General features: G+C 40.0%; 2 protein-coding genes across 4 annotated transcripts; both read left to right on the forward strand.

Moving 5' to 3' along the window:
* The first annotated feature begins 2490 nt into the window (after positions 1–2490).
* On the forward strand, positions 2491–31492 carry LOC123766866 (uncharacterized). 3 transcript variants are annotated; one of them, XM_045756305.2, is made up of 5 exons: positions 2491–3033; positions 24661–24832; positions 26441–26596; positions 27102–27293; positions 29995–31492. In XM_045756305.2, exons 2-5 carry the CDS (start codon positions 24673–24675, stop codon positions 30210–30212), a joined length of 726 nt encoding a protein of 241 aa, XP_045612261.2. In that variant the 5' UTR covers positions 2491–3033; positions 24661–24672; the 3' UTR covers positions 30213–31492. The 3 variants fall into 3 exon arrangements, with proteins under 3 accessions (XP_045612261.2, XP_045612259.2, XP_045612260.2); XM_045756303.2 differs by lacking the exons at positions 24661–24832; positions 26441–26596; positions 27102–27293; positions 29995–31492 and adding an exon at positions 7782–11061 and having other exon boundaries at positions 2492–3033; XM_045756304.2 differs by lacking the exons at positions 24661–24832; positions 26441–26596; positions 27102–27293; positions 29995–31492 and adding an exon at positions 7782–11061 and having other exon boundaries at positions 2494–2648.
* Positions 31493–37183: 5691 nt separating this feature from the next.
* LOC138353876 (uncharacterized) lies at positions 37184–46943 on the forward strand. The gene is made up of 5 exons (XM_069307299.1): positions 37184–37269; positions 43509–43680; positions 44537–44695; positions 45205–45396; positions 46176–46943. Exons 2-5 carry the CDS (start codon positions 43521–43523, stop codon positions 46388–46390), a joined length of 726 nt encoding a protein of 241 aa, XP_069163400.1. The 5' UTR covers positions 37184–37269; positions 43509–43520; the 3' UTR covers positions 46391–46943.
* The last annotated feature ends 25146 nt before the right edge of the window (positions 46944–72089 follow it).

Here is a 72089-nt window from a genome sequence, read left to right on the forward strand (position 1 = left end):
GAAAAACTCGTTTAATAATAAATGAGAAAATACAAAAATACCACCGTATTACCAGGCCTGAGGTCAGGGGTCAAAGCAGCTAATAATATAATGAGAAGGGTTACAGGCGAGAATGGTTGGGTCATCTCGGGTCATCTTCAAGTGCGTGTTGGCAAGTCTGGCTAAGAGGCTAGTATTCTCTCCCTCGGCCCCTTCACCCTCTCCCCCACCCAACCCCAAACCACTCCCTCCCCCCCTACCATGAACCCCCCTTCCCCCAGCCCCATCCCCCCCCCCTCCAACAACCTCACTTATCTCCCAAGACTATGAAAACTTTCGTGGTTAATGTTTTTAGCGCTTTTATGTGTTCGGAATATTCAAAGATTTGTTTTCTAATATTTTCTCTCTCGTGTGTATCTATATGTCTATCATTGTGTGTATGTGAGAGTTTGTGCAGCTGTCCAAACTTCTTCACATACACCAGTTGCCGGCAATACCACCCACGTCTCCTAAAACTTATATATATATATATATATATATATATATATATATATATATATATAATATATATATATATATATATATATATATATATATATATATAAATATATATATATATATATATATATATATATATATATATATATATATATATATATATATATATATATATATATATAAATAAGTAAACACCAGTCACGTGACCATTTGTTTTATATGCTGTATGTAAGTAACAATAACACTCTAACCACGTTTTAATATTTGTTTCTGGATTTAATTTCTTATTTGACAATAAGAAAATATATATATATATATATATATATTTTATATATATATATATATATATATATATATATATATATATATATATATATATATATATATATATGTGTGTGTATATATATATATATATATATATACACACATATATATAAGAATATTTTGGTAGCAATCATTCTTTTAAACATATTTCGTTGAAAACGACAGGAAGTTTTAGATTCATGATTCTGGCACGAATCTGAATTGAATCTGAACTGGCATGAATCTGAGAATGTGAGGCGAGACCTTACGAAACGCATCACTAGGCGCATAACTAAATCAAAAGTAAAAATGAACTTTGGAGAGTTAATTTTTAATCTTCCAGCTTCAGTGAAGAAAAACATAAGGAATATCGAGAAGATCTGTACCAGAATCATAAATTTAAAACTTTCTGTCGTTTTCGGTATATGACAGTGTCAGACCACGGAGGAAGAATTGAAACAGGAATTTCCTCAAGTATTTTCGTATATTAATACATCTTCAGAAGGAATGAAGATGCATTCCTTCTGAAGATGTATTAATATACGAAAATACTTAAGGAAATTCCTGTTTCAATTCTTCCTCCGTGGTCTGACACTGTCATTATATATATATATATATATATATATATATATATATATATATATATATATATATATATATACTTGTTTATATATATATAAACGTGTGTGTGTATATACTTGTTTAAAAGGTTCAGGAAACCTGAACCTTTATAATGTTTAAAAGGTTCAGGAAACCATATTTTAGCCTCATGTCTTCAGTAGTTTTCTGGGCTACAACTTCCCCAAAACAAGGATGAATTATACGCATTTGTGATGACTTAATTCAAGTGCACTGTATTGCAAAGAAGTATATTTCAGTCCAAGACAATGGAACACAAGTTAGATAAGTTTGGCATATAAGGCACGTTCTCTAGTCAAAACTGGAAGCAGTTTTCTTTAATGATTTTCTCGTATTACGGGATAACTTTTATATCTTCAATAACCTCGAGAATAGTATACTGATAGTGACATGTGTACTCCGATCTCTCTGTACTCACCCAGTTGTGCTTGCGGGGGTTGAGCTTCGGCTCTCTGGTCCCGCCTCTCAAATGTCAGTCAACTTGTGTACAGGTTCCTGAGCCTACTTCCTCATTCCCTGAGTCTCCTTCAATTCCTACCACCATCCACTATTCCCTCTCACATACCGCCTACTATATTTACAATATTTTTCCACGTTGGCTTCCTCGTGCCCTCTTACCAGCTTTCAAAACACACCAGACAGGCTGCAGGACGTTGGAATGCAAAACATGGACCAATAATAGGACGCTGCGCGTACTAGTGGCTTTACAAGATTGTAATTACTATCCTATGTATCCTCACAATCCCAATGTACCTTCTTATATTATATATATATATATATATATATATATATATATATATATATATATATATATATATATATATATATATAAATAAGTAAACACCAGTCACGTGACCAGCCGCAATTACGTCACGGATCGCCTCAGTGTGGGTGTTGCCAGCTCCTCCACATTTGTTTTATATACTGTATGTAAGTAACAATAATTACACTCTTACCACGTTTTAATATTTGTTTCTGGATTTAATTTCTTATTTGACAATTCTAATTTACGTTGTTCACTATGACGCAAGGTACTGATTACATAGTAAAATTTTCAGTTAGGAACGAGATGGCAACTCCACCAGACATTACCGTTAGAGCGAAACGTTTCTCGCTGCGATCGGTGTGTCTATAGACTAGAGAACATTTATCTATCTCTGCAAGGTTCCCGAGGCTTCTACAACAGCTATCCTAACATCCATTTGGTATACTTAAGTCCTGACAAACCAGTAAGTCTGAATTCGGTCTGATAAAATTGAAGAAAATTAATGTTTCTGGAACTACTTGAAAAACATAAGTGTAGTGATGCGTGGATTACATCTCTCGATAAACAAATCCAGGATAGCGTGCGTCGCTGATATAATAATATAGTAATACAAGAATTATAATTATTACAAATTATAATTATAATTATTACAAATTATATCGCCTGTTTTCGAATATAATCCAGTAATAAGTAAAAGAACAGTACGGTGAAATACGAAGGTATTTGCGAGCACACGCGAACCAGTCCTGTCCATCCTAGACGAGTCAAGATAGTCTACTCTTTGTTTTCAAGTGTTTAGTGTGGAACTTGCTTTACCTGTGTTAAGTGTACCGCCTCTTATATTCAAGGTAAGTTTACCCATACTAGGATTGCTCATTATGCTACAGATCTTAACTATCACTTCCCACTATCGGGAAGAGGAGGCCTTTTAGGTTTACCGCCCACAAAAGGGGTATGGGGTGCATAATAAATGAATTAAACTAGAACTCAAGGCCTCCCTATTAGGGCTAGACCTACGAGTGATCTTCCCCATCATGCAATCCACAACAGATGGCTATCTCCCAGCTACCTATTTACTGCTAAATTAACAGAGGTATTAGGCCGGACAACTGCACTAACTTGATCACACGTGTGGTCGGGTCGACTGTAAAAACCTTGGTTAGGCTATAACCAACCAGTTGATATAATTTGTATGTATATATATATATATATATATATATGTCGTACCTAGTAGCCAGAACTCACTTCTCAGCCTACAATTCAAGGCCCGATTTGCCTAATAAGCCAAGTTTTCATGAATTAATATATTTACTATAATTTTTTTCTTATGAAATGATAAAGCAACCCTTTTCTCTATGTATGAGGTCAATTTTTTTTTATTGGAATTAAAATTAACGTAGATATATGACCGAACCTAACCAACCCTACCTAACCTAACCTAACCTATATTTATAGGTAAGGTTAGGTTAGGTAGCCAAAAAAAGCTAGGTTAGGTTAGGTTAGGTAGGTTAGGTAGACGAAAAAACATTAATTCATGAAAACTTGGCTTATTAGGCAAATCGGGCCTTGCATAGTAGGCTGAAAAGGGAGTTCTGGCTACTAGGTACGACATATATATATATATATATATATATATATATATATATATATATATATATATATATATATATATATATATATATGTCGTACCTAATAGCCAGAACGCACTTCTCAGCCTACTATTCAAGGCCTGATTTGCCAAATAAGCCAAGTTTTCATGAATTAATGTTTTTTCGTCTACCTAACCTACCTAACCTAACCTAACCTAGCTTTTTTTGGCTACCTAACCTAACTTTACCTATAAATATAGGTTAGGTTAGGTTAGGTAGGGTTGGTTAGGTTCGGTCATATATCTACGTTAATTTTAACTCCAATAAAAAAAAATTGACCTCATACATAGAGAAAAGGGTTGCTTTATCATTTCATAAGAAAAAAATTATAGTAAATATATTAATTCAGGAAAACTTGACTTATTAGGCAAATCGGGCCTTGAATAGTAGGCTGAGAAGTGAGTTCTGGCTATTAGGTACGACATATATATATATATATATATATATATATATATATATATATATATATATATATATATATATATATATATATATAATGTCGTACCTAATAGCCAGAACGCACTTCTCAGCCAACTATGCATGGCCCAATTTGCCTAATAAGCCAAGTTTTCATGAATTAATGTTTTTTCGACTACCTAACCTACCTAACCTAACCTAACTTTTTCTGCTACCTAACCTAACCTAACCGATAGAGATAGGTTAGGTTAGGTTAGGTAGGGTTGGTTAGGTTCGGTCATATATCTACGTTAATTTTAACTCCAATAAAAAAAAATTGACCTCATACATAATGAAATGGGTAGCTTTATCATTTTATAAGAAAAAAATTAGAAAAAATATATTAATTCAGGAAAACTTGGCTTATTAGGCAAATCGGGCCTTGCATATCAGACCGAGTACGACGTTCTGGCTACTAGGTACATTATATATATATATATATATATATATATATATATATATATATATATATATATATATATATATATATATATATATATATATATATATATATATATATATGTCGTACCTAATAGCCAGAACGCACTTCTCAGCCTACTATTCAAGGCCCGATTTGCCTAATAAGCCAAGTTTTCATGAATTAATGTTTTTTCGTCTACCTAACCTACCTAACCTAACCTAACCTAGCTTTTTTTGGCTACCTAACCTAACCTTACCTATAAATATAGGTTAGGTTAGGTTAGGTAGGGTTGGTTAGGTTCGGTCATATATCTACGTTAATTTTAACTCCAATAAAAAAAAATTGACCTCATACATAGAGAAAAGGGTTGCTTTATCATTTCATAAGAAAAAAATTATAGTAAATATATTAATTCAGGAAAACTTGGCTTATTAGGCAAATCGGGCCTTGAATAGTAGGCTGAGAAGTGAGTTCTGGCTACTAGGTACGACATATATATATATATATATATATATATGTCGTACCTAATAGCCAGAACGCACTTCTCAGCCTACTATTCAAGGCCCGATTTGCCTAATAAGCCAAGTTTTCATGAATTAATGTTTTTTCGTCTACCTAACCTACCTAACCTAACCTAACCTAGCTTTGTTTGGCTACCTAACCTAACCTTACCTATAAATATAGGTTAGGTTAGGTTAGGTAGGGTTGGTTAGGTTCGGTCATATATCTACGTTAATTTTAACTCCAATAAAAAAAAATTGACCTCATACATAGAGAAAAGGTTTGCTTTATCATTTCATAAGAAAAAAATTATAGTAAATATATTAATTCTGGAAAACTTGGCTTATTAGGCAAATCGGGCCTTGAATAGTAGGCTGAGAAGTGAGTTCTGGCTACTAGGTACGACATATATATATATATATATATATATATATATATAGAGAGAGAGAGAGAGAGAGAGAGAGAGAGAGAGAGAGAGAGAGAGAGAGAGAGAGAGAGAGAGAGAGAGAGAGAGAGAGAGAGAGAGAGAGAGAGAGAGAGCAAGAGAGACAAAGGCTGTATGAACCGGTGCCCAACCAGGATTTAACGATAGGCCCGTCTACACTCTAGCCTGTGGGTAACGGTGTTCATATATCAGCCCATCCATCTGTTTAGATAGCACTTATAGTAGCGATGTAGACCCTCGTATACATATTAGTATAATGCACAATTAGAAAGTATCAATTTGGTACTATTGAATTTGGACAAACCAGAAAAGGTTTTGTATTTATGTATAAAACCTAACCTAACCATCCTAGGCCTATCACACACAATTTAAGGTCTAATATAGTACAAATATGTACTATACCAGACCTAGGAATATTTCAATTTGGTTTCTACTTTTATTTTTTTCTTGATTTTTTCTTCCTCTATTTTATCTTTTTTTTCCCTCCCCATCTCCGCAATTTGTTCCCTCTCCCTCCCCTTATCTCCCCCCCCCTACCTCTTTCATTCTCTCTCCCAATGCCTACCTCCCTCCCAGGCCTCTCTTACCCCTATCTCCTATCTCCATCATCTCTAGCCCCAATCCCTCCTCTTCCAAAATCCCAATATTCCTCATCTCACCCTTTCTCCTCCAACATCTATTACTCTTCTCTCCATCCTTTCTCCCCTTTCTCTCACCTGCCTCCTCTTCACCATTCTCCCCTTCTCTTGCCCTCTCCCTCTCTCCTTCCATCTCTTCCCCATCTTTCTCTCAGAAAATTTTATATAACGATCCTCTGAACTGTTAAGTATATGGTAAATACAACCTATATAAAATGAACAAATCCACAAGGGCCGTGACGAGGATTCGAACCTACGTCCGAAAACATCCCAGACGCTGCCTTTATCGACTGAGCTACGACATGGTCAAATGAGTTGAAGAGTTGAAAGGGCGAAGAGGGAGAACGGCCTACTGACATAGCTCGAGTGCAGGGGGGAGTTGTGTAAAACCCTGTTTTGTATCTCGGAGAGGCTGCAGGATCCAGAAAGTTCAGTAGAACTTCGGTTTCAACTCTTTTGACCAAGTCGTAGCTCAGTAGATAAAGGCAGCATCTGGGATGTTCTCGGATGTAGGTTCGAATCCTCGTCACGGCCCTTGTGGAGTTGTTCATTTGATGCATCACGCTATTGTGATTTCTGTGTGTAACAACCTATATTATAGACTTGACAAGAAAAACTGCCTAAGGGGTGGATAAACATGCTAATGTCTTTTAAAGTGTGGCACCGTGGGCGACTCTGCCAGGCCTATGATACTCCCATACCCCCCATGATTCATACTGGAAAGATGGGTAAGACTATCCCAAAGCATCCGGCCTTCAACTTTAGACAGATATTCTATTTCATGTAGGTATTTTTGTAGCAATCTTTCTTGCGGACGTTTTATTGCCCCGTGGCACAGTGGTAACAAACTCGCCCCGCGCTTTGCCAGCAATTTTGCCTGGGTTCGTATCCTGGCCGGGGAGGATTGAATAGGCGCCAATCCTTAACTGTAGCCTCTGTTCACCCAGCAGTGAATGGGTACCTGGTTGTTATAAACGTTTTGGTGGCTTGTATTCCAGGGAAAATTAAGATTAAGGACCTGCCCGAAACGCTATACATGTTAGAGGCTTTATATGTAAGAACTTTTGTACATATATACATAAAGAAAGAAAAAGATAATATGACTGAAAGGGTTAGACAAATGATTCTAGCATGAATCTTCTCGATATAATTTGTCTAGTTTTTACTCCACTTGGGGAAAGAAGTTTTAAAAGTACCGTTCCAGATTATATTTTACAATTTGGCCAGCTGCTAAATGATGAGTTTCGTTGAAGCTTTCAACATCTTCAGAGGCAGAGTGAATGTGAATACAAGTTAGCAAAAGTTAATGATTATTTTGTCATTACTAAATTCAAAATTATATTATGCTAGAAAGTATGTACTTTACTTCATTCCAGCATTCTTCAGTGTATGGGCTTAATTGAATGATGATGAATGCATGTAAACTGAAGTTTAGAAAAAAATTAATTCCAATTTCGTTTTTTATTTGATATATATATTTTTCCAGGTTCAGCAAAATGGAGACCAGCCAGCCGAAGCAGAGTTTCATAGCCTCCAGCTGTACTCAGGTACACGAGGAGAAAGGTCTTATAACCTACCAGATCAATTCTGAAACTATCCATGACGATGACGAGAACAAGATTCGCGTGATGACCATTGGTCCGATGAACAACCAACCCATCAAGGCAGTTCTCCTGTTAGGCGAGACGGGCGCAGGCAAGACCCAACTTGTCAATGCCATGGTCAACTATCTGTTTGGTGTCCAGCTTGAAGATAATTTTAGGTTTCAGTTGAAAGATGAGATTGAGAATGATGGCTTGCGACAAATAGAGAGCCAGACAGAGTATATCACCGCCTACATTGTCTACCATCAAGAGGGAATGGCTTGGAACTCTAATTATATGTTGATAGATACGCCTGGCTTTGGAGACACTAGAGAAAATGACAAGAAAATCCAAGGCAATAGAATACGTTTCTTCCTGTCAAACAGCTATCATATAAATGACCTTAATTGCTTTGGTTTAGTGGTTAAGGCAAATCAAAATAGGAATACAAATTGGCAGATGGAAATGCTTAAGGAATATGCCTCAATCCTTAGTGGAGATATTGCCAACATAACTCAAATTCTGGCTACATTTGCTTCAGACGAGCCATTGGTTAAAGGGTTGTTGGAACACGCCGGTATCCAGTTCGTTAACTTGTATAAAATTGACAACGAGCTTCTATATGCCCCACATGACGACGACTCTGCCAGACATGCATACGTCCAGTACAAGTGGAAGAGAACTCAAAAAGAATATGCGAGCTTTTTTAACGAGATACAAAATTCTTCAGTAAATCTCAAACAAACCAGAGAACTTCTACAACTGAAGACACTCCTTGAGGAAACAAAGGCAACGCTGCTACGTAATGTGGATCAAATAGCCACTGTGAAGAATACAATCAGACAACAAAAGACCTCGCTACAAGATATGAAGATTAAACAAAACTGCATAAACTACACAAAAATAACACTAATAAAGGAACCAGAAAACTATGACATTGGAGACAATCATCATGCCCACAACTGTTATTTATGTAAGCCAATAACTACTTGTTATATATGCGAAAATCCACCTATTGGTAAGATTATTAGGGAAGCAGTTGCCGCAGGAACTGCAGCTGGAGTAGTTGTCTCAGCAGCAGTAAAATCACAAGCAGGAGTTGTAGCAGGAGCAGCAACAGGAGCAGCAGCTGCAGTAGTGACTGGGATCCACAAAGGAATTGGGACATACAGAGAAAACCCAAAATGCCTCATTCCTCTGAATGGAATATGTGGTGAAAATAATTGCTATCATGACCTAAAGGATCACAAAAAGGAAACAAAGCCGTATAAAACAACTGAGACTTACGAAACGCATACTGATATATATGAGAAGAAAAGATATGATAAATTAAAGGAAGAGATACTTAAATTAACACGAAAGATTCAGCACGATGAAGAAGCCCTTGGCATTCTGAAGGATAATCTGGAAACCGATGTCGAGGATTTGGTGAAGCATTGCAGAAATATATCTAAACTGAGCCTGAGATGCAGGGCTCTGAATCCTGAATCTATTATAGAAGAAATGCTCGAGGAACATAGAGACAATGTCCACAAAGTTGAGGTCCTGAAGACTCTGAAGGTGAAAGACTGCGCCATGATGAGCTAGATATACACGACGAACTGGATAAATGAAGGATGATAGCAGCGGACCAACTGAGAAAGAGGATAATAGCAGCGGACCAACTGAGAAAGAGGATGATAGCAGCGGACCAACTGAGAAAGAGGATGATAGCAGCGGACCAACTGAGAAAGAGGATGACAGCAGCGGACCAACTGAGAAAGAGGATGATAGCAGCGGACCAACTGAGAAAGAGGATGATAGCAGCGGACCAACTGAGAAAGAGGATGATAGCAGCAGACCAACTGAGAAAGAGGATGATATATAGAGACCAGCTGAGAAAAAAGGGGAAAAAATAGATAAGAGACCAGCTGAGAAAAAAGGGGAATAGATAAGAAACCAGCTGAGAAAAAAGGGGAATAGATAAGAGACCAGCTGAGAAAAAAGGGGAATAGATAAGAGACCGGTTGACGGTGAGACGCCCACTGAGAGAGGGATGAAAGAAACTGGCCAACGGAGATGGCAGTAAGCGATGTCAGACTGACATAAGTACAGAGACAAACGAGGGGATTAGCAGCATTTACTAACCCTAAACTATATATATATGAAAGTAAAAGTTCAATAGTACACTAATATGTGTACTATTGAACTATGTAATAATAACCCGCTATTTAGAAAAAATACAACAAATGTAGACTGGATATTTTGGTCCGAAGCCGCGACCCTCCTCAACAATGGGCAAGATTGATAATTGGTGAAGATTAAGCCACCCAAGAAGTGGCACGGGCGTGAATAGCCCGTAGTGAGTGACCAAGAATGTTGTTGTTGCTTTAGATTTAGCTACTCAGAACGAAATGTCCACGTAGCACGGGCTATGGTGAGCCCGTAACTGATACCAGCAAGAATAACAGCAGAACTTATATGGTGCCAAGTGAGAAGTCCTGCGGAACAAGGAAAAGCATCAGATTGTAACCTTGTCACAACCTGTTACGTCAGGTTGTAAGCCTGTTACGGGGACCTTGTTACACAATCATTCACTACGGGCTCACCATAGCCCGTGCTACTTGGAACTTTTTGTTCCAAGTAGCAAATTTTAAACAACAACAACAACCAAACCTGCCAACCACTGTTCAGAGGAAATAATAATATTTGGAATATTATTGATAATAACTGATTCTATTATTTTTCTTTTGAAGCCGCAGTGTTTTGGGGCAAATTATATAAAAATCATCCTATAAAATTTGGTGATCGGTCTCGCGTGCTTGTATAGTGCTGAACTGTGTTGGCCATATCTGCCGGACCTCTTGTGATCAGCAATGTGGGGGTTTAGGTAACTGTGTGACTCACCATAGATGTACAGTGCCTTGTATAGTGACTGTTGTGAGCCTCTTGTTGAATCACTTGTGATACAAAAGATTATTGATGTGTGTATTTGTATAGGTGATTGAAAATGTGTATGCGTATATATTTATATATGTACATGTATATAACATTAATAATTGTGTAATTAGCGTCAAAAGATTATTATTTGCCTAGCTAAACGAACTAGAAGGTTCAGTTCCTGAACCGATTATGTGCCTCTGTAACCCTTTACACCACCACCCACGGGATGGGTATGGGGTGCATAATAAAGAAAGAAATCAATGCCTGTTTGTCTCACGAGGACCATATGCGTCTAGAGGTGTAACCCGCTTCTGGAGTCCTGGATTATGCTCAGGACTAAAGTATTCTTGCTGGTTGGTCAGCAAGTTATTGAGTCAATAACCTTCCAGCGGGACCAAAGAGCCAGAGCTCAACCCCCGCAAACACAACTAGGTGAACTAGAGGTTGATAGGCCTTAAGCCTATCTGTCAATCCAACCCGCCCTCTTAACAGTAACATCGCTTTTCGCTCGTATGCGCGCTATGGCCAAAAGTGGACGTAATTTGAAATGAAATCGACTCACGAAAGTGACGTATTGTCCCGTTTTCTGTTTGAGTCGTCCGGCTTACTCGGAAAGGTTAGGAGAGGAAACTTTCAATTAACGTTTTTCATAACGTTTTGAAACTTTATGAGAATTTCCTGCCCACCTAACCTACCAGAGGACCCTTAACTTACTGTTGTTGAAAAAAAAAATCCCAAATTTATTTTCATGTTTTTCATTTTCAAATTACGTCCACTTTCGGCCATACGGGCAAACGGCCAAAAGTGACGTTATTTTTAAGAGGACAGGTTGCATTATTAGCGCTATTATCTACTCCCTATCCATGGTTAGGTTACGGTTAGGTTATGCTAAGCTTCATTAGGTTACGGTACGTTAATATAGTGTAATATTCTCAAACATTTGAAATATGAAATTCGAAAATTATTTGAATATCACCTAGAATTTGATTTACAAAAAAAAAAAAAACGAATTCTTCAAACCGATTCAAAGAAAACTAGTTAAACACAGGGTTTTTACATCATTAACAAACTATTTATAATACAACAAAGTTATAACTTGATCAAATTATCTGTTTAGGAAAAAGGTTCAATTGCCAATTTACAGTAGACTACTATCGGAGCTGTAATATGCTTTCAGACCATTACAAATATCTAAAGAAATATCTAAAGTGTTTACCCCGGCGACCGGCCGGCCATTAGAGTAGTTTTACCTTGAGAATGGCTTGACTAAATTGTCCAAATCCACCTTTAATCGATGGACCCACAAGTAAAAAAAATAAGAGGTTGTTTGTGAGCCTCTGATTTATAATACATCACATTTTGTGCATTGGAGATTTTTGGCAACAAAATGCGATGTATTATTTATCTGTGTTAAGGCCACTACAAATGCTGACTGATCAAACAACAAAAATACTTTAGTCGTGAACAAAGTCCAGGACTATATTTAAATTGTCAGAGTGTATATACACCGAGAAGCAGAATACGCCTATCGGTTTATATATTGATCCTTCTTTTAATTTATTATTGCTAACGTTTCTAGTTATTGATTCCAGTGTCCTACTTAAATTATTTTGAACGTTGCTATATTGATTTACAGGCTTAAGATCCCTACTGATCATGACTCAGATTTTTTTTGTCAAGTTTGGCAATTTCAATATTATACAGGTTATATATGGTAATGCTGTTACATAGTACTGTGGCTAAGTTGTACACAGAGCACAATATACTGCAGATACCATGTACACAAAATGCATTATGCATAGCATGCGATGGGTTTTACCCCCCCCCCACTATCCTGTGGGTCTTCCCTCTCCTCCCCTGAGTCTTTCTTTCTCCCTTTTCTTTGCTCCTTCAATGGGTCTTCCCCCCCTTCCTCCTCTGGGTCTCACCTCTTCCCTCTACAGGGTCTTCCCCATTCCTCCTCTGGGTCTCAACCTTCCCCTCTTCAGGGTATTCCCCCCCCCCCTCCCCATCTCCTTCATTCCTCCACTTCTCTTCCTCTGAGCCTTCCCATTCTCCAATGGTCTGCCCTACAACTTTATCCATTTGTCTCGAGGACATCATCTACTTTTACTACTATACTTGGTATCTAAAATATATATTTTCAAGCTGTCGCCACTGCATAAGTATCCTGTTAATTTTGTTCCTTGGCACCAACTAAATATTTTTTACTGACGATCTTATTAATTTATCACTGATCATCGCCACTGCTGATTGGCGGCTTGCGTTCATATTAATAATTTCTACTGAGGAAAATGCGGCACGACTCACACGGGGTAAAAATGTATTTGTACTGCAATACAAGGGAGAGGTGTGACGTGGGAGAGGTGTGACGTGGGAGAGGTGTGACGTGGGAGAAGTGTGACGTGGGAGAGGTGTGACGTGGGAGAAGTGTGACGTGGGAGAAGTGTGACGTAGGAGAAGTGTGACGTGGGAGAAGTGTGAGGTGTTGAAGAGTGAGGCGCAGGGGTAAGGTGTGTCTCGCCAGGCACCGGAACATGTCAATCAGTCGTTAAGAGGCGGTCGCCAGGAAAGGACACTTGTCACTCGCATCATCTGCGTTGGACTCTCACTATATTTGTGCTACAAATAGGTAAATTACTGTACCAGTGAGGGACTATTGACTATTTATTCCCTTCACTTTCTAGTGTGTGATTTGGTCCAGATATTTCAGCCACGTTATTGTGACTCCTCGACTGCATATTCACGTGAGGTACTTTCTATAAGTGAAGTAAAAGGGTAACCAAATCTGAGCTACTTTTTACCATTAAGGAAATTCTGCTCCTGCAGTGTATATAAATTGAGAACTTCAGTATACCTTTTGACGTGTCTACAGCTTTTATCTTCTCTATCGTTTAAGCAGAACCTGTCTTGGACAGTATCTTTCCGGAACTGTCCATCAGTTGGTCTACATATCAGTCGGACAGTTCCTCTCTGCAAAGTATAAGACTTGGACAGCATCTTGCAAAGAATAATTTACTTACTAAGTACTTCATCTTTACGTTACTTTACTAAGAGGGAGCTGCACTGAAACAGGATCTTAACTAAACAGTTGTTCCTGGGACATAATAGGTTCCTGAAGAACGCCTCACCTGTAATTTTTATGTTAGTCTCAAGTAGAAAAAGTAGAAAACATAGAGAGAGAGAGAGAGAGAGAGAGAGAGAGAGAGAGAGAGAGAGAGAGAGAGAGAGAGAGAGAGAGAGAGCGAGAGAGAGAGAGAGAGAGAGAGAGAGAGAGACAGAGAGAGAGAGAGAGAGAGAGAGAGAGAGAGAGAGAGAGAGAGAGAGAGAGAGAGAGAGAGAGAGAGAGAGAGAGACAGAGAGAGAGAGACAGAGAGAGAGAGAGAGAGAGAGAGAGAGAGAGAGAGAGAGAGAGAGAGAGAGAGAGAGAGAGAGAGAGAGAGAGAGAGACAGAGAGAGAGAGACAGAGAGAGAGAGAGAGAGAGAGAGAGAGAGAGAGAGAGAGAGAGAGAGAGAGAGAGAGAGACAGAGAGAGAGAGAGAGAGAGAGAGAGAGAGAGAGAGAGAGAGAGAGAGAGAGAGAGAGAGAGAGAGAGAGAGAGAGAGAGAGCGAGAGAGAGAGAGAGAGAGAGAGAGAGAGAGAGAGAGAGAGAGAGAGAGAGAGAGAGAGAGAGAGAGAGAGAGAGAGAGAGAGAGAGAGAGAGAGCGAGAGAGAGAGAGAGAGAGAGAGAGAGAGAGAGAGAGAGAGAGAGAGAGAGAGAGAGAGAGAGAGAGAGAGAGAGAGCGAGAGAGAGAGAGAGAGAGAGAGAGAGAGAGAGAGAGAGAGAGAGAGAGAGAGAGAGAGAGAGAGAGAGAGAGAGAGAGAGAGACAGAACAAGAAATATATGTATCCATGCCCATAAAATTGTATCCCCATTAAGGGCAAAATTAAAAGGCTCCCCAATTCCCCCAGTATCACTCCAGCACTACCTCATCATCATACAACACTTCCATCCTCACCATCACCACCTCAACATTTCCTCATCACAGAACCACTACTCCATCACCATCACCCCCAGGCAGAAGCTGGAACCGTAAATGACGGCCACAAATGTAAGGCAATACTCGGGCACTGTATGTGTGGTCACGTAGTGGAATGCCCTGAAACAAATAACGAGCAGATGTGCTGGCTGCTGAAGGCGCTGAAGGTGACCATATTGAATACTTCATACCCAAGACTCTTCTACAAATAAGAGGTATTGTCAGGCAACATCACCGTGACAAGGTTACTGAGGAAAGGAGGATAGAAGCAAAAATCAGTGAATCTGTACGCTGGTACAACCAGGTTGCAGCTGGCAATCCCAATCATTATGGAAGAAGAGGAGGCAACCGCAGGTGAATCAGTAATAGCGAGAATCCGTCTTGGAAATAAATATCCATGGAGATTCGGAATGGAAACAACAGTTGAGCAGCGGAGTTGCAGAACCTGTGGTGAGAGTGATGGACACCGCCTTGACTACTATCTACGTGAATGTAAACATCTGAGAGACATTAGAAATATGTGTAGAATAATAAACCCCACATTGTTTGAGTTAAGAAAACACTATTTGTCAAATATTGATACTGTTCTTAAACAGTATCAAAATTCCCCCATTTTGCACCCTCAAGATAACGTAAGATTTTACAGGTTGACACATGTTAATCTTCTTGTTTGAGGAGCTGTTCACTTGAGACAGTTAAGCAAGTCCCCGCTGTGTCTGGGTACAAGTGACAGGATGAACAACCCAGCGTGTTTTCTTCCTATTAGGGGGTGTTGTCCATACTGTCCTAGCGGTATGTCCACTCACGGGATGAGTGGCGCTGCCCAATAAACTCGCCCTTCGGGGCAAAATTCAAAATCAATAGTTGTGGAAGACCACCATCTCGACAATTCCTCCGTCAATCCCCACCCACTAAACACCCACACTATTTCCTCCATTATCATATACGGGTGGTCAAAATAAATTAGAATAACAGGAAAGGAAATACAGTAGAACAACAGTTACAGCTTGACCAATAGGCGGGGCATTAAGAGCTAGACCTCCCCCCGTAGTGTCGAGTCTCAGAGACACTTCAAGATGTTACACGACCAATGGTCATATATTAGGGGCCCCCTGACAGCTGAGTGGACAGCGCTTCGGATTCGTAGTCCTGAGGTTCCAGGTTCGATCCCCGGTGGAGGCGGAAACAAGTGGGCAGAGTTTCTTTAACCTTGATGCCTCTGTTAGCAGTAAACAGGTACCTGGTAACTAGACAGCTGCTACGGGCTGCTTCCTGGTGGATGTGTAACAAAAAAGGAGGCCTGGTCGAGGACTGGGCCTCGGGGACGCTAAGCCCCGAAATCATCTCAAGATAGATTCTCTCTCAAAATCTACCACCTACGGGCTATTCATGCCCGTGCCACCTTTTGTGGTGGCTTAATCTTCAATAACAACAACCACCACCTTCCCCCGTAGACACTGTTAGGCCAGCACCACCACCACCACCTTCACCCCTCATACTCCTATGTACATAATGAACATTAAACTCATTTTACTTTGTGAATTCATTATATAATCAAAACTCATACTCAATGATCTCATTGGACTATTTGGGCGTTACACTAGTTTTTCTTTTTTTTTAACAATTATATTTTTCCTTCTTTCATTATACTCGCTGCATTGATAATGCATCCCTGAAGTGCAGGCGATGAGTCACAATAACGTGGCTGAAGTATGTTGACCAGACCACACACTAGAAATTGAAGGGACGACGACGTTTCGGTCCGTCCTGGACCATTCTCAAGTCGATTGAAGTCATTATATTCCCTGAAGTCATTATATTCCCTAAACTCATTTTGCTATATAAATATTATAGTCAATATACTACCTAAACTCATTATATTAGTCTGAATATTACTTGAACTCATTATACTCCACTAATTATTATATTCACTGAATTAGTTATATATCTGACATATTAGATTTGTTATACTCCCGGAACTCAATAATTATACATTTGCTTACTGTAGAAGGCACACAATAATTATACGTTTGCTTACTGTAGTAGGCACCCAATAATTATTCATTTGCTTACTGTTGTAGGCACCCAATAATTATACATCTGCTTACTGTAATAGGCACCCAATAATTATACATCTGCTTACTGTAGTAGGCACCCAATAATTATACATCTGCTTACTGTAGTAGGCACCCAATAATTATACATCTGCTTACTGTAGTAGGCACCCAATAATTATACATCTGCTTACTAACTACCCAGCGTGTTCCTGTACACAGTGCAAACTAAAGTAAACTCTCACTGTATATGCAAATATAGTTTCCAGTGAATTTCCCACAATTAATCAAATTAGTTAGTTTTATTAATTTTAACTGTTCATTTTTATTGATGCACAGCTTTCAAATAGTAAATATTGTATCAACAACATTAGTTTGATGGTAATTTGTGGATTTGATACCATAGCATTCAGGTAATATAAGACTAGGCTCTACTCCCTGGCAGGTTACATCCTAATTTTTCCACCTCAACTAGAGAACAGTTAATATTTTCTCGAGTGTATATGAAGTGCACTCGAGGAAGCAGCTGTGGATAGTGACCACGTCAATTCACATTACTCCTCAGATAATCATAGTCCACAGTCTAATTCACAACGAATAAACTAATATAAAAAACAAAATTGATGCTCACGCAAAGTACTCAATTATTCCTGCAGACTTGGAAGTAAAAAATGGACTTTGAATATATACATATACATATATATACATATATATATATATATATATATATATATATATATCAACCCATCCTCCTGTTTAGATTATCCTTTGTATAAACTATGTGAACCATGGTATATACATAGATGTAATGAGCAATTAGATAGTAGAATTGGTAATATTCACTTTATGGAATCTCAAAAAAATAGTAAAAACGAAACTTAAATATTCCTAGGTTTAATATAGTACATATATATGTACTATATTAGGCCTCAGATAGCGTGTATTAGGCCTACGAAAGTTAGGTTAGTTTAAGCTTTCTTTGCAACATCAATACAAAAACTTTTTACGGTTTGTCCAAATTCAATAGTACCGATTTCGACTTTCTAATTACCCTTTACGTCAATATATGTACGATTGTCCTCATCGTTACTCTAAGTACTACCTGAACAGGAGGATGGGCTACATATACATACATATATATATATATATATATATATATATATATATATATATATATATATATATATATATATATAATCCACCCTGGCTGACACCTATGTACACTTCGGAGCTGATCAAGCAGGTGGGGCGGCCAACCACAGGGAAACAGCAAAATCACTCAAGTACAGGCGACTGGAAGGTCAATACCTCTTTGTTCCCATAGCGTCTGAGACGCATGGCCCCTGGGGCAAGAGTGCCTTGGGGCACTTGCCTCATGGAATTGGGGTCCAAGCTCATTGACGTCACCAGAGACCCAAGGGCTTCCAGTTTTTTATTTCAGCGTCTCAGTGTGGCGATCCAGAGGGGAAATGCTTGCTGCGTCCTCGGTTCCTGTCCAGAAGCGGAGGAGCTTCAAGAGATCCATAACCTTTAGGCATTTGTCTTGTATGTTTTGTAACCTTTAAATACACAATAAAGGAAAAAAAAAAAAAAGGGAAGGGGGTGGTAGGAGAAAAGCACACAGAAACTGTATTGGAGGGAATACACATTCCCTCCAATGCGTTATGTGTGGTTTCCTCCGAGGCTATGGGTCCCCCTTCTTCCAGCCAGAGGTGGTACTCCCTTCCCTATATATATATATATATATATATATATATATATATATATATATATATATATATATATATATATATATATATATATATATATATATATATATATATAATGTATTGATAAATAAATTAAATAAATATTTCAGACATTAGTTTACCAAGAAGAACTTAATGTAAGTAAAGCAGTTACATGACAATCACCTCGGCAGATTATCTCTCGACAACCTAAAATTTCAACTCAATTTGTATTCATTATTGGTTAGGCTATTGGTATCCGCTAATTATTATATTAATTTAATAATAATACAAATAATATTACGAAAGTGTTAATAGTGTTCATGTTACATTCCAATATCAACAACTGGTAAGTTGGAAGACATTTGGTACTGGTTTGGTGTTGGGGCTAAGACCTATCACCCTCTGGAGGGTTATAAAGATCACCGTTGGGATTAAGGCCTATCAACCTCTGGAGAGTTATAAAGATCACCGTTGGGATTAAGGCCTATCAACCTCTGGAGGGTTATAAAGATCACCGTTGGGATTAAGGCCTATCAACCTCTGGAGAGTTATAAAGATCACCGTTGGGATTAAGGCCTATCAACCTCTGGAGAGTTATAAAGATCACCGTTGGGATTAAGGCCTATCAACCTCTGGAGAGTTATAAAGATCACCGTTGGGATTAAGGCCTATCAACCTCTGGAGAGTTATAAAGATCACCGTTGGGATTAAGGCCTATCAACCTCTGGAGAGTTATAAAGATCACCTTTGGGATTAAGGCCTATCAACCTCTGGAGAGTTATAAAGATCACCGTTGGGGCTAAGGCCTATCAACCTCTGGAGAGTTATAAAGATCACCGTTGGGGTTAAGGCCTATCAACCTCTGGAGAGTTATAAAGATCACCGTTGGGGCTAAGGCCTATCAACCTCTGGAGAGTTATAAAGATCACCACAAGTGCATACTTACCTACCAGCAAGTTTACTTTAATTCTGGACATGATCGCGAACAAAAGTAAAAACTCACGTGTTGTATACACCTTGTGTGTGTTCTTGTGGGGTTCATCACTAAAGAATTTCATCACCTTTTCCGTGACCAATAAATAAGAATGATGAGCCCGACCAAATTCTTGTGGACGAGAATAACATGAATATAGCTTACTCATGCTACACACACACACCCACACCCCCTCCCTCCCCCCCCTCCACACACACACGCACATAGACGCATGAATCACTCATGCTCCTACCCCACCCTTTCTCTGTTGTGTGTGTCTCTCTCTCTCTTTCTCACGCACACAAAATGAGCAATGCGGACATGAATTAATACAACAAAACCACTAGCTTTCACCCGAGAGGTTATCCTCATCTCGCTTCATTAATAGATAGCTTACTATCCTGGAATTTTGGACACAGAATTATGCGAAACTGGTTTAAAGCTGAATATATTCAAGAATGAGTCGATTTAATATATTTACAAAATTTGTAATTGTCCTAAGACAAGACAATCTGATCACAGGAAAACAAATTAATATTGCACAATCAACTATTCCGAGCAACAGAATGGCGATTACAAGCAATCAGCTACCGTCGAACGAAGCAAAAATAAACATAAAAATTGTCTGATCGAGAAGTAAACATGAAATAGCTTATCGCCTGATAAAATTCAGTTGTTTGTTTTGATTACCGTCCATAGAGGCGTGTGTTAATGTAACTGAGATTGTTTATACCAAAGACGGTCTCAGTCACCAGTTTTCGCTGATATGTTTTAATTGTTAATTGATTTGCTGCAATTACTTTGGATTGCATTTGGTGAGACCAAGTGAGCACCCGATGTTCAGTTAGTTCAGTTTGACCAGTCTAGAGCGGCAAGGACAGGAGTCCTGCTATACTGGCCTTCAATAGCTGTCATAGTGACACTTAGGACAATTAACGTAACATTAAACTGTTGTTCTTTGTATGAGAGTTAAGTTTGTTAATAAATGTTATGTGTTGCTAAAAAAGAGACTTTCATGCTAACACCTAAGAGTATTAACCCTCATAACTCATGCTCCAACAAACTAAGACTATTTCTTGCATTTAATGAGGAATTCGAACCTGCTTCATAGCCCAATCACCAATACAAAATTGGTGTGAGGACCCATAGGGCCCCTTAAGATCACCACAGGCAATTAACGAGCTAACGATCTAGTAAATATTCGTACCAGGGAATTGGACTCCGGTGGTTGCTTTCGCCTTTTATTTCAGTTTGAAGTATAATCTCACATCTGACACTTAACGTGTTGACTTGAAATTTAAATAAGTTTATTGAGGTAAAATACACACAAAGGGATGAGGTAGCTCAAGCTATTCTCACCCCATTAAATACGTGTTGACTTTGTGCAGTCCTTTCTAGAACACCGAGTAAAAATAAATCTCTTCACACTTTCCTCATCAAAGTGTCCTTCGTACTAGTTATATCACACCAACAAATCTATCTAGTATCTCCTCGACAATATGCTTAACATTTTTGTCAACATTAATGATCACTGCCTCTATAAGCACCGTTCTTCCTTAGTTTCTCGTTATGACAAATTATGCCTTACACTAGACTGCTCCCCTGATCTTGACTAATCTTGCAGGAAACAGATCTTGTAATACCAATGTTATTACATATCGTTATTACATAAAGTACATATCAATAAAAAAATAAAATGTACACTCACCTTCAGTCACTGCGTCACATACAATTACAATGGCATCTCCAAACAACCAAATAAAGATGATAAAAGATCTTTGGTTGATCACGACAGTGGATCAATTCTCTTTGACTCAGTGTGGATCTCCTCTCTCTCAACGAATTATTCTCTACAGGTGAATAGTAGCAGCACCAAGTAACTCATCATCAGATGAAGCTACCTCTTCTCAGCTACGACATCAACCTCAAAACTTATGGTGCGACAATACTTGTCTCCAGAAATCATTTGGCGCCTGAAGTTTACCACTTTCGTCTGCCACTGTGGAAATGTCTCTTCCTGACTTGCGTGTGGGGGTCAGACACAGCACTAACTTCGGTTCACCTGTCACACTGTCCTCACCTGGGACAAGCAAAACTTGTAGGTTCTAGGAAGGACGCCATGCCCATTCATCCTCACTGGCTTCAGAATGTCGCTCCCGTCCCCATGAATCTAGGCTCTCGCCCTCTCCTACCTGACAGGACTTGCCTCTGTTAAGGTTACCAGCACTTCCTTCACCAAGACGCATACCTTAAACTTGAAGTAGCGAGAAGCGTGTGACCTCTTCGAACCTTCACACTCGCAAGTGACGTGCTCACCAATCATAGAGCCTCTGCTCATGATACGTCAAAGCCACGCTTCTTCCTCATTGGTTAATAATGACATCCACAAACTCTTTCCCCCTGGGAAAGTCAGGTGTGGTCGCCATCTTTCCATCCACCTATGTTACTCAGAGACAAACAAAATACTCCAAACCACGCCTCTTCTCTCTCATACGACTTTGACAGACACGCTACAGACCGTGCTATACATCCGGTTTTAGTCAACATCTTGCCTAGACGGGGAACAGCTTTCATCCTAGGAAGAATCTATGTCAAGAGGTTATCGGGGTTCACAATAGTGGGTAACCACTTATCCCCAAATCGTCAACATCTACTCGGGGACGACGGTACTCATTAATAGAGGTTAATTGGGACGTACCTGCCAGGTGGTGTGTGTGTGCCTCTGTCCCTCGACGAACTTTCACTTACCTGCAATAGTAAAAAGGACAAATCATCAGTAACGCGACTTCTATCTTTGCTCCGTGTACAGCAAACTCTCGCTATATCAATACCCCTAACAATATATCAATACCCCTAACAATCTCTCTGATCTTTGAATATGGTCAAGATGCAAACATAACTAGGAAGGTGGAGGGCTGTCTTAACAGTACTGTAGGCCCAAGGCATCTGCCCAGTGAGTCCGAGTGATAAGACGGCATTGGCTGGGTGGCAGTAATTGCTCACCTGGCGACGGTGAGGACGATGTCTGGGCGTCTCGCCTGGCAGACTCCAGCCGGGATCCTCTCGCTGGCAACTCCATCTCTGCAACATTATTGTAACTCACTTTAGCTCACTACCATAATTTGTTTGAAAGTTAAGATCATCACCCCCAGCGTTACACAAACTTCCAGCGAAAATAAATAAATTGAACTTCCTGAACTGTAACAATTCCATATTTAGGACTTAGTTTGTTTTTACCTAAAGTGCCTGGTTCTATATGAGCTTGAGATGCTGCTCCTGGGACCGGTTGTTACGGGTCGTGATTAAACAGCAGGTTAATTCGAGGATTGGATGTAATGTTTGAATGTTACCACAATTATTCATTCGTTACACTACCTACAGTCATTTAAACAAATGAGAACCTAACCTTACTCGAGTCGAGTAAGGAATTAATCGCTAAAAGTTCCACGGAAGCTGGCACAAGTTCCACAGACTAACTTAAACTGGTTTACGAAGAGCTAAATATTACTCTCAGAGAAGTATCATGTAAGGATTTAAACAGCACCGCCCCCTCCCTACGTCCATAAACCAGCAGCCTAGTTTATATATGTTCTTGCTGTTGATGTAGGGGGCGAGGGAGGCGCCCCGCCACCATAATGGTGTTTATGACTTCCTTTGTTATCCTCCGTTGTTGGTGGTGGAGTTGACTTACGAGCCCACGACAGCACAGGTGCTGGACGCGTCCCCGTGTAGGCCAGGACACAGTCTTGTGGCCACAGACACGTTATCTGTCGGCGGGAAATCAGTGTAGTTCGCGACAGGAAGTAATCCTTCCTAATGCTTGACCTGAAGACAGAACGGCGCGCGCAAAGAAAACGGGAATATTGGCGGGAACTATGCAAGGGTTAAAGATTATCCAACAAGGCTATAAGGAATAAGTGTTATTATCCAACGAGGTACAAGTGTTCTTAAAACAAAATACATATTATAGAAATGATACGCAAGTGTCATTAAGTTACATGCTTGTTTTCATTTGACCAAGTTCGAAGCACTGACTCCATATGTACTTTAATCAAGTACTAAACATAATCCAGGACTAAAGTAATATCTCAATAAATATACACAAAAGACGCTCAGCATACATTCTGTGAATATTGCCTTAAGTGGAGGATGTATTGTTGTAAATAAACATATTGGTGCTGGGTTACCAAAGCCCTAGCCAATGCCACACGAAGTAGCATTATAGATACAAGCATTAATGTCAGGCCGAATGACACTTGGGAATAATTTAACCCGGTGTTTGATCTCCGATGGTACAAATGTTTGGGCACCGTTCCTTCACTCCGTCTTTATATCCCTGCACTTGTCCTCACATCCCTTCCAAATACTGTATAGTCATATTGACCCAGCGCTTCTCCCAATTGTACCTTACCTTCATTGTATAACAATGTCCTTGCAGGTGTGAGTGTGATAGTTTATAACAGTGTGCTTGCTGCATTAGTTTGGCGGATTAAGTAAAGGTAATACATATTGCTCTACTAACCCTCGTGTGTTCAGCAGAGCTCCAGGTTGCAATCCTTCTGACCATGTCGTTGCCTGATTGTCTGGGGCGTGTACGTGGGACTACCCACCGCATAGGTTCGAATCCTCATCACGGCTCCTTCGGATCCTCTGTTCGAACCACAATTCTATAAATGCTTCACCCACGTACTTCAAATACAAATAAACGGCAACAGAACTTAAACACCTAACCTAAGCTACGCTTAACTGTACATAGAATTTTTATGTAAATAATATTAATTAATATGAGAACAAATCAATGCTTAATACACAGTAAATTAAAATTGATGAATGAGTCTGTGGACGACGGCCGTTGCTTTAAACAGCCTACTGAGTGGACGGGATGGGGATTTTCTCATTGATACATCACGTTAGTGTGATTACTGTCTCTGCATTGCCCTACTCTTGCTATCCAACGGGAGACTGGCCTTAATCACAGCTCTTAATACACATGGGATGGGGCACCTCTGATGATGGTTCACGTAAAGCAAGTACTTCCCTGGCAATATATCAATTTGAAAACATCTCTGCATTTCCTTTTACAGGGCCAGTATAGGATGCAAACGCTGCTGCTGCTGTTTCAAATGGGCCTGGTGCTCCTGCTGCTGACACAGTGGACCTGCGGTGCACTGTGGCCCTTGAGGACCTTCATAGTGAGGGACATGACCTTACAAACAAAAACAAGTCTCATCGAGACCCTCACTACCACCAGCGTCTGTAAGTTTCTCTTGTGCGGATACTTCTTCTAACATAATTTATGTGTGTGTGCTTCTCTGCGTGCTTGAAGGGTGAGCTTTAGCTCCTGACCCTTCAGTCACCAATAATTAGTTACGTTTAGGGTAATTGGCCGATAGTTCGATTCAAGCGATTTCCCTCCTTAATGACTGGCACAAAATTTGCAACTCTGAACGATTCCGGTACTTTTATCGACTGTAATGACTTAATATAAAGGTCAAGAGTTCACTTAGCTCGTTACATTCTTTTAGGACCCTGACAAAAACTTCATCTAGTCCTGGGAATTTAGTTTGCTTTAAATTCTCTATCAGCTTAATAACTTTCTCCCTGATGACAACTAAACAATTCAACTTGACTTCACCACCACTTCATAGATATGTTGAGTTCTTCCCTATTAAACAGAAGAGAGATTTGTCTGCTGGCCACTAGAGGGACCAGACGTGTTTAGAGTGGGCTCCTCAGTTGGTGCACAAGCCGAGGTGGTGGAGGTCGTATGGCTGGGTCTGGCTCTGGGTTGGTGCTCTGCCTGTGTGGAGTGAGAGCCTTCTAGCATGGGGTCTACCTCGTCTTCCTTGAAGAGGGTGAAGGAGCGGACACCATTCACGTCGCCAACCTAAGTGTGATATTGACGGATGTGGTGGTGCCCTAGTTGAAATGACAGATGGGCTGTTGACTCGGTTGTTTGGGCAGTTTGGAAAAGTCTTAAGCATTTGATGGAATAAGATCTCTGCCGGCCACTGTACGGGGATGCTTGCTGGCACCCGGACAGTGACGATGTCCCTGGACCGGAGTATCCCATCTTCGTTATCCCTGATTGGGTTTACGCTCCTCTGTCTGCGAGTGCTTCCGATCCCGTGGTGCTCTTCCACTATCTGGGTGCCGCGGGTGAAGGAGTTTGTTTATGGGGTGCCGGATGGGATGTCTCAGCCAAAGGCGCCGCCTGGTGGCCGGGTGTCCTTTGACACGTTGATGATTTGGGAAGCGTACTGCTTGCGCTTTCCAATATACCAGTTCCCGAAAAAGTATTAGTAGGCGTCTTGCGCACAACACTATGCCATGGATCCCGTGATGCCATGAACTGGACATCCCGCCCTACGGTGTGGCAAGTCTCCCTCTACCATCCACCTCTGTTTTAGTCGCCGCTCCTCTATCTACGGCACGACGCAACTAACACTTTTGATATTCTTATCCTCCTCAACGTCAATGCATCTCCCAACATCTGTCCTGGTGCAGTCATCGGGAGGGTTAACCCTTCATGCACACTGCACCTACTCTCAAGATGAAGGGTTGTATTGGTATGGTGCTCGGGTGTTGGTGAATGAATCCTGTGCTGTTGGTGCACTGTTATGTGTTTGATATCTTACTTTTATTTGTATATACTTGCTGTTTTATAATAAAGAAAAAAGTAAACAAGAGGCAAAATATATATTTAGAATGTCATTCATGTCTTTAATCATTAAATTACTTGACCTAATTAATTTTTCAAAGGACCACACTTTGGTCTATCAAACAAGCTGGATGAGGTAGGAGGAAAACTTTGGATTAATTCGACTGCAGTTTAGGCGACATTTAAAATATACCTTCAAACAGGCAGGTGCAAGATGAGATGTCTGGCGACTGTCAAATGCGTGTCGTTTTCAGCGGAGAAAGTGGCTGATCAAAACTTCCTTTGTCGCTTGTCAGCTAATACTCCCAGGGGAAACAAACCTATCAGCCAGCAGGATGCAGTGTACGGCTTCAAGCTGGGTAAGTATAGAGTTACGAGATGGGTAAGTGTAGGGGTAGGAGCAAGATAGGTATAGGGGTTACCAGTTACATTAGTGTTGGTGAGGTTGAGCTGTATAAGTGTGGAAATACAAGTTGGATAAGTGTTGACCTACTAGCAAGGTAAGAGTGGGCTACGAACTGGATAAGAACCAACTATTGGATGTACATATAAAGCACGGAAGGACATATGTACTATTTCACGTATTCACGTATGTCCATAGATATTACTTCCCGTTTTAAATATGTTCATATATTTTTTGAGAGTAAATAGAAGGTTGCATAAGAGATTAATATTCGCCGACTTGCAAAGCATATACACGGTATTATTTAATTTAATGGACAATGTAAACATTTTACCGGATGTGTGTGCAACTTTGCTTGTCAGGGACTGCGATTAACAACTCCTTTCCTTATAGAAAGAATATTTGATATCAATCCCTGTCTAATAAACACCAGTCGTAATATGATCCATTTTATCTTCTAGCTAAACTCTCTAGTTACTTTGACGTGACGGAGGAGGCTGACGGTCTCATCTACTTCTCACCATTTAATATAACACAAAATGATATTCCTTCGGCCCGGTCATTCTGCAAAAAGTTTCCTGGGTTTCGTCTTGCCATCTTGAGGACGGACCAGCAGATACAGATAGGCATGAAGTTCTCGACGTGGGTTAGTAGTAAGTAGATATATTTGCTGTTCTCTTGATCTGATAAACAATGGTTTTGATGTACTCGTCACAGTTTGTTATATAGGCTTCTTTTCTTCAGAATTGTTCTTGTTTGTCACGGACGATCTTACTAGGGATCGTAAGTCACCCACTAACAGCGTCAGCTGGTATGAAACGAAGCATTTAAGTCACACACCACGTGAATGTAGCTGCCATGGGGATCACCGGGGAACAGCGGTCTGGCTTAGTAATTTGTATCTTGCATGTAAATTCAGAAATAATAGTTCGGCCTTATCCACAGCACTAGTAACAAGAGCCATGAGATTTGTGCCATAGTGTCGACTATCAATAGTCCATTTATTTTATAGACTCCTTGACTTCTTGTATAGCGTCTTGAGGCACTTGCCTTTTTCATCAATCGCAATTCTCAGCTTCCTGTGAACTAGTGTTGATCTGGTTTTTATTATCTTTATTATCTAATAAATAATATTGTCTAATAAATAATATTATCTAATAATAATATTTATTATTTTTATTATCTAATATGTTTTTATTATTTTGGGAATGTGAGCATTCCGGTGACTGGATACTTGGATTATAAACTTTTCAGCCAGGGTGTTAGCATCTCCTGTTAGGGTTACATCATAGCTTTTACTCTGTACGGACTCGTATTACTTGACCCCAAAGCAAAGTGGTAAGTGAACCTGCATTATATTCGATAGTCCCTATATAAAGGTTGTCGTACACTGCTTGATGGCCCAAGAAACATGCATAACCCATGGTCATATGGGCCGTGATCCAGACATAGAAATTCTCAATGGAACAGTCAGTGTGTTTGAACAGGGGAACTTAGTTTTTAGTTTTAAAATACTTTCAATTGCTAGCCGTTAGCTATGAGGTCAATTCACATCAACAACAACAGGAATCAGGAATGTCTAGCCGGGGCTGGAACCTCAATGTAGCTTATCAGAAGAAGCTGGTCATTAACGCTCTCGTCAGCACTCTCCCCCTCATGCAGTCAACCGCTCCCCTTCCGTCTCTCTCAAACATGTCATTCATACCTTCCTTCGCTCATTCATTCATTCATTCATTCTTAAAAGAGGTTTGGTGATAATATTTATTCGTTGTACAGATAAAATGAGGGGATATGATCACCACATCCATTTATTTTTTACTTGGTATACAAGACAAAAAATGTAGCAAAATATCGTTTTGGTAGGGACGCGTCTTATTTTCCTCGGCGTCACCCCTTTTATATGAAAGGAACCGTCGGAAATGCATCCGAGGTGCCGTGTGGTTTGTCGCCTCGCCTCATTATTAAAGCAAAACAGTGAAACAGAAATATTTACCACTGATAATACATTTATTCAATGCTAGGTAAAAACATAACATAATGTAGTTACATCTTTTTTTTATTCACCATCGTACCTTAACATAGTTACATTGATCAACTGTTGATGTGTTTTTATTCACTGTAAAACCTAAATTCAGCAACAGCGGCATTACAACCAGCTTTACACTTAAAAAATTCCACTTAAACACTTTACACTTAAAAATGTAAGTTAAATTCATCAAATAATAGAACTCTGTCATGCAGGGGCTTAAGGCGTGAGTCAGTGAACCACCTCTGTCCCTTAAAACTCACTAGGCATGTACACCAGTATAACTCTACGCCCCCATTACTTACACTTTCATCTTACACACTTGCACACATGCTACACATATTCTAACTATCCTTACACACCCCCTTGTAACTAGTACCGCACGAGTGGGACAACTCTCACACCCCAGTGACTAGAACCTTGCGAGCGGGCACCCTCCTGTGACGGGTACCCCGTACACCTGAGCAGGTGTGCCATACCCGGCACACCTGCCCAGGAGCGTGCGCGTGGTTCTAGTCATAATTTACACTACTCAGAGGCACCTATCTGCTACCCAAGTGGAACTTTAAACCTTTCCCTGGGTACCAACTTGGCATGCGGGTGTTAGGTGATCCACGTCCTAGCCATATAAATTACTAACCACCATATCATGGATAATAGCACTTCAGTCACCTGGACAACTGGAACTGACCACATAAACCATAGTCTGCTGCTGTTCCTACTGAGCTACCATTAATACCCTCTTTAAAAAGTCTGTTAGGATTTTATTGTAAAGATTTTATTGAAAAATGTGCCCAAATTGCATTACGAGGGTTGCCGGGGATTGGTTGGTGATGGAACATGGTTAATAAGCCCCAGGACTAACCACTCCTAATAGGTGATCGCTGGGCAAGTGGTTCAGTATTCTGTATACCAGGGGGTGAGCCCTTGTACTGCAGGATCGAACTTTGATCGGGTCTTACAGTTCTTTATGGCTTGGGGACTTTTCAAGCTCTCTTTTACATTTGTAGTTCTGCACTGTCTGAGCATGCATCAGGAACGTATGAAAAACTATGCGCAAGCTGCGCCACGAGAGTTGCCGGGGATTGGTTAGTCATGAAACTTGGTTAATAATCTCCAAGACTAACCAATCCTTATAGACGATCGCTAGTGAAGTGGTTATAGTCCTCTGTACGCCTGGAGGTGAACCCTGGTAATGCAGGATGGAATCCTGGTTGGGTCTTAAGAGTTCTTCACTTATATATATACAGGTATATTAATTTATTTTAGTAATATTGGAAGCAATAGCTGAATCATTAATCTCATATTTCTGGTTACTCTTGATACAGGTTGGGCACTCCGCATCGATCTGAATAAAACGGTATCCCAACTTAGTTGGGGAGACAGCACGCATTATGATTATCAACTGCAAAACAGAATAAAGGCCTGGGGAAATAGCGACGATGTTTCCTTCTCAGTCAATCATGATGGAATCCGTGTAATCGACGCACATAATACAGATCAAATCATTCTTTGCCAAGGCAACGATAAAGACGAGGCTTGGTAGAGAAGAGAGGTGATATGAACTGAGCTAATCTGCAGAAAAAGAAAACAGCACTTGGAACAGCAAAGACAAAAAATATAAATATTTTCTTATAGTATAGTTATTCCATAAATACCAGGAAAACACTATGGTCCAGAATGTTACATAAACACACTGTGTGTGCACAGGTTGTTTTAAAATGCCCGAAACGCTGCGCGTACTAGTGGCTTTACAAGAATGTGAACACCATGCTATGCATTCTCACAAATCCAATGTACCTTCTTGTATATAAATAAATAAAAATGAATAAATAAATGAGACAAAATCAATGTCGTGTTCAGGGAGCAAGATAGGAGAAACCCGACCAAATGAGTAAACACTTTTAACTTGAACTGACCAACAAGGATAGTAAGAAGGGATAAAGAAGAGCGTAGACAAAATTAAAATACGGAAAAAAATAGGATAAAGGCTGGAGAGGTATTGGATACCTCTACAAATTCCTTTAACGAGTCGGCTAGTGAATCATATTCCAATCCATACACTGAAGGCGACCATCTTACCCTTGGCAGTCAGAGTTCACGACAAAAATTACTTGTAAATTATTTAAATTGTAAATTATTGTAAATAAATAAATAATTATAATTATTATATTAATAAATTATTAATTCAATGTAACTTGAATTACTCCATAACCAAATATTTCCCCACACAGACAAGTGATTATGGATACGAACGTCTTGTATACAATCATAATCAATTTGTACTTGTCTCACGTCTTATTGTACAGTAAGTCTTTTTATACATTGTAGTGACCTCAGTGACTGCTACACTCTGGTATTCCAGTAGAACTTTGATATATAAACAGTTTCGCTTGGATATATACCATCTGCAGTTTCTTTTGTTATGTTCTAAGACATTCAAGGTTCTGTGATGATAAATAATAAGTTCACTTATATTATGAGGGAAAGCAGAGTAGCAGTGGCTTCCTACTTGGCCTAGTATCCAATGACCAATTTAGCCAACGAGTCGAGTTTTCCTAATATTATATACTTTTCTAAAAAAAATTTTTGTTAAGGATGATAAAGCTTTCCATTATATTATATACGATTATATTTTAATTGGAGTTAAACTAATGTAGATATATGACCAAACCTAAGTCAGTAATTCATGTTCTTAATATACAGGTAATAATATTAATTACAATAAACCAATTTAATTTTTTTTAAATAACGAAAATCACTCTGTTAGGAAAATCCGGCCTTGTATAAGTCTAAGAAGTGTGTTCTGGTTATTAGGTACACACACACACATTATATATATATATATATATATATATATATATATATATATATATATATATATATATATATATATATATATAATCATATAATTTTTATATGTACATATACTAAAATAATAGTAATAATAATGGAGATTGTTAGTGTAACTGAAACATTGCTATTTACTGCACGCATAATGTGGTACATTTTGACATGTTTGTTTCAGTTGAATAAAAATTTAAAAAATCCTTATTTTGTTGATATCCTCCCTCGTATTAGATTACCACTGAGATTTAACAGCGCAGAGGTTGATATACAATACAGAAGACAGAGGAGTAAGGGAAGACATGATCACCACCTACAAAATTCTCAGGAGAATTGACAGGGTGGACAAAGACGAACTATTTAAAATGGGTGGAACACGAACAAGGGGACATAGGTAGAAACTTAGTACTCAAATGAATCACAGAGACATTTGAAAGAATTTGTTCAGTGTCAGAGTTGTTAACAAACGGGCTGCATTAGGCAGTGATATGGTGGACGCAGACCCAATACACAGTTTCAAATGTAAATTAGATAGAGCCCAATAGGCTCCAAAATCTGTACACCTGTTGACTGACGGTTGAGAGGCGGGACCAAAGAGACAAAGTTCAACCCCCGCAAGCACAACTAGGTGAGTACATCGGACATAACCTTGCTAAAGCCAACATACGAGTCATAAACAGTAATCCACCGCATAAGTATGACTGAAATGAATAATAATTAGCGTGCCATCCAGAGGCTTAACGCTCGCGTAGGTACATACAGAAACAATTCCTCTCTCACTTTCAAACATTATTTATATAATGGCTTATGTACTCACCCAGTCGTACTTGCGGAGGTTCAGCTTTGGCTGAACCACTAAGTGCAACTAAACAACTAACAACTAAACCTGCTGCTCACTTGTAACGATAAGATATATGAATACATTCAACAAAATGTTTGAGCCACAAAAATAATCAAAACCCGGGAATGCGAGGCAGGATCAAGCATAAAATTTGGGGTTTACGGCTCATGCTCGGTGATATGGAAATTTGGTTTACTGAGAATTATATAAACTATATATAAATGTAATATTTTCCCTTGTAAATTTATGTAAATATGATCTTTATATAGTATATTACTTAATAAAGAACAAAAAACGGGAATGGCATCGCGTGGCTTGTTGTGGGTTAGGCTAAGCCTTCGTAACTTCTGCGGGAAAGAGCTGGCTATGATAGTTCTATCAGGACTGTGACATTATGGGCTTAAAAAGACATAATATAACAAAATATTTCTGACCGGCCTTCCAATTCCTTCAAACCATTTCCCTTCCGGATTTCGCCCCTCATATAGCTCGGTCCACTCATCTCTTCTCTTCAATATTCCCGCGCACAGGAAGAAATGTACACATATGTTTATCACTTAGAATGTTCGGTAATATGATTACTATTTAAGATGGTCTATATCCCTTAAGCTGCGCAAAACGTCTTATGACGTCGGACATAAACCTCAGTTTATAAAATTTACTGAAACGCTTTCAAATATTTTGTGCATAATCTACTAGGCAAATGTTCCAACTTTGTCTAAATGATACCAACGTAACTTGAAAAATAAGAAAATAAAAAATAATTATAAAAATGAATATTGAAAATTTCAAGTTTTGAAATCAGCTTCAAAAATATAAAATATCACCAATTGTTCATTTGGTGTTATTATGCTCTCAGAATAGCATGTGATCTTCATGTTCATATATTTAGAATATAGATTTTCCGTATAGTTTACTGTAAAAGAAAATCGTCAATATGTGATTTGAAATATGCGTAAATTTAGAGAACAACAATTTATAACTCCAAACGTTTAGGGTTTATGAAAAATCAATTCTATAGGGATTGTAGAACAAACAGCCGTGCACACTATATGTAAAAATTTTGAGAATCGGTCAGAAAGTAGATTTTGGGATATTGAAGTAAGTTGAAATTCTAGTTATAGATATAATTGAAGTTGAAGTTATCGACAATGAATAAAGCAGTTCTAATTCATGAATTTACTTGTATGTTTAAATAAACACTTTTTGGCATTCATACTCGAATATGTGAAAGTTGTAGGCCAATATGTGTTGAAATGAAATCAAGAAAAAATAACCCCCCAATAAACAAAATATAGGGAAAATTATAATAATTATAATGATTTAGGAGATACATTTAGGGTATACTTTATATAAGTAAAAAAAACTAAACTGGTCCCTACTAATCAAAACAGCCTAAAGAGACAAAGAAAACAGTTTGAAATCTGTGAAAAAATCAGCTAAAAAAATGTAAAAGTCCTGTGAGTTATGACCGATTTATTTGTTGACCAATTTCACTCTATCTTCACACAGTTAGGGACTGGATTTCACTCTACAGGATGTGAAGGTTACAACAAAATTAGATAATAAACAAAGAAGAAAAAACTTTAAAAACTTAAAATAAAATCCCCCCCCCCCCTGTATGAAAAAAATGGACATTGATGAAAGTAACAGATATTAACATGGGGCAATGTATCTATATGATATATAACAAAATATAGCATAATAACATACTCATTATTATTTGTGTTATTATGTACTACTCAGCAATGCTATAAAGGCACCAGCTGCATATCCACTTTGTGGAAACTTCTTACTACTATTCTTAAACTTATTCTTACTACTATTCTTAAACTTACTATTAATATATTCTTACTTATTCTTACTACTATTCTTAAACTTACTATTAATATAGCATAATAACATACTCATTATTATTTGTGTTATTATGTACTACTCAGCAATGCTATAAAGGCACCAGCTGCATATCCACTTTGTGGAAACTTCTTACTACTATTCTTAAACTTATTCTTACTACTATTCTTAAACTTACTATTAATATATTCTTACTTATTCTTATTCTTACTACTATTCTTAAACTTACTATTAATATAGCATAATAACATACTCATTATTATTTGTGTTATTATGTACTACTCAGCAATGCTATAAAGGCACCAGCTGCATATCCACTTTGTGGAAACTTCTTACTACTATTCTTTTGTGCGTTGGTCAGGTGCTTGCATCTCTCACTGCATTATCCCTTAGTTCCAGTTAATAGGAGCTCTTCTCCTTATCAACAAAACGTCCTTCTTTAAAAAAAAATTCGTCTAAAATCAATTTCTAAAAATATTTTCATGAAAGTTTCACGATGCTGAAGCCTATAAGTTGGAGATTTGTATATCATTTTGAAGTAATTTTTTACATAATTCGAATATTTTTCGCTTCCCTGCCCCTTTTTGCTGAGCAGTTTAATGGATATATGTATGAACACTTTGTACTGAACGGGGGTGAGAATAGCTTCAGCTACCTCATCCCTTTGTATGTATTTAAAAATCAATAAACATATTTCATTTTCAATTTCTAATATTCCCTATCCCTAGGACGCTATCGTGGCCAGTTTCAGCTCCCGCCCCTCACCGCCCTCTCTTGCTGCAGCTGACCACCACCACTAGCGTGACTGGCACCACGACTGCGACTTAATATTATTAAGTAATTACTATCATAAACAGATGGATTATCAACATACAATTTATATCCTGTTGAAATTAGTTCTCTGTTGCATGAGATATGTGTTCAAGTGAGTTTGATCTTGGCTAACTTCTGAATCTGCTGATGAAAAATTCAGTCTGTAAATTTATCTAAATTCATTATTTAGTCCAAGTCTCAATATTCAAGTTGCAAGTACGTTATTCTCTTTGTCAATTACCTGTCACCTTCCTCATTTTAAGCGACATAACCAATTGATGATTAAAATTAAATATCGGAATCAGATGTCTCGCTGTATAAGATTAATGACTAAAATAATGTCAATTGTCACGCAAGGCTCATATTTATACCCAGCCAGACTCATTCATATATCTTTCGAAGCTTCAATTGTCCAGCGATCCCACGTCAATTGTTTCATAAATCTAAAGCCCTCTTCCAAACCAGTATTTACCAGGACTTTCCTGGATCTAAACTTATCGAATTTGTGTCCACGGTTTCGTGTTCTATTTTCTGTTTAAATATTTAACACTCATTGAATATCGGCTATCGTAAATAAATGCCTTTCATCCTTTTCATTACTTTAGTCGTGTCCACCCTTCTTGCTCTTAGCGTTTTAATAGAATGTAAATTAAACTTTCTTAATCTTTCTTCATAAGAGACGCTTCTAATTCTTAAGAAAAACTTTATCATCTATGACGACTGCTGTCTGTTTCCAAACGCTCAAATAAATCTATTATGTCGATCCAGCGGTGACCAACACCGAACTGATAAAATTATTTACCTCGTTAGGTCCCATTTAAGCTGAAGTATAAAGCTTCTACTATGAGATCACACGGTTAGGGTTATTAAAGTCACAAATGTTCAACGGAGGAGATGGTGGGTTGGACTGCTTGATTTGGAATGGTTGTTTCACGCACAGAGAAGAAGATGCTCGTGTTTATGCTTCAGTGAGGTGTGTTGTGAGTATAATATCCCCTGGAACTTGTACCCGGATACGGGCTCACCATAGCCCGTGCTACTTGGAACTTGTTCTGAGTAGCTGAATCTAAAATAACAACAATGTACCGGAGAATGTTTGCCACTAGCAGGCTGACCATAGTCTTGACGAAGAGAACGTGGTAGTTTCTAGCGATTCTTGCTGCAATGACACTGAACACTTGCCCTTGGGTACTGGAGTTGTTGCTGCTGTTTTTGTGGCCTTGTTTGGGGTTGGTGTTAGGTGATGCTTGCACTTAGTTGTTCTTGGTTGAAGCACTAGTAGTTTGTCCAGGTAGGTTAGGGGAAGGTAGTCTGACCGATGTCTAAAGCAGCTGCAATTCGTTGATGCTATTTGCAGCTTGTTTGTTTTTTCAATGTCTTTATTTCGTTATTCATTTTGTGATATTTATGTGTGATTTTCAACACAGACGGTGCATTTTCTGACGTTCTGAGAGCAGTCTTTGTAGTTGTGACAGTCCGAGCATGTGCTGCATTTTCCTTCCTGTTCGATGCATGTGTACATGTAGTAGGTCCATGGGAAGCATTTGAAGCACTGCTTGAGACTTTAATGCATATCCTTGGATATCTGGCTCTTCTCCAATGGGTCTTCCCTACTCCCTCTCCCTCTATTACTACTCCAAGTGTGTTGAATATAATCTCATATTGTTGTAACATCGCTTCTATTTACTCCCTGGCAACGACAAATTTCAGTTGGTCTTTGATGTGCTAAACATTTGTCATATAGAATGATGTGGTTATGAGTTGGGCGTAAAGTCTATCAATACTTGGGAGGGATTTGACCACCACAATTGCTTACAGGTCAGCCAACGAGTATATGTTACACCAGAACATGATCTAGAACTAAGTCAACTTTTAACGGGAATACACAGAGCAATTAGGTACCTATAGTGGTGTAAATAACACTTGACTGACGACTATGGTCTGGGTTGTTATTAACGATTTTCACTGATGATTTCACGCCACGAATCACATAGAGAAAATATTGATTTGATGGAGAAGTAAAGAGAGGTTAAGGAATTGCAGAAAGGGGGAAGGAGGGATGGGAAGGGGGGGATTTTTGTGGTGCAGTGGAGGGTGAGGTGCGTGTGGTTGCAACATGGTGCGCCAGGCATCAACACATGTCATTCACTCGTTTACAGAAAGTCGCCAAGAAAGGACAGTGCCGCTAGTATCATCTGCATTGGACCGTCACAATCTATCACTCTCACTTCATCTGTCCTGTTCAAAGGTGATGTACTGTATATTGTTCACAGGTGATGTTCTGTATATTGTTCATAGATGATGTTCTGTATATTGTTCAAAGGTGATGTACTGTATATTGTTCACAGGTGATGTTCTGTATATTGTTCATAGATGATGTTCTGTATATTGTTCATAGGTGATGTTCTGTATATTGTTCATAGGTGATGTTCTGTATATTGTTCATAGGTGATGTACTCTATATTGTTCATAGGTGATGTACTGTATATTGTTCACAGGTGATGTTCTGTATATTGTTCATAGGTGATGTTCTGTATATTGTTCACAGGTGATGTTCTGTATATTGTTCATAGGTGATGTTCTGTATATTGTTCATAGGTGATGTTCTGTATATTGTTCATAGGCGATGTTCTGTATATTGTTCATAGGTGATGTTCTGTATATTGTTCACAGGTGATGTTCTGTATATTGTTCACAGGTGATGTACTGTATATTGTTCATAGGTGATGTTCTGTATATTGTTCATAGGTGATGTACTCTATATTGTTCATAGGTGATGTTCTGTATATTGTTCATAGGTGATGTACTCTATATTGTTCATAGGTGATGTTCTGTATATTGTTCATAGGTGATGTTCTGTATATTGTTCACAGGTGATGTTCTGTATATTGTTCACAGGTGATGTTCTGTATATTGTTCACAGGTGATGTTCTGTATATTGTTCACAGGTGATGTTCTGTATATTGTTCACAGGTGATGTTCTGTATATTGTTCATAGGTGATGTTCTGTATATTGTTCACAGGTGATGTTCTGTATATTGTTCACAGGTGATGTTCTGTATATTGTTCACAGGTGATGTTCTGTATATTGTTCACAGGTGATGTTCTGTATATTGTTCATAGGCGATGTTCTGTATATTGTTCATAGGTGATGTTCTGTATATTGTTCATAGGTGATGTACTGTCCATACGTGAGTTATTTTTCAGAGGTGATTTGTTTCAGGGATTTTTCTGCGCAAGCCCTTAGTCTCTGGCTGGCACTAAGTGTTACTCATGTCTGCCGTACGTATGCGGTAGATAAGTATTATGATTCGTATGTTGGTTTCAGTAAGATGATATCCAATGCATTTAAGAACTTCTTCACTGTTAAATTTCAGTAGAAATTTTAGTCGGCGTGTAACTCTGCACTGTGTTGGATAATGTTCCAGTGGACTGTTTGTCAATTCCTCCACAATGCTGACAGTGTGGAGACTGTTCCTCTTCTTGAACCTGTAAGCCAAATCCCGATGTACTTGGGTATCCGAACCTGATATGGTTTAAGTACACTTACACCACAGCAGTGCAACATAAGTGTAACATTCTTCTATAGTTCTCTTTCACCAAAATAAGTGATTCACAGTTGATTTAATTCTTCTACCAATCCACAAATTATGAGCTTCCAGCAGCTGCGTTATGGTCATTGTACCATTTGTTTGTTGTTTTAGATTTAACTACTCGGAACGAAATGTCTACGTAGCACGGGCTATAGTGAGCCCCTAATTGAGTTCGGTTATTCGCGATAACCTTGTTACTGTGATATTTGGGTTAAAGTTTTAAATGGAGATGGGGTTTCCTTCTTTTCCCTTATTTCTTTAACACTTCTGTTTTAGCGAACTGGTTTTAGTGTTGTTTTAAATAACATTATCTTGGTGGCAGATGTAGATGCACAGTGTTCACTAGTGTATCCCATTTTTCAACTGCTTTTCTAATCATTGTAGTGGCTGTGGAATCTGCATCTAATGCAGCTGCTATCGTTGGATTAATGTTGAGTTTGATGAACAGGGCTTTAGTTGCTTCACATTCCAGTAAGTAGTGCAATAGTGGCGCCTCTGCATTTGTTCCTCATATATGACACTCTTTAACTATTGGTTTTATTACCTCCCAACAGCACTTGCAACCAAGTCTGAGTCTGTGTATGGCTACTGCAATGTCTCTGGATATCTTTTTTTCAGGCTTGAAAGAGTAGTACCCAGTGGCTTGTTCGTACCATATCGCAGTGGATCTTCCTTCCGCTACTTTGGCTCTGTGGCGACTTTTGATAGATGGGAGTATTTTCTTCTTGATTTTCTCTTTAATCTGTGAAAAACTTGGAGGTATTTGAACCTGTACAACAGGTACAGAAGTGGCAGTTTTTGCTAGTGAGTTTTCTTTTTTCATTACCATCTATACCAAATGGCTCTCCTGGGCCGCCGTGCGGTGTGGACGTGTCATTTGCCCGCTCCGGCAGTTCTGGGGTAGTTGCTGTTTTCGCCGGCAGGGGGTGTGGGTGTCTCTACCCACCCTGCTGTTCCTGGTGGTGGGGACGTGGCGTGTTTGCGATGGGCAGCCCTATTCCAGCTGTCGTGAGGATAAACTCCATAGGATTGGAGTTTACTGGCCGTGCTGGTTACCCGCTGGTGGACTTGGTCTTGAGTGACATGCTACGCGTCCCGGCCCAGGACGTATATAGTGTCGAGCTGGTCACTGCTCGACGTGTCATCATCAAGTTTGTGGGTGAGGCAGTGTACCGTGTTTGTAGTGCAGACAACTGCACTACAAACAGAGTCAAGCTCTCATCATCTTGGGTAATTGTACTTCAAATTGTAGGGAACAATAGGTCTGGTGTTGGATTTCAAGCCTATCAAACTCTAGAGGCACATTAAGGCCACCACAATACCTTACTATTAACCAACATGTATACTTGAGTCCTGAACATATTCCAGGAATAGATTAAACTTTTCAGTATATACACACCGAGAAGCGTCGTACACAGAGGTGTACAAATCCCTGTAAAATCATACAAAAAATCGCACACCTGTTAACAAACACTACTGCAGACTTCGTGGTAAATAGTGGACTATATTTTATGACAAGCTCAGCAAAAAAAATTTCGAATAAATAATAAATTTGTCGAAACGACTTTAGCAATATTTCCATCAATATTTCCTTGGATCATCAGAAACTGTTAACCACAAATTAATACATTAACACTAGAGCTAATATTACAAGAACTCTAGAGTCTTAATAATAATAATTTTATAACCCAATAACAGCAACTCACGAGATTAAAACATTTGGTATTCACGAAAGAATTTCACAAGTTTATCGTGACTGATGAACAAGAATGAGGAGCCCGAACCGATCGCTGACGCACTTGGACCACTGACTTGACGTATCACCGAATTCTTGTGAGAAAATATGAATGTAGAATACTCACACTCAACTCTAACACACACACACACACTCGGCCGGTGGCCGAGCGGACAGCTCGCTGGGCACGTTATCCTGTGGCCCCGGGTTCGATCCCGGGCGCCGGCGAGAAACAATGGGTAGGGTTTCTTTCACCCTATGCCCCTGTTACCTAGCAGTAAATAGGTACCTGGGAGTAAGTCAGCTGTCACGGGCTGCTTCCTGGGGTGTGTGTGTGTGTGTGGTGTGGAAAAAAATGAGTAGTAGTAGTTAGAAACAGTTGACTGACAGTTGAGAGGCGGGCCGTAAGAACAGAGCTCAACCCCCGCAAGCACAACTAGGTGAATACAACTAGGTGAATACACATACACACATGCACGCGCACATATGTATATAGTTTCAAATGTAGATATGATAAGAGTCCAATAGGCTCAGGAAAGTGTACACCAGTTGATTGACAGCTGAGAGGCGGGTTCAGCAAGAACAATTACTTGAGTAAAAGAAGGTGAGTGCACCTTAGTCATGGCTTCCATCCCAGGAGTCGTCCTCACTACAGTCCATTAATAGCTTGTTTACTGTTCTGGAATATTGGGTGCAGTTTGGGTCACCATATTCGCGAATATTAACACACTGGAAGGTCCATTGAGCCGAGCAACAAAAATGATACCAAACATTCTAGATTATATAAAAATAGGTTAAACACCTAAATATATTCAAGAGTTAAGAGTCGACTTGATAGTAGACAATCTTATCGCTGGGAAATACTGCTGCACCAGAATCAAACAATAATTACGGGTAGTAATGACTTGAAAATTACAAGCAAACATTTGCCTTAGACTCCAAAGAAGACACGATGTTCATGATCGAATTGTAAACACACAACGGCTTATCAGCTGATGAAATTAAGAGTAACACAGAATTAATATATATCTAATCTAATAGAGAAAAACTTTGTTCAAATCCTTACCTTGCATTGATTGTGCCATCATGAGCTGTCCATAAGCCAGCAGTCTTGTTTATATCTGTTCTTGTTGTTGATGAAGGGGCGAGGGAGGCGCCCCGCCACCAGTGTGGAGGTTGGAACGACTTCTTTGTTATCCTCCGTTGATGTTGGTGGAGTTGACTTACGAGTGCACGACAGCACAGGTGCTGGACGCGTCCCCCGGCGTCCCCGTGTAGGCCAGGACACAGTCTTGTGGCCGCAGACACGTTATCTGTCGGAGGGAAATCATTGTAGTTCGCGGCAGGAAGTAATCCTTCCCAATGTGACCTGAAGGCGGGCAACTGACGGGGCGGCGCGCCCTGAAGAAAACGGGAATCTTGGCGGGAAACTATGGTTAAAGGCTTAAAGACTATCCTACATAATTCATAGTCAGGGGACAGGCAGCCAGTGTGTATATATACATGTTAGGCTTATATTGAGGTCCCCCCAGCCCAGGATGCAACTCTGGGCGGGAGGGAAGGAACGGACGACTGGTTGTTAACGTACGGGTTTGTTTTCACTTGACTGTGTTAGAAGGAATGATTCGAAATGTGCGTCGTTCACTTTCAGCCTGGATTGTAAATCAGCCCGTCCTCCAAACAAAGATCCAAAAGTGATTCCATGTACCCGCCAAACCCCCTGTTTATGAATGAAAAACGGTTTACACACGACTCACAACTGATTTCGTTCGAACACTTCCGGAACAAGTGCTTCACTGACGAGTTTTGTTCGAACCACTTCGCTATAAATGCTTCACCCACGTACTACAAATGCAAATAATCGCCAACCGAACCTAAACACCTAACCTAACCTAACCTATGCCTATATATGCACAATATGCTAATATATTATAATATTAATTTATATTTGAGAAAATTCTTGTTCTGAATGAACAGCATGTTAAAATTTATGAATGCGTCTGTGGGGTCGACCGCTGGATGTAATGGACTTGAGTCGAGGACGGGTTGTTGTAAATACACCTTAAATCAGTCCGTATTAAAACACAACGTTTAAGTGAAATACTGATTTACTAAAATTTACGTTAATCAGTATTTGGTCTATATTTTGGGCTCGAAGATGGGTTGTCCTAACTCACCGTAACCAAAACCCATTATGTAACCTTTCTGTGCCTAGCCATGCATAAACTGTAGCTCAGTAGTCTTCGTCCTCGGCTCACAATCGATAGACCCGGGATCATTCTCCAGCAATACAGAAATGGTTGGGCATGTATCATTCCACCTAATGAGCCTGTTCACCTAGCAGTAAATAGTTACTTGGGATTTAGGCAACTGTTGTGGGTTGCATCCTGGGGAAGGTCAGTAATAGTCCTAAGTGGACCTCAATAAGCCTAAGAACTGGCGTCCTTTCCCCAACATTAGAAAAAATCCCCCCCCCCCTACAAAAAATACAATTAATTTACAATTGAGATGAACATGTTTGTTATTATATTGTATTAAAGATTCATCCTGTTAACTGGCTGGGATATGTGAAGATTATATACACCGAGAAGCTCGGTACACATCTCTGTGTATACATACCTCGGTGGAGGACAGATTGGATTTAAGCCAATATATTGGTAGTGGGTTGCCAGAGAACATAAGACACCGAGCGCACATCCCTAGCCATTGCTAAATGAATTAACATCTTGGATACTAGTATTAATGTCAGGCTGAATATCACCTGCAAATAAGTAATTTAATTCAAGTGTTCGATCCCCAATAATCGAAGTGTTTGAGAATTGTTCCTTCACTCCGTCCTCATATCTTAACTCCTTGAAACTCGTATCCCTTCAAAGCGCTAAATAGTCATAGGTCTCAGCGCTTCTCTACTCATAATTACCTTACCTTCATTTCATATACATGTTCTTGCAGGTGTGAATGGTGATAGTTTAGGGCTGTATACGCGCTGCATTATACAAATCAAGAATAATACACCCTACCCTATAATACACTGTCCTACGGGAGACGGACCTTAAACGCCAATATTTTGACATAGTATGGGGCACCTCTGATAGTGCAAGACGAGGAGCTCCTTGCCACCGTACCAAACTTAAAGCATCTCTGTGTTTCCTCCTGCAGGTGCAGTATAGGATGCGGGTGTTGCTGCTGGTGTTCCCAGTGGGTCTGGTGCTCCTGCTGGTGACACAGTGGACCTGCGGGGACCTGTGGCCCTTGAGGACCTTCATAGTGAGGAACATGACCTTCCCCTCAAACACACCTTTCATCGAGACCCTCACTACCACCAGCGTCTGTGAGTTTCTCTCCCGTGGATATTTTTTTTTATTACATAATGATTTGTGTGTTTACATCCACGTGGTAGTTGGGCGGGCTTTAGCTCCTGGGCCCCCTTCTTTCTGTCACTGGTTGACAATTTAACTTTTCTGACCCTCTTGCTTTGTATCAAACCTATTTTCTTGAAATTATGGATGAAATTAGTCTCAAACAAATTCCTTTTAGTTCAATCCATTTGCTCACTTCTATTACACTCAAGAAGTGCTTTTTTACATCCTTATGGTCCATCTGAGTTTCAGTATCCACCATTTTTCGTGCTAATCTCCCCTAAACATTTTGGCCCTGCCTGTCCATTATTCACTTTTTCCACTGTGCAATATCTGTGTGACTTGCACAGACTATGTAAATCACGTGCAATATCTCTAATTTACATATGGCAGGCAACTCACAGTTTATAAAAAAAATAAGAATATTTAGAGCAACAATACCTAGCCTAATGAGACCACCCCACATAGAGGGGTCGATCTTCACTGTGTTACAAGACTGTCACTTGCTTAGCTAAATGAACCCATTACACGCCTCTGTAACCTTTCCACCTCCGCCCATGGGATGGGTATAAAGTGCACAATAAACGAATGAAAATAAAAGGACAGACCGTCTTCAGACAGGACGTTTACCAGACCTTATTTGATAGTGGTCGTATAATTAGATTACCAATATAGATGAAATTTAACAGTGGCTACAACTTGAGACAAAGATTATTACATCTAGACGTCTGGCAAAGGTTTATCAACCAAGCTGGATGAGGTGGGGCAAACACTGGGTAACTTTATGACTGCAGTTTGTGGACAATTTAGAGTCATCCTCCGACACAGGCAGGTGCAAGATGAGGTGTCTGACGAGCGTCAAGTGCGAGGCGTTTACAGCAGTACCTGTGGCTGGTCAGACCTTCCAGTGTAGCCTCTCCACTGAAGGTCCCGGGACTAAGACCCCGGTCCCCAGTCTGCAGGGTGCTGTGTATGGCTACAAGCTGGGTACGTACATGGCTACGAGCTCAGTATGAGGCTACGAAAAGGGTAAGTGTGAAGCTACGACCTCAGTGTGAGGCTACGACAGGTTAAGTGTGAGGCTACGAGCTGGGGGAGGGCGTCGGTTAACGAATATTGTATATAACCTGCATGAACATATTTTTAAAATGGTCTTAGTAAAGTCTTAACGTGTGGTTAGAGCCACATATATATATTGCTTTTCATCTCAATATCGTTAAATTCTATATTACTTTCTTAGTTAATGTCAGTAATTACAACTTCAATAGTGGAAAAAAGATTCAATTTAGCAGACACGCAATGTGTATATTTGTCATTAATTAACTTTATGAACAAAGTAAACATGTTTCCTGGACTTGGGCATCTTGGTTTGTTAAGGTTTGCAATCCACAACCCCTTACTATCAGGATAGGGTAGCCTCTCCATCTTGCAATACGGGATTGCAATCCTTGTCCAGTAAACATCAGAGTCGTAATGCGATCCATTTTACCTTCTAGCAAAACTGGAGAGTAGTTTTGTCGTGACGGAGGAGGCAGACGGCCTCGTCTACTTCTCACCATCTGATATAACAGTAAACGATATACCTCCAGCCAGAAGTTACTGTAAAAAGTTCCCCGGATTTCGTCTTGGCATCATGAAGACGGAATCGCAGCTCAACATCGGAAATAAACTATCGACAAGTATTGGACGTGAGTGTATGGACATATATGTTCGTTATCCTGAAAGAAACAGTGGTTTAGGGCTTATTCGCTATCTTTGTTCCGGTATTAACTCAAATTCATGGTACGTTGTGGCACCAGTCTTCCTTAGTGGACTTGGCCTAGTGGGTTATGGTGCAAGTTTTGTATTCACCGGGATGCTGGTTCAAGACCCGCACAGCACAAACTAATTTCCTCGTTGATATTTCACGCCTTTGTAATTCCTTTGTAATAATAATAATAACAATATTATTATTATAATTATTTCAATTATTTTTGTAGTAGTAGTATTACTGGTTCTGTATTAATAACAGTATCTCTGAATCAACTAATCCTCCAAAAATGATAACACTATATTAACTTTCCCTTTTACAATATTAACTATTGGGTCGAACATACAAAAAATAAACTGTTGCAGCCAACAAATTTCACGATATGCACTATTTATTTTTAATAGTAAAAAGAAACCTAAATATTTTTATTTCCTTATATATTACATATATATATATATATATATATATACTAAATTACGCCTCAGATTGCGGGTGTTGGGCCTAGGATTGTTTATTTAGGCTTAGATTAGGTTAAGTTCTTTAGTAACTGTTCCATTTCTTTAGTATGCCATTTGGGGTAATCCAGTGGTACAAAACGTTAACTTTTTGGGGGTCCAACAATCCAATTTTGTGCGTTTGACCAAAGCTTTGCTACATGTACTATCATTTGTAGAGAATGGGCTGCGTTATTCTCATATTTCTTTTTACTATTGACAGATTCATTTCGCATCGATCTACAGAAAATTGGATCCACTTTGAACTGGGGAGACGGTACGTTATTTAATTTAAGCCTATCAAGATACATAAAGTACTTGGGTGGCAGCAACGATGACACCTTCAGAATCATGAAAGACGGTATCTATGTAGTGCAACAAGACGATATAAACAAATGGGTTCTTTGTCAAGGTAACGATAAAGACGAAGCATGGTAGAGAAGAGGAGAAAACATGTGAACTGAGAACAAATCTGTAGGAAAGAAAAAAGTAGAACAGCAGATATTAAATATACTTTTGAAAAGTTTAATTAATCGATTAATACAAAGCTATGATTCAGAATGTTATATAATGAAGACACATTCAACGAGTCAGCTAGTATATTCTATACCAATCCCTACACTTATGGTGGCCATATTACGTTTGGTAGAGCCCAGGTCCATGACAAAAAATACTTGTAAATTATTGTCCAAATGTTACTTGAATTAATCCATAACCTAAAATTTGGTTTTTGTTTCGGAACCATACATCTTTGTATGTACCCTATTTATCTTTAGCTTCTTTTCACCTTCATGTCTACTCAATGTATACCCTTTGTTTACACCTAATCCTACTGTTCGATCCATTTGTATTCACCTGACCTGCTATTAGTATAAAATATAATGTTTCGTACTGTAACATCACTTGAGAATGAACCATGTAGGTTCGAACCGTCGTGCGATTTTATAATATGTGTAAAAGATTCTTCAGTTATTCAATTATTTTTCTTCACCTTGAAAACAACATGACTTTTGGTGAACTCCTCTTCCAGCTGAACCCTGATGCAAGAGCATTAGTAAAAGGGATAGAAGCCCTAAATCAGAAAATAGTAAATGCATAATATGCTGTCATATTCAATGAGACATGTATAAAAGAAAACCTGCTGCCAGTATACACCTATATATATATATATATATATATATATATATATATATATATATATATATATATATATATATATATATATATATATGTGTGTATATATATAGGTTTGTATATATATATATATATATATATATATATATATATATATATATATATATATATATATATATATATATATATATATATATATATATATATATATATATATATATGCCTAAGGCACAACTCTCCTAAACACGAGAGTTAAGTATACAACTTTAGAACACTTTCCCACCAGGAGACAATCTGGTGGGTATCTGTGTCTCCTGGTGGGAAAGTGTTCTAAAGTTGTATACTTAACTCTCGTGTTTAGGAGAGTTGTGCCTTAAGCATAGACACTGTGTCTTCCCATATTAACAGGGACTTGATGAAATTAACGTCTAAATGACCCCTCACTTGCTCTAGTGCTCTTGGGAGGTGATGATCTTTGGTGTATTTAAATACTCCGAAATTACCATCTCTTTTAAGGGTCTGAGCGGGTGGTGGAGAGGGTTAAGGCGTACCTGTTATGCCAGTTGCTGGAAGGCTTCTGTGCTGGCTAGGGTTCGAGTCTCCTGGTGGGAAAGTGTTCTAAAGTTATATATATATATATATATATATATATAGGGACCCTCAAGCATCGAAGAAGAGGATATGCAGCACGCACCCAGGAGAGCCTTGTTGAGCTCCAGACAAGCTCGGCTCCTGGCTCCTCTTGATGATATCGTTGACTTCTTCGTGTCTTGCAATCTTACCCGGTGATTTACGACATATCAGACCATGATTTGAGATCTATAATCAATGAGATCCGCCCTGACATGCCTGGTTTGTACCGTTGTTAGCGTCTGTGGCCTTCAAGTGTTTCTGATACCAGAGATGACTTAGCTCTAGAATGACTTTTGTTGCCCGGTGTTGCACCTTCTCCAGAGCGGCTATGTCTTTCTGAAAATGGTCTCCATGCTTGGATACAGTAATCCCAATAGGGAAGTACCAGTGATTTATAAAGTTGAACTGTTACCTTATTTTCCTTATAGTCAAAAGTACGTGTGATTATTCCTAGAGTTTGGTTAACTTTTTTCACTGCTGCATCCACCTGTTGTGCAACTTTTGATGAGTGGTGGATTTTGACTCCATATGTTACTATGTAGCAATCTACATAGCTACTATGTAGCTATGTAGATTGTCATCACGTGAGAAATTAAGTTGGGCTGCTCTACCTCAAGACAATATGGCCGCCATTAATACGGGTCCAGGACAGACTGCCCGTGGTTGACTGTGTCTGATGTTGGATGACCAGTTTATACACTCCATAAACAGCCCAGACTGTTTCAATTATTACTAACACAATGATTTAGATTAACCAATTAGAACTTAGATCCACCGTTTAATTACAGTGAGATTAATATAATTATAAACCCCCAAATTTGTGTGAAGTGTAAATTTATCAGTGAAGAAAATCATAAAATATACAACCTGCTTTGCTATAAAAATTAAATAATAATTAAAATAAATAGTCCAAATAAATATAAGGAAATTATTCAGTTAAATTTTCCCACATAAATTTATGGTCCTTTGAACCTAGATGGATCCTTAATGATCCTACAATTCTAGATCATTTTTGTTCAATCAACTTAATATAAGAATCAGTGCAATTAACTAACAATTAATCAAATAAATAATTAGTCAGACCAGATGACTAAACTTAACCAGTAGCCTAGCCTCATCAAATCTCAGTATATCAGGACACGCAGTAGTGTTATTTAAAATTAAATAACAGCACTATTATTTGTTCTAAATTACAATACAGTGAATTAGGGAACTAAATTATGTGCTAACAATAAATTCGGCGAGAAGCAAACAAATCACCAAAATTACTACTACATTTTTGTAGAGTTTTAACCACCATATATATGGCGTTTTATATCTGCGGAGTGTTACCGCATAAATTAAATCCAACCAAATGTGACTATTTTCACCCAGTTCATCCATTAGTTTGTGGTTTTTAATTTTGCGAATGGTCACGAATAAATTAATAAATTTAGATTTAATAACTGTGAAAGAGACTACTGCTACTAAATAAACCACAATAGGCCTAATGTTCAAAGTGGCAAGTATAGGACATAGTCAGGTACCTAGACAACATGTTACTATACCTGAAGTTGAGGTAAGAATATTCAAGTCGCAAGGAGCTACAGCTCTTAACTTCTACAACAACTCAATCTTAACAGCAGTGCTCAACAGTCTCATCACTTAACAATTATCTACCAAGGAAGTAGCCATCACGTGCCTCGACTGAGATCATAAATGACCTCAGGAGTATAATGAACTATAATGATAATGAATATGAAAGCAAACAATTCAACAGTCGTGTTTACTTATATTGAACCATGCCAACCAGTATAAACTAACCATCATGCAGTCTGACGGCTGAGTCGACAGCGTTCGGGGTTAGTAGTCCTACGGTTCCGGGTTCGATCCCCAAAGGAGGCGGAATCAATTGGGCAGTTTCTTTCACCCTGATGCGCCTATTCACCTAGCAGTAAATAGGTGCCTGGGAGTTAGACATCTGCTACAGGCTACTTCCTGAGGATGCCTAACAAAAAAGGAGGCCTGGTCGAGGATCGGGCAGCGAGGACGATAAGCCCCAAAATCATCTCAAGATAACTCAAGATAAGTGTGAGTATTGAGTTTTATACATGAACTGCCAACAAAATTATTACTGTCTCAGCAGGAGAGTACATCTGGGTGTAACCTTTATCCAATTTACACCTCGACCAAATCCACAAGGGCCGTGACGAGGATTCGAACCTACGTCCGAGAGCATCCCAGACGCTGCCTTAATCAACTGAGCTACGACATGGTAAAAAGAGTTGAAACCAGAAGTTCTACTGAACTTACTTGGATCCTGCAGCCTCTCCGAGCTATTGTGATTATTTCTGTGTGTAGTGTAGTGTACACCTCGACCATTGCGTGAGAACTTATCTCCAGATGGAGTACACCTCTCTCGATTCGCAAGCATTTGTGGTTAATAAATTAATAAACACCATTAAATATCATCAGAGGTTGATGAGAGGCTACCAACAGTAAAAATTTGTATATATTTCTCTAAGTAAGAAAAACATATAACATAAATACAACCCAAATAAAAATATATTGCATTTTGTCCTATTGCACAATATTATATTTAAATTTAATGTGCCAACCCGCACTAGGGTAGGACATTATTAAAGACTAGTGTTGAACTAAATAGTGAACAACCTAGTCCCATTTAAATTACTGTGCCAACCCACATTAGGGTAGGATATATCTTTGTCTAGTGTTGTACTAAATAGTGAACAACTTAGTCCCATTTAAATATTGTGCAGACCCTTGTACAGGGTGGACAACACGAGTTTTATATATTAATTATATATAATAACACGAGTTGTGTTGTATATATAATCAGTTTACTTGTATCATATTACCATATTCATATTAATTTATATTTATCTACAATCATATAACTTTAGGGTATCCATATGCAGACGAGGAGTCACAATAACGTGGTAAAAATAGTCTAGTTACTATTAGTCACGAGTCTAGTCACAATAGACTTGAGAATGGTCCAGGACGGACCGAAACGTCGTCGTCCCTTCACTTTCTAGTGTGTGGTTTGGTCAACATATCACTTTAGAGTGTTAATAAGTGTCACTATTCCATTCAACGGCAATAAGGAAGAGCTAACCTGAGGAATTCCCACAGTGATACTGATTACCTCTCAAAGTATTTGTTTGTGATTATACAAAATTACTATTTTATTTGCCAACCTCCACGGAAGTAGGATTATAGCCTAGTGATATAAAATTTAACCCTAGGCTTCTATTATTAATACTTTCTCAAAATTTATGAAACAAAATCCCAGTTATATCTGTTTTGAAATCATGGGACCAACAAAGCCTTACCAAGCAGCCAGCATGACTGATCCAGAAACAAAACTGAAATGTAAATGTCACTTAACATGACAGATGATGCCTGGACATATAAACAATACCTGGACTCAGTTGTCTACAGAGATAAACAATACTGGGTCATACTACCTTGGCAACTGAATCACCCTCAGCTGCCAACAAATCACAAAACATGACACAAAACAAATAAAGGTCTCAGGTGTTGTACTTTAATTAGACAGCATGAGAACTTAAAATTGTACCATGACATAATCCAACAACAACTCTACAATAAATTCATCGAAGTTGTAACCGATGGTGATACTAAGGAGAGACACTAAGGAGAGACATACCATGCAATATTGAAGAACTAACTCACTACTCCATTGAGGATAGTGTTTAACTGCAGTGCTAAGGCTAAACAGAATAGTGTCTTGTTGAATGACTTCCTCCATACTGGCCCTAGCCTAACACAGGCTTTATGACGTGGTCTTACAGTTCCTCATAGAAACTTATGCATATACTGTACAGCCAATATAAGCAAGGCATTCCTTAGTGTCCACTCAGCCGGTGGCTGAGCGGACAGAACACTGGACGCGTGATCCTGTAGTCCCGGGTTCGATCCCGGGCGCCGGCGAGAAACAATGGGCAGAGTTTCTTTCACCCCTGATGCCCCTGTTACCTAGCAGTAAATAGGTACCTGGGAGTTAGTCAGCTGTCACGGGGTGCTTCCTGGGGGTGGAGGCCTGGTCACGGACCGGGCCGCGGGGACACTAAAAGCCCCGAAATCATCTCAAGATAACCTCAGGATAGTGTAGGCCTCCAAGAGGAGGGCAGAAATTACACAAAGTTCCTATGGATCAAGGAACCTAGTGATCCAAACAGTGAGATAATCACTTACAGATTTGCTTCAGTACTGTTTGGAGCTGATACTTCTCCGTTTCTGCCACAAGCCTGGAAACTTCTATTTGTTTGTGAAATATTGATGCTCTTTGTTTGCCAATACAAACACAGTAAATACAGTATATCTGTCACTTTCCTAACTGTAAGCAACATGCAGGCGATGAGTCACAATAGCGTGGCTAAAGTTTGTTGACCAGACCACTTACTAGAAGGTGATGGGACGACGACGTTTCGGTCCGTCCTGGACCATTCTCAAGTCGAATCGACTTGAGAATGGTCCAGGACGGACCGAAACGTTGTTGTCCCTTCACCTTCTAGTGTGCAAGCAACAATTAATTCAATTTGCTATCACGCAGTACGAGGGTAATGACTAAATTAAGTTAATTGACATGCAAGCTTCATATGTATACCCAGCCAGACTCATACATATACCTGTCTAACCTTCACTGGAAACAAAAGAGCGATCCCAGGTCCACTTTCGCATAAATATAAAACTCTCTTCCCGAACCAGCATTTACCGAGGTCTTTTCTGAATCTAAACTTAACGAATTTGTGTCCATTGTTTCGTGTTCTATTTTATTTAAATATTTAACATCCAATAAATATGGAATTTATCTACTTGTTTTACTTTACCCTTTTATCCAATAGTTTACTTTAGTTTACATTCTCTAAAAACGCTAAGAGCAATAAAGGTGAACTTAACCAAACTTTCTTCATAAAAGAGATTTCTAAGTCTTAAGACAATCTTTTTCATGTATGTCTGTAAACGTTCCAATGACTTTACTTCCATTCTTTACTACGGTGCCCAACACTGACCCGATTGCATAAATTTCATAAGGGCAAGATAAAGCTGACGAATAACATGAAATGTCTTTTTTGTCAATGCCTCTTAGATATGAATCTTAGAATCCCATTTAAATTGTCTTGAACATTTATACATAGATTTACCGTTTAAAGATCCCTACTAATTATGACTCGGAACTTTTTAATATGCTGATACCTGGTAACTCTTGTTATATTGTACTTCGTGCCTTCCCTTCTCCTCCACTTTCTCTTTCCTACTTCATCGATTTCTTAAGCGAGGTCATCACCCTTCCCCCTCACTCTACTTATCATGTTTTTGTTCCCTGGCAACGACAAAATCCATTTTGTCCTTGACTTGCTTAACACTCCTCGTATGGACTGAGGTCTTGGTTACCTGTTGGGCTTAAGGCTTTTCAGCCTCCGGAGGGTTCCACAGAGATGGTGGGTTGGACTGCTTGCTATAGTGGGTATGCCACATACAATATACCCTGGAACTTCTTCTGCAGAAAGGTTGTTTGTCACTAGTAGGCTGTTGATAATCTTGATAAATAGAACGTGGTAGTTTGAGGCGGTTCTCTCTACAATGGCAATAAACACTTGCATTTGTATATTGGAGTTGTTTGTTGTAGGTCTTTTAGGACCTTGTTTGGGGTTGGTGTTGGGTGATGCTTGTCCAAGCACTTGTTTGTTGTTGGTAGGAGCATTCATTGACAGTTTGTCCAGGGTGGTTTGGGAAGGTAGTTTGACTGATGTTGAAAACAGCTGCAGTTTGTTGGTTGCTATTTGTAGCTTTTTTTCTTTACTTCTGTTTCATCCTTCCTTCTGGGACATTTATGTGTGATTTTTTTCCCACAGAAAGGATGCCTTTTCTGATAGTTTGAGAGCAGTCCATGTAGTTGCGATTGTCCAAACCTGTGCTGAATTTTCCTTACTGTTCGATGTATTTGGTCATGTAGTGATTCCATTGGAAACATGTCATGCACTGCTTCAGACTGAAGTGCCTCTCCTTGGATATATGACTCTCCTCCAATGGGTCTTCCGTTCCCCTACTCCCTCAACTACTGTACTCTTGGTGTGCTGAATACTATTTCACGTCGTCGCAATATCACACTGTATATACTCCTGGCGTAATGCATAGTAACTTTGGGAGGAATATGAGACCAGCCAAAGTGTATACTTTACACCAGAACATGGTCTAGAACTAAGTAAACTTTCAACGAGTATACACAGAGCACTGAGGTACATATAGTGGTGCATATAACACCTGACTGATGACTATGGATTTGGATTATCATTGCTCATTTTCACAGACGACTTCACGTTACGAATCACACGGAGAAAAGATGTATTTGCATGGAGATGTAAAGGAAAGAGAAGGCCCTGCAAACACAAAACGTAAGTGACCCAATTTTTTTGCTTTTTACAACTTTTTACAATAAAGTTATTACATCTTGGTAAAACGTTTTTATAACGTATTAGAACGTTGTTACAACTTGCTATATTGGTTGTTAGAACTTGTTAAGTGTTAAAACTTGTTCGAATGTTGTAGCAACGTCGTAGTTACGTCGTGTTTGGCAGGGAAGTTGCAGGATGGGTGGGGAAGTTGTGGGCCATGGAGGGTGAGGCTCGTGGGGCTGCAGACATGGTGCGCAATGCATCAACACACATCATTCACTCGCTTACAGGAAGTCGTCAAGAAAGGACAGTGCCGCAGGTATCATCTGCATTGGACCGTCACAATTTATCACTCACTTTATCTGTCCTCTTCAAAGGTGATTTACTGTATACTGTTTGCAGGTGATGTTCTGTATATTGTTCATAGGTGATGTACTCTATATTGTTCACAGGTGATGTACTCTATATTGTTCATAGGTGATGTTCTGTCCATGCATGAGTTATTTTTCAGAGGTAATTTGTTTCAGGGATTTTTCTGCGCAAGCCATTAAGTCTCTGGCTGGCACTAAGTGTTACTCATGTCTGCCGTACGTATGCGGTAGATAAATATTATGATTCGTATGTTGGTTTCAGTAAGATGATATCCAATGCATTTAAGAACTTCTTCACTGTTAAATTTCAGTAGAAATTTTAGTCGGCGTGTAACTCTGCACTGTGTTGGATAATGTTCCAGTGGACTGTTTGTCAATTCCTTCACAATGCTGACAGTGTGGAGACTGTTCCTCTTCTTGAACCTGTAAGCCAACTCTCCATGTACTTGGGTATCCGAACCTGATATGGTTTAAATGCACTTACACCACAGCAGTGCAACGTAAGTGTAATGTTCTTCTATCGTTATCTTTCGCCAAAATAAATGATTCACAGTTGGTGGAATTCTTCTACCAATTCACAAATTACGATCTTCCAGCAGCTGCGTTATGGTCATTGTACAACTTCTGCTGTTGTTGTTGTTTTAGATTCAGCTACTCTGAACCAAAATTTCAAAATAGCACGGGCTATGGTGAGCCCGTAGTGGGCTTACCTGGCACAGGAGCGGGGCTGTGTATCACCTGCGTTGCTTTATACGTGATGTACCGTCCATACGTGAGGTACTGTAAATAGGTGAGGCACAGTACAATGGCGAGGCAGTTACACAATAAGTACTTATGAAGACAACAGCGCTAAGCTAGTCCTTGTATATATACAATTCACAAATTATTCACAATTTCCTACATATGGAAGCTCACACAAAATTATGTATCATTTAATAAGTATCTTATTTAGTGATACTTTCTTTAAATAATTGTTGGTAAGCCATTTTTTTCGAGAATGTTGTTTTTAAATCGGATCTTTGTATTATGAGTATGAGTAACGGATCTTCAGTTCAGATAGTTAGGGCACGTATCTTTTAAAATTCCAATTCAGAAGAATTATTTATAAATAGATGTACATTTATATTTGATTTAGTTTAAAAAGTTTCAAGTGGGTTATTAATTTATTCAAGAACAAAATACTGTAATCGTAAAAAGCCTAATATATTTTAATTTAGTGTCTATGCGTTATTCCTGCTTGCTGATGTGTACTTGGCGTGATCAAGTTTTCCTTTGCCTATTTTGGTTACAAATTGAAGATCAGAAGAACAAAGTTAACTATAAAAGTCCTGTTGGCCTATACGAGGCCGCTCCTATTTATATCCACCCAAACGCATTCATATTTTTCAAACACATTACTAACCTACACTTGAAATAATCCAGCAATGCCACGTATATTATTATCGGGTAATTTGTTCCGAAGTCAACAACCCTGTTTCCAAATCAGTAACTACCCTGCACTTTCTTGAATCTAAACCTTGCAAATTTATTTTAATTATTTCGAGTTCTATTTTATGCTGATATATTAAAATTTTGCCTGGATCCTTTTATCTGTTTATATAGGTAATGAAAATCAGTACGTTCAGGCGTTCTTCAGGATAACAATAATGTTCTACCTAGCAACTGTTCACTTAAGGCCCTGTCTTGTAATTTCTCCAGGTAAAGTAATAATCAGATGATATACTCTCTCTGAGACGCTGCCCAAGTCTTATACTGTCCAAGAAAGTGTTCATCGGATATTCAGACCAACTAATAGAAAATATTTTGTCCAAGAGATATAGTGTCCATCTGACATAATATTCAGAAGAGATACTGTTCTAGTACTGTCTAAGAAAAATGCTGTCCAAGTGAAATACTGACCAACTGAAAGACTGATGAGAAAATATGTCCAAGTCATAGGAGACTGACTAGAAATGTTTGAATCAGAATCCATAGAAGTAAATCCCACATTAAACACAAAATGCTCAACTAGATTCCCCCATCAATCAATCCATTACAAACTATTATATTCACTGTACTCATTATAATACCATACTGCACAAGACAGCCTATCCTCTTAAAATTAAAATATTTATAGTAACCATGTGGTTGAAAGTACCAATATGTCGTGATAGATCATCAGAAAGTAGAATTTTGAATTATCGAATTTGGACAAACCAGAAACTTTCTTATCAGTAACATATATTTAAGACCTAATTATGGCTCTTCTAACTTTCCTAGGCCTAATACACGCTGTCTTAGCATAATATAGTATATATATGTGCTATATTGGGCCAAGGAATGTTATGTTTGGTTTTTAGCTAATTAATAATACATAATTCTACTGTGCTGGTCCATCACTTCACATTGGTACTTAATGTTTTTATTAACTTTTCCCTTTTCACGATACCTAGTTAGAATATGTAAAAATTACATAAACAATAGTTGGATGATAATCTGTTAGAATAAGTGTTTTTGTTTTAATTTGTTGATTAGATAAAATATAATTCAGGTAACAAACTAGGCTTTGAATTCAAGATAAATTTTGCTTTTCCAGCGTAAATAAATATCTAGTATTTGTCAAGCGTCTCTATCAATATAAACTAGAAAGGAAGTCAGAACGCCAACCAACATGGTTCTGCAGACAATTGTACTACAAACAGAGTCAAGCTCTCATCATCTTGGGTAAATGTATTTCAAAATCTGGGAAACAATAGGACTGGTGTTGGGCTTCGAGCCTATCAACTTCCAGAGGCACATTAAGATCACCACAATACCTTACTATTAACCAACATGATCACTTTAGTCCTGAACACAGTCCAGGATTAAATAAACTCTCAGTGTATACACACCGAGAAGCGTCGTACACAGAGGTGTACAAATCCCTGGAAAATCATAAACAAATCGCACACCTGTTAAACAAACACTGCTGCGGACGTCGTGGTAAATAGTGGACTATATTTTATGACAAGCTCGGCAAATCATTTTTCGAATAAATAATAAATTTGTCGAAACGACTTTAGCAATATTTCCATCAATATTTCCTTGGATCATGAGAAACTGTTAAACACAAATTAATTACTGTACATTAAAAATAGAGTTAATATTACAAGAGCTTTGACACACTTTGACCAGTGACTTCACCAACTACCGAATTCTTGTGCGAGAAAATATGAATGTAGAATACCCACAATTCACTCTAACACACACACACACAGATACATACTCACACTCACAGTTGATTGAGTGTTGAGAGGCGGGGCCAATGAGCCAGAGCTCAACCCCCGCAAGTACAATTAGGTAAGTACACACACACACACACATATACCGTTTCAAATGTAGATATGATAGAGTCCAATAGGCTCAGGAAAGTGTACACCAGCTGATTGACAGCCAAGAGGCGGGAAGCGCAAGAATAATTAGGTGAGTGAAGTGAAAATTCACTCACTTAGGTGAGTGAATTAGGTGAGTGAATTAAGAATAATTAGGTGAGTGCACCTTAATCATGGCTTTGATCCCAGGAGTCGTCCTCATTACAGTCCATTAATAGTTTTTTACTGTTCTGGAATATCGGGTGTAGTTTATAATTTATAATAATTCTTTGTGTCGGGGGGACAGGAAGCCAGGTTATACATACAGAAGAGTACGTTAGGCTAATACCTAGGATCCCCCCCCTCTCCCAGGGTCGAATTACTGACCCCGCCCAGAATACAACTCCACAACACATTAACTCCTGGGTACCTAGTTACTGCGAGGTAGATAGGAGAGAGAGAGAGAGAGAGAGAAGATTAAGCCACCCAAAAGGTGGCTTGGGCATGAATAGCCCATAAGTGGTGGCCCTTTTGAGCCATTTCCAGTATCAATAGATGATACTGGAGATCTGTGGAGGTGCGACTGCACCCTGCGTGACGGGAGATGTCTCCCGTGTGGATAGGAGAATGAGATGGAAGGAAACGCGCCCAATCATTTCTGACCCACCCAGGATACGAATCCAAATTCTCGATTGTGAGTCGAGAACGAACCCGACTGCACTACCAATCTATAGTGATTGTTTACGTCACTATATCCGCGAATATTAACAAATTGCATGGTAGGTACAGTATATTGAGCCAAGCAACAAAATTTATACCAAGCATTCTAGATATTACCAAAACCGGTTAAACAACTCATATATTCAAGAATAAAAATATATTTGATAGTAGGTATAATCTTATCACAGGAAAATACCTTAATACTGCACCACAATCAAATAATAATTATGTGTAATAACGACTTTAAAATTACAAGCAAACAATTACCTTTAACTCAAAACAAAATACGTCATCTTTTCGTATTTTGTAAACACACAACGGCTTATCAGCTGATGAAATTAAGAGTAACACAGAATTAATATTATATTTAATCTAATAGACAAATACTTTCTTTATATCCTTACCTTGCATTGATTGTGCCACCAAGAGCTGTCCATAAGCCAGCAGTCTTGTTTATATCTGTTCTTGTTGTTGATGAAGGGGCGAGGGAGGCGCCCCGCCACCGGTGTCGTCTTTATGACTTCCTTTGTAATCCTCCGTTGTTGGTGGTGGACTTGACTTATGAGTCCACGACACCACAGGTGCTGGACGCGGCCCCCGGCGTCCCCGTGTAGACCAGGACACAGTCTTGTGGCCGCAGACACGTTATCTGTCGGCAGAAAATCGATGTAGTTCGCGGCAGGGAGTAATCCTTCCCAATGTGACCTGAAGGCGGGCAATTGACGGGGCGGCGCGCCCTGAAGAAAACGGGGAATGTTGGCGGGAACTATGCAAGGGTTAAAGATTATTCAACAAGGTCCAGTGGAAGTGTTCTTAAAACAAAATACATATTATAAAAAATTATATGCAAGTGCCATTAAATTACATGCTTGTTTTCATTTCACCACATTCGAAGCAATGACTCCATATGTACTTTATTCAAGTCCAAATTCTCATAGTCCAGGACAAAAGTAATATCTCAAAAATTATACTTTTATTTATTTATTTATACAAGAGTTCTTACATTCTTGTACAGCCATTAGCAAGCATAGCGTTTCGAGCAGGTCCTCAATCCTAATTTTCACACACACACACACACACATCCCAAGGATACACCGAGAAACTCAGCATACATTCGGTGAATATTGCCTGAAGGATGTATTATTTTAAATAAATACATTGGTAATGGGTTACCAGAGAACACAAACACATCGAGCGCAAATCAGTAGCCAGTCAATGCTACATGAAGTAGCATTATAAATACCAGCATTAATGTCATGCCGAATGACACTTGCGAATAATTTAACCTGGTGTTCTATCTCTGATGGTACAAGTGCTTGGGCACCGTTCCTTCACTCCGTCCTTATATCCCTGTACTTGTCCTCACATCCCTTCCAAATACTGTATAGTCATATTGACCCAGCGCTTCTCCCAATTGTACCTTACCTTCATTGTATAACAATGTCCTTGCAGGTGTGAGTGTGATAGTTTATAACAGTGTGCTTGCTGCATTAGTTTGCCGGATTAAGTAAATAATACATAATGCCCTACTAACCCTCGTGTGTTCAGGATAACTCCAGGTTGCAATCCTTCTGACCGTGTTGTAGCCTGATTGTCTGGGGGGGGACTACCCCCACCACATAGATTCAAATCTTCATCACGGCTCCTACGGATTTTCCAGCCCGTCCTCGCATACAAAGCTCCAAGCTCGTTAATCCAGCCGCCAAACCCTCTGTTTATGAATAAAAGGTCGTTAAAACAGGACTAACAACTGATGACGTCCGAACACTTCCGGAACAAATGCTTCGCTCACATCCTCTGTTCGAACCACAATTCTATAAATGCTTCACCCACGTACTTCAAATACAAATAACCGGCAACAGAACCTAACCAAACCTTCGCTTAACTGTACATAAAACTTTTATGTATAATAATATTAATTTATATGACAACAAACCAGTCTTTAATACACAGTAAATTAATTTTTTTTTTCATATGCAAAGCATGCAATTTAAATACAATAAAAACAACACAGAATACAGAACAGAACAAAATGAAACAATAGACCACCGGCCAGAAGGGCCGACAGCATAGCACAACAAAACACAAACACGATAAATGCATAGAAAAATACAGCATACATCACGGCACAAAACATAATACAATGGCAAACAAGCAAGCACAGTAACATCACAAAACAAAACCTGCATAAAACAAAACATACATCAAGAGGCATAACAGGAAACATAACAGGACAATCACAAAACATTCCAAACAAAACACAAAGAACAAACACGTACAACAGGTAAAGCAATATGAAAACACCAGGTCAAACGTACAGCACAAAAACAATACAGGAATAAAAACACTCACACCAAACCATCCGCCCCGTAACAAACAAAGGGCGAGGCCAAAATAAACAATAATAATAAACAAGCAAACCAGAAAACAAAACAGGTACAAACATAACAACATACATGCACTGGCCAGAAGGACCGAGAATAAAACACAACATAAAGTACATCAAGAAACATAACAAGACACTTAGCACAGCACCCACTAGCCAAGAATACCAACAAAAACAACAACTACATTAACATGAAATCAGCGTACATATTTGCCCGGGAACATATCCGGTGGAAACCGCACATTGAACGCCTCCCAAAGCAGCCACGTTGTCCAGGAGGCGTGACCTAACACCGGGGGCGCCATGCGAACCGGAACCTCAACTGACTTAAATTTACTGGAAATAAGAAACAGCCAATGTTGAATCTCGACGACCGCTACATGGACCGGATTAAACGACCCGAGAACCATGAGGGCACTATGAGAGTCAACGACAATCACAAAGGAAGATTGACAACGAGAAAGCAGGATACGAAGAGCATAGAGAATAGCATAAAGTTCAGCTATGAAGATGCTAGTTTCCAGAGATAGGTGACACATATAAGTGTGGCAAGGAACAACAACAGAGTAGCCTACACTGTCCATAGACTTAGACCCATCGGTGAAGATGGAAACAGAGCGGGAGTGCGAAGAAAAGTGCTCAAGGAAAAGGCATTTCAGGGGCCAGATTCATGAAGCAGTTAAGCAAGCACTTACGAACGTGTACATCTTTCCTCAATATTTGATGGTTTTGATTACAATTATTAAACAGTTCATGAGATCCGAAGCACCTCGAGGCTGTTTATAACATTAACACCAGTTGATTGGGAAGTTTTCATGCTTGTAAAATGTTTAATAAATGTAACCAAAGCCATCAAAGATTGAGGAAAGATGTTCACGTTCGTAAGTACTTGTGTAACTGCTTCGTGAATCTGGCCCCAGAACCGTAGGAGGGCTAAAAGCTTTAGTGATGTGGGTCAAGAATGAATAAAACTTCGGAAGGGGGGACTCTCCACGGGGCCAGGTAGGAACAATACGAGGAGAAATATTAGAAATACAAACTGAAAGAGAATCCTGTAAGCGAGATAACCGGACAGAAAGAGGGAGATGGTGAAGACTAACAGGAACTACAGGAGGGGTAAAAGTTAAAGCACGACAGAGGCGAGAGGTAGGATGTTGCAAGGACCGTGCAAGAAAGCGAAGACAGTAGCAATCACGGCAGTCCCGGAGAGAGAGGAAGCCAGTGTCAACATACAAGCTGAGGATGGGAATCAAACAAAAAGCACCAGAGCTGAGGCGTAACCCTGTATGTTTCAAAGCATCAAGACAGCAAAGAGTAGAAGGAGAAGCAGATGAGTAAGCAAGGCAACCATAATCGAGTTTAGACAGGGTGAGAGAGGAATGTAAAGCAAGGAGAGTGCGCTTATCCGCTTCCCAAGAAGTATGGGACAAAACCTTAAGGAGGGTAAGGGCCTTAGAGCATTCAACTCGTAGGTAAGAGATATGAGCCGACCAAGACACACGAGTGTCAAAGATTAACCCCAAAAGCTTAGTGGAATCCTTGTACACAAGGGGTTGACCATAAAGCAACAAAGAGGGACGAAGAACGACACGCTTCGGAGTAAAAGTCATAGCACAAATCTTAGACGTAGAGAACCTAAAGCCATGATCAGTGGCCCAAGATGACACAGCATCAACCGCAAGTTGACGCCTCCATTGAAGGAGAGGCGAATCATCACCCCGACAGCAAAGGGTAAGATCGTAGACATAGAGAGCGGAGAAGACGCCAGAAGGAAGAGAGGAAAGAAATCCATTGAGGGCAACCAGAAAAAGAGTAGTGCTCAGAACACTACCTTGGGGCACACCCTCGTATTGCTGAAAAGAGGCAGAGATAGTGGCACCAAGCCTCACTCAAAAAAGAACGACGAGAGAGGAAGCTTTGGAGAAAGAGAGGGAGATTACCACGAAGGCCAAAAGAATGAAGTTGGGACAAAATATGATACCACCAAGTGGTCTCGAAAGCCTTTTCCGGTCAAAAAGGACGGCAACAACGGAGGTCTTCGCAGCAAAAGCAGTACGAATATAGAACTCCAAGTTCACCAGGACATCTGTTGTGCTGCGGAAATTGCGAAAACCAAATTGAGAAGGGGAGAGGTGGTGATAGTGTTCTAAGAACCACATCAGACGAATATTAACCATATGTTCAAAAGAGTTTGCAGACATAACTCGTGAGGGCAATAGGGCGGAAGTCCTTACGGGATGTCCCAAGAGACCCTGGTTTCCGAAAAGGGAGGACAACGGCATCGAGCCAGTCCTCGGGGACTGACGACGACTCCCAGACCCGATTATACAGACTCAGTAAATACTGAGACATGCACGGAGGGAGATGGCAAAGCATCTCATAATGAATGCTATCGGAACCCGCTGCTGTAGAACCGCAGAGGGCCAGGGCAGACTCAAGTTCAGAGAGAAGGGATCGTTATAGGGAAGTCTGAGATGAATGCAGAAATCTAGAGGACAAGATTCAAAAATAGGTTTACGAAGAAGGAAAGATTGAGGAAGATGAGAACCAGAGCTAACAGAAGAAAAGTGGGAACCCAGTTCAGTCGCGCCCTGCAACAGGTCCACCACAAGAGTACCATGGAGGTGAAGGACCGGCGAGACATTGGGAACGAACTTACCCACTATCTTGCGAATACGCTTCCAGATCTGCAGCAGATGAGTTTCGGACATAATGGTGGAAACATAACTTCCAACAATCATGCTTAGCTGTACGGATGGCCCTACAGGCCACCGCACTCGCCTTCCGAAACAAAAGAAAAGAATCAGCCGTCTGCCGGCGGCTGTCTCTTCCAGGCTGCACGTTTACAGTGGACAGCCTGAGCACAGTCCACATTCCTCCAGGGAACGTACTTCTGTGGTCCCCTAAAAGAAGAGTGAGGAATAGAGCGGAGGGCAGCGTCGAAGATGGTGTCATGAAAAACGAGGAGGGCGCGAAGGAGAGGCAGAATGGAGAGGTCAGAGAGAGCAGCACGGAGGATAAATAGGTTCCAGTCTGCCTTAGCAAACTGCCACCTAGGGAAGAAGAGGAGAGAGTGAAAAGAGAAAAAGGTAACAAGGATGGGGAAATGGGCACTGCCATGGAGGTCATCAAGAACCCGCCACGTGAAATCCAAGTAAAGAGACGACGAGCAGAGAGAAAGATCAAGACAGGAAAGGGTGTGAGTTTGAGAGTCCAAATGAGTGGGCTCACCAGAATTCAGAAGAGACAAGGAAGAAGAGAGGATGAACAGTTCGAGAAGGCGACCCTGGGTGTTGTCAGAACATCACCCCAGAGGGTGATATTCTGCTGCTCCGCTGAGCAGCAGACAAACAGGCTTCGTAGAACCCTGCTGAGGCGGGTTCTACGGCTCATGTGACACATCCGATAACTGCCTTGGCCCCTGGGGTTGTTGAGCCAGTGTGTGTGGGTGTCGGGCCATCGCATGCACAGCATGTGGTGGAGTTCCATGTCCCGTTTCTGCACATGTGCAGAAACGTGTGCGGCGGTGTTCCAAGGCTGTTTCCCTGGATGAAGTGGACAGTGTGGGGCGACATGGCCTCTGGATTCTTCAGACGGTGCGGGTGTGGACTGTGTGGATGCTGTGATGGTGGCCGTGCCCCCTTCAGCCTGTGAAGGGGGCTGGTAGGAGTGGTGTGGTACGGCATGTCTTGAAGCGACCGTGGCCGGCTTGGAGTGTGTCTCCCCCTTTGTGGTATGCCTTGGGAGAAGATGGTTGAGCATAGTGCTCTGGCATTCCCCGCCGTCGGTGACGGGACTGTGAGGGTCTCCGAGTTGCTTCCTGTGCCCTTCCTGCATCTTCTGCTGTGGGATCCCAGCAGTGGAGGGTTGCCCCTGATGATTGGAACCTCGTCATGGTGCCGAGGAAGGATGTGCACTGAGGGAGGGGGTGCCACGGCTCCTGTGCCCAGGGACGGGGACTATGCTGTGCCTGCGTCCCCTGCGGTTCCCTCCTTCATTGCCCCGGTCTGGGGGTAGCCTTGTCCTGACTACCGAGGTCGTGACCCCTGAGGGTCGGGTGTTGGGCTTTTCTCGGGATGCCCGGGTGCTTCCGGTCCCGTGGTGCTCTTCCACTATTTGTGTGCCGCGGGTGAGGGAGTTTATGGGGTGCCAGATAGGATGTCTCCACCGAGGGTGCCGCCTGGTGGCCGGGCTCCCACTGACTACATGCTGTTGTGGGAAGCTTACTGTTTGCGCTTTCTGGTAAGGGAGATCCCAGGAAAATATTAGTACACGTCATGGACACAACGTAGTGCTCTCCGGTGCAGCTTGTCTCCCTCTCACATCCACCTCTGTTTTCGACGCCACTCCTCTGTCTACAGCTCCTTGCGACCTTCACTTTTGACCCTTATCATTTTCAACATTTGCTCATCTTGCTATATTTGTCCTGGTGCAGTCATCGGGAGGACACACCATTCATACAAACTGCACCTAACATTAAGACAAAGAAGAAGTTGTTCACTAGTGTGATTAAACTCTGTGTATTGCTGTCCTACAGGAGATGGACTTAATCAAAGCTCTTAATACATATGGGATGGGGCGCCTCTGATGATGGTTCACGTAAACCAAGTACATCCCAGGCAATATATAATTTTAAAAGCATCTCTGCATTTCCTTTTACAGGGCCAGTATAGGATGCAAACGCTGCTGCTGCTGTTTCAAATGGGCCTGGTGCTCCTGCTGGTGACACAGTGGACCTGCGGTGCACTGTGGCCCTTGAGGACCTTCATAGTGAGGGACATGACCTTACAAACAAACACAAACATGAATTTCATTGAGACCCTCAATACCACCAGCGTCTGTGAGTTTCTCTCATGTGGATACTTTTTCTAAAATGATTTAGGTGTTTGTGCTCATCTGTGTGCTTGTAGGGTCAGCTTAAGCTCCTGACCCTTCAGTCACCAATAATTACTTACGTTTAGGCTAATTGCCCGATAGTTCCACTCAAGTGATTTCGCTCCTTAATAACTAGCACAAAATTTGAAACTCTCCGTGATTCCGGTACCTTTCTTGACTGTAATGATTTAATATAAATTTCATGGGTTCACTTAGTTCGTTACATTCTTTTAGGACCCTGACAAAGACTTCATCTGGTCCTGGGAATTTGTTTTGCTTTAAATTCTTTATCTGTTTAGTAACTTCGTCCTTGATGACAACTAAACAATTCAACTTGATTTTACCACCACTTTCATAGATAAGTTGAGTTCTTCCCTAGTAAACAAAGGAGGGATTTGTCTGCTTTACAAAAGAGAGCGGACGTGTTTAAGAGTCGGCTCCTCAGTTGGTGCACAAGCTGAGGTGGTGGAGGTCGTATGGCTGGGTCTGACTTGGTTTGGTGCTCTGCCTGTGTGGAGTAAGAGCCTTCTAGCATGGGGTCTACCTCGTCTTCTTTGAAGAGGGTGAAGGAGCGGGCACCATTCGCGTCGCCAATCTAAGCGTGATATTGACGGATGTGGGTGGTGTCTCAGTTGAAATGGCAGATGGGCTGTTGACCCGGGTGTTTGGGCAGTTTGGAAAAGTCTTAAGCATTTGATGGAATAAGGTCTCTGTCGGCCACTGTACGGGAATGCTTGGTGGGACCAGGACAGTGACGATGTCCCTGGACCGGAATGTCCCATCTTCGATATTCCTGATGGGGGTTTACGCTCCTCTGTCTGTATAAAGGTCAACACCCGTACCTGTTATAGGTTTGGCCAGCAGGGTCACCTGGCAGCAGCTTGCTCCATGGAGCGGCTGATTGTGTCAACTTCTTCAGGGTGGGTGATTTTCCGCCTCTCCATATCCAGAAGAATTCTGCGGATGTTTTGACTGGTGGTGATGTCCAATCTCCCTGCCTGCCTGACGTTGCGCCTGTGTGTGATTTGCCCGGAGGCTTGCGAGGAACCAGTGGAGCACCCTGTGTAAACGGGGACTGCCGAACAGCCGGTGTGTGTGGATGAGGCTCCGCCTGTCAGGCTTTGTGTGGTGCCGAATGTACTGGTGGAGATTCATAGTGTACCTCTGCTGTGGTGGTGGAACTGGCTCCTTAGGAGGCATCCCCCGTCTGGTTTGGAGAGCAGATATGGTGCGCTTGCTCCGCCTGTGGAGCCTCTGGACCAGAGGGTTTTCCTGTTGTCTAGGGAGGAGTCTAAAGCTGCCTTTCCAATTGAGGGTGTACATCCTTCTCGACGCCTACAGGAAACATCGCGTCTGGCTCTGCTGGTGCCGAAGCAGAAGAGGCGGTCGAAGGCTACTCTGTTGAGTTCCCGTGATTATGAGGACACTGTTGAGCAGTTGGAAGATGTCTTTGGTGTGTTGGCTGAGGATGTGGTTGACCTTGAGCAAGGACAGGGGGACGTTGCTCCCTTGTTGTTATCGTCGTTAGGGGCCCCGCCCCTTCCCTGTGTGGATGGTTCTCGGGATGGGGGGTTATTGAGCCTAGTGACGGTGGTCGCATGCTTTGTAGTTGGTGTTTAAGAGGGGGGTCTGTGGCCCCTCCTCTTATTGATTCCGCTTCTTCGTGCCTCCCTGCTCCTCGGGTTTCTGGCAATGTTTGTCGGCCTGATTTGTCGTTATCGGTGGACAATATACCGCCTTCTGGGTGGTGTACTATCCCAGGCCCATGAGTTGAGCTCCATCCCCACATTTTCAAGTTCGTGTGTGTTCCTTTCTCCCGTTATTTTGAATATTTGGTTGTGTGTAATACATGTACTACATATGCTGTAGCCTTGTGTGTAGCGTTTTTTTTTTTTTGGGGGGGGGGGGGGGGGGAATGAGATGGAGTCCACCTTTCCTTGTCCTGTTAATGGGCGGTGTCCAACGTTGCTATGTGTATGATTTTTTTATTATTAAATTTAATTATTATTATTTTATTATTAGTATTATTGCTATGTGCACTATATTTTTTTTCTTGCCACTGTGCTGGCTGGCCCCTTTTGTATCTGGGGCCTTAAGTATGCATGTGTTTCTGTCGCGGGGTTCTGTGGTGTTGTGTGCTTGTACTGTTCAAATTGTGGCCCTCCTGTGAGTGAGTGGCCCCTACCGAGGTTAGGATTTGATTTTTGATTGTTGCCGCCGAAGGCTGCTAGTTTATTGTGCACCCCATACTCATCCTGTGAGCGGTAGCGCAAAAAGCATTACAGAGGACACACAAGGTCTTTATCAGACATCATCTTAGATTATTACATAAACAATTTCATCTATCCTTCACACCTTATAATTACAATGTCAGCTAGTTACAGAGAAAGTGCTATTTCAAGAGCTATATATTTCCCATCCTTGCTTGTTCTGGCTGTGCAGGGTGTGTGATGCATGGTGTATCCGGATTGTTTATATTCCATTGTCCCATCTACACCTTGTGTTTATGTGCTCATTCAGTTCTTGTGTATTTCAATATACTCTGACAGGGGTCAGTTGTATTATTTGCTTTTTTTCTGTATTACTGTTTTTTTTTACGATTTCTCTTGTTGGGACTGTTATGTGTTCTCTTGTTCCGTGTTTCCTGAGTTGCTGGTGGAAATGGCCTCAGTTTGTTTGATGGCCTTTGTGTGTGTGTGTTTTTTACTAGTGTTTGTATTTTTATTTTTTTGTGTGTGGTACTGGTTGTATTTGCCGTGCCTTATGTTCCCCCTTCTGTAATTCCGGTTCCCAATTCTACGTATCTGTTCAATCTACGTGTCCTTGTGTCTCTTTGGTGTGTATTCACCTAGTTGTATTCACCTGATTGTGCTTGCAGGGGTTGAGCTCTGCTCTCTCGGCCCGCCTCTCAAATGTCAATCAATTAACTACTAATTTATTTCCCCCCCCACACACACACACCCAGGATGCAGCCCGTAACAGCTGTCTAACTCCCAGGTTATTTACTACTAGGTAACAGGGGTGAAAGGAACTCTGCCCAATTATGTTTCTTGCCGGCGCCGGGAATCGAACCCGGGCCACAGGATTACGTGTCCAGTGTGCTGTCCACACAACCACCGGTGCCCCACGTGTGATTATATTTGTGTTATTTAGTGTGCCTGGGTTATATTGGTATGGTGCTCGACTGTTGGTTAATGTATCCTGTGCTGTTGGTGTATTGCTGTGTCTGATACATTACTTTTATTTGTACATATTTGCTGTTTATTAATAAAGAAAACAAAAGTAAACAGAGACAAGATACATATTTAGAATGCAATTCAATTCCTTAATCATTAAGTTACTTGACCTAATTAATTGTTCAAAGGACTACACTTTGGTCTATCAAGCAAGCTGGATGAGGTATATCTTGAGGTTATCTTGAGATGATTTCGGGGCTTTAGTGTCCCCGCGGCCCGGTCCTCGACCAGGCCTCCACCCCCAGGAAGCAGCCCGTGACAGCTGACTAACTCCCAGGTACCTATTTACTGCTAGGTAACAGGGGCATTCAGGGTGAAAGAAACTTTGCCCATTTGTTTCTGCCTCGTGCGGGAATCGAACCCGCGCCACAGAATTACGAGTCCTGCGCGCTATCCACCAGGTAGGGGTAAACTTTAGATTAATTCAACTGCAGTTTAGGCGACATTTAAAATATACCTTCAAACAGGCAGGTGCAAGATGAGGTGTCTGGCGACTGTCAACTGTCGGTCGTTTTCAGCTGAGAAAGTGGCTGATCAGAACTTCCTTTGTCGCCTGTCAGCTAATACTCCCAGGGAAAACAAACCTATCAGCCAGCAAGGTGCAGTGTACGGCTTCAAGCTGGGTAAGTATAGAGTTACGAGATGGGTAAGTGTAGGGGTAGGAGCAAGATAGGTATAGGGGTTACCAGTTACATTAGTGTTGGTGAGGTTGAGCTGTATAAGTGTGGAACTACAAGTTGGATAAGTTTTGACCTACTATCAAGGTAAGAGTGGGCTACAAACTGGATAAGAGTCAACTATTGGATATACACATAAAGCACATAAGGACATATGTACTATTTCACATATGGTGAATTCCATAGATATTACTTACCATTTTAAATACTGTATGTTCATATATTTTTCTGAGAGGAAATAAAAGGTTGCATAATAGATTAGTAATAGCCGATGTGCAAAGCATTTGCACGGCACTAGTTCAAATGGACACTGTAAACATTTTACCGGATGTGTGTGCCGCTTTGCTTGTCAAGGACTGCGATTAACAACTCCTTCCTTTCTAGAAAGAATACTGGATATCAATCCTTGTCTTATAAACACCAGAATAGTAATATGATCCATGTAACCTTCTAGCTGAAGTCTATAGTCGCTTTAACGTGACGGAGGAGGTTGATGGCCTCGTCTACTTCTCACCATCTAATACAACAGAAAATGATATTCCTTCGGCCCGGTCATACTGCGAAATGTTTCCTGGGTTTCGTCTTGCCATCTTGAGGACGGACCAGCAGATACAGATAGGCAAGAATCTCTCGTCGTTGGCTAATCGTAAGTAGATATATTTGTTGTTGTCTTCATCTGATAAACAATGGTTTTTGGTTTATTCGCCACAGTTTGTTATACAGGTTTCTTTTCTTCAAAGATTGTCTTCAGTTTGTCACGGACAACCTTACTAGGGATCGCAAATGACCCGCTGAGAGTCAGCTGGAATGAAACGAAACATTTACGTCACAGATGACGTCAATGTAGCTGTCACGCGGGACCATCAGGGGTGACAGCGATCTGGCTTGGTAATTTGTATCTTGCATGTGAAGGCAGAAATAATAGTTCGGCCTTATCCACAGCACTAGTAACTAGAATCATGAGATTTGTTTCATAGACCTCGTATCAACTATCAATAATCCATTTATTTTATAGGCTGCTTGTCCTCTTGTATAGCGGCTCGAAGCTCTCGACTTTTTCATCAACTGCAATTCTCCGATTCCTGAACTAGTGTTGATCTGATTTTTTATTATAATTATATTTTGGGAATGTGAGCATTCCGGTGATTTGCTACTTAGATTATAAACTTTTCAACCAGGGTATTAGCATCTCCTGTTAGGGTTACATTATAGCTTTTATTCTGAATGGACGTGCAATGTTACCTGACCCCAGAGCCAGGCGGCGAGTGGTCCTGCCTTGTCTTCGACAGTCGTTACTTAAAGATTGTCGTGCACTGCTTTATGGTTCGAGAAACTTGCAACCAGAGGACATGTGATACGGTTTTCTGCCAAATCAGTGATCACTTGTTCAGGTGATGATTCTGACAGATGTATAGAAATTTTGTTGTTCCTTAGAATGACGATGTCTAAGCCTTCGTCTAATACGTGTGTCTCCTGGTTTTGGTTTTCTACAACAAAAATGAGGAATTGACGTGGGATTTTATATCAGAATATAAATACTTATTCAAACATTTATTAGTGAATACGATTATGAGAGTTAGATCAATGATTCTTGCACCAATTTCTTATGCTTTTCATCTGTGAAGTTGATTTTTTTTTTTTTTTTTTTAATTTTACTGGGCTAGATGCATGTTGCTAAGAACGAATTTATCTGATGCAGTCTTAAACACCTTCTTGCATATTATATATATATATATATATATATATATATATATATATATATATATATATATATATATATATATATATATATATATATTTTTTTTTTTTTTTTTTTTTTTTTTTTTCTTCTTAATATATATTTTTAATAATATTGGTAGTAACAGCTATATCATTATTCATATATTTGTTGTTCCTCTTGATCAGAGACACTCCGCATCGATCTAAGTAAAATGGTCCAGAGTATCCAACTTTACTGGAGAAACGGTACGCAATTTGATGGTAATCTTCCGGAAAACACAATAAAGAACTTGGGACCAAACGACGATGTTTCCTTCGCAGTCAATCACGATGGAATCTGCGTAATCAACGCACCTCAGACAAATCATGCCATTCTCTGTCAGGGCAACGATAAAGACGATGCTTGGTAGAAAAAGAGGTGCTATGAACTGAAAGCTAATTTGCAAGAAAGGAAAACAACAGTATAATTATTCGATAAATAACAGAGAAGCTAAAGTTCAGAATGATTAGAGAAGTGAGAAGAGAGTGAGAAGATATGGTTCAGAGTGTTCACACACAATGTGAACACAGGTTGTTTTAAATTAGTCAGACAAAAGCAAAGTCGTATTTAGGGAGCAAGATAGGTGAAACCAAAC

Source organism: Procambarus clarkii, chromosome 60 (genome assembly GCF_040958095.1).
Source record: "Procambarus clarkii isolate CNS0578487 chromosome 60, FALCON_Pclarkii_2.0, whole genome shotgun sequence".
NCBI classification, from domain to species: Eukaryota; Metazoa; Arthropoda; class Malacostraca; order Decapoda; family Cambaridae; genus Procambarus; species Procambarus clarkii.

Excerpts from the sequence above, each read along its gene's own strand:
- LOC138353876 (XM_069307299.1), top strand. The coding sequence starts at position 43,521 with ATGCGGGTGTTGCTGCTGGTGTTCCCAGTGGGTCTGGTGCTCCTGCTG. Across the intron at positions 43,681-44,536 it reads CCTCACTACCACCAGCGTCT|GCAGGTGCAAGATGAGGTGT; the intron begins GTGAGTTTCTCT and ends CCTCCGACACAG. Across the intron at positions 44,696-45,204 it reads TGTGTATGGCTACAAGCTGG|CAAAACTGGAGAGTAGTTTT; the intron begins GTACGTACATGG and ends TTTACCTTCTAG.
- LOC123766866 (XM_045756303.2), top strand. The coding sequence starts at position 7,792 with ATGGAGACCAGCCAGCCGAAGCAGAGTTTCATAGCCTCCAGCTGTACT.